At 50.5% G+C, this 57,284-nt stretch overlaps 3 protein-coding genes across 5 annotated transcripts; all 3 read left to right on the forward strand.

The window, feature by feature from the left end:
• The first annotated feature begins 647 nt into the window (after positions 1 to 647).
• VARS2 (valyl-tRNA synthetase 2, mitochondrial) lies at positions 648 to 20,868 on the forward strand. Its single transcript, XM_014527331.2, has 30 exons — positions 648 to 869; positions 1,357 to 1,675; positions 2,959 to 3,040; positions 3,238 to 3,338; positions 3,536 to 3,657; positions 3,892 to 3,958; positions 7,043 to 7,140; positions 7,362 to 7,443; positions 7,656 to 7,775; positions 7,865 to 7,976; positions 8,188 to 8,276; positions 9,647 to 9,737; positions 9,876 to 10,003; positions 10,157 to 10,260; positions 10,490 to 10,571; positions 11,100 to 11,176; positions 11,469 to 11,556; positions 11,801 to 11,906; positions 12,392 to 12,462; positions 12,612 to 12,737; positions 12,845 to 12,949; positions 13,199 to 13,267; positions 13,345 to 13,423; positions 13,732 to 13,859; positions 14,386 to 14,538; positions 15,153 to 15,362; positions 15,727 to 15,838; positions 18,374 to 18,555; positions 19,375 to 19,530; positions 20,274 to 20,868. Exons 2-30 carry the CDS (start codon positions 1,442 to 1,444, stop codon positions 20,376 to 20,378), a joined length of 3,279 nt encoding a protein of 1,092 aa, XP_014382817.1. The 5' UTR covers positions 648 to 869; positions 1,357 to 1,441; the 3' UTR covers positions 20,379 to 20,868.
• Positions 20,869 to 22,540: 1,672 nt separating this feature from the next.
• Positions 22,541 to 29,139, forward strand: LOC102370698 (E3 ubiquitin-protein ligase TRIM39-like). Its single transcript, XM_006038705.3, has 6 exons — positions 22,541 to 23,187; positions 23,856 to 23,951; positions 25,993 to 26,223; positions 26,599 to 26,621; positions 27,101 to 27,219; positions 27,458 to 29,139. The coding sequence occupies exons 1-6, from the start codon at positions 22,771 to 22,773 to the stop codon at positions 27,970 to 27,972; spliced, it is 1,401 nt and encodes a 466-aa protein (XP_006038767.2). The 5' UTR covers positions 22,541 to 22,770; the 3' UTR covers positions 27,973 to 29,139.
• A 1,046-nt stretch (positions 29,140 to 30,185) lies between these two features.
• On the forward strand, positions 30,186 to 41,922 carry LOC112548705 (mucin-5AC-like). 3 transcript variants are annotated; one of them, XM_025195224.1, is made up of 5 exons: positions 30,186 to 33,061; positions 34,060 to 34,220; positions 35,556 to 39,567; positions 39,855 to 39,958; positions 40,527 to 41,922. In XM_025195224.1, exons 3-5 carry the CDS (start codon positions 35,580 to 35,582, stop codon positions 40,599 to 40,601), a joined length of 4,167 nt encoding a protein of 1,388 aa, XP_025051009.1. In that variant the 5' UTR covers positions 30,186 to 33,061; positions 34,060 to 34,220; positions 35,556 to 35,579; the 3' UTR covers positions 40,602 to 41,922. The 3 variants fall into 3 exon arrangements, with proteins under 3 accessions (XP_025051009.1, XP_025051010.1, XP_025051011.1); XM_025195225.1 differs by lacking the exons at positions 30,186 to 33,061; positions 34,060 to 34,220 and adding an exon at positions 35,104 to 35,459; XM_025195226.1 differs by lacking the exons at positions 30,186 to 33,061; positions 34,060 to 34,220 and having other exon boundaries at positions 35,527 to 39,567.
• The last annotated feature ends 15,362 nt before the right edge of the window (positions 41,923 to 57,284 follow it).

Raw genomic sequence — 57,284 nt, forward strand, 5'->3', positions numbered from 1 at the left:
CGGAACCCCCGGGCGGGAATGGGGAGGCCCCGGGCAAGAGATGGCGGCCGCCGCCGGCCCCCGGGCCCGGATCGCGCGCGGCTCAGCCGGATTTGCTTCCGTGAGACCCAGCCAGGCGCTGCGGCCTGGCACGGGTGTGCGCGCACACAGACGCATGCGCACAAGCACGCACGTGCACGTGCAAACGCACTCATGCAAGCACATGCACACTCATACACCCACATGCGCGAATGGCCACGTGTGTGTACACGCATGCACACTCATACACATAGACACACACGTGCATGCACTTGCATGTATGGCTCAGTGTGTACACGTGCAGGCATGGACACATGCATGCATGCACACTCATACACATATGGACACATACACGTGCATGCACATTCATGCACCCGCACATGGACACATTCAAACTTGTACACACGCACATGCATATCTGGCCATATGCCCCCCCCCCATGTCCCCCTACCAGTCACCTATGGGCACATCCATGCATGGATACCTTCACACATGCATGCACACTCGTGCACATGCACACATGGACACATATAGACATGCATGCACTCATACACATGCACAAACATACATGCACATGTTCACACACACACACACACACACACACACAGCTGTCCACATGTGGGCTGCTGGGCATGGCTGTGAGGCAAGCCAGGGCAACCCCTTTCCCTTAGAACTGTGATCAACTGCACCAGAGTTGGAGCTGGAGCCGGGAGCAGGATGATTCCCGAGCCCAGAACTGCTCTACCTGCCCAGGAAGGAAGCACCAGAAGCCTGTGGCATCTCAAGGCAGGGTCTGTAGGCCTGCAGGGTGCTGGGATTGGCATGAGCTGTTTTTAACCTTTTAAACAAAGGTAAAGAAGCTCAGTTTGGAAAATCTTGGGACTTGTTAGGCTTTTGAAAAGGGGACGGGGGGGGGGGCGGTGGGAACATCCTCCTTGTGAGCAAGAGTTGCACAGTCCTTTCATACTTCCCTCTGGGGAAGCCTCCATGCAAAAAGTGTCCTGTCAGTATTTGCCCCAGACTTCTAATTCTTCCATATCCGGCCTCAGAGGGGACAAATAAGGAGAAAGAAAAATACTCCTTAAAAAATGTCCCTGTATCAGGTACAGACATAGACACAGAAACTTGCATCTGCCTTGCCAGTTTCCCCAGGAGGAAAGTGGGGTCCAGTGCAGTAGGGCAGCAGGGAGCTGGTACCCCTGGGTTGCATGTGGAGTTGCACGTGCTCTGTGTTGTGCTGCCTGTGCCCAGTCTGTTCTTTGTCCAGCATCAAGCCCTTTATGTATGGCGCTGGCGGAGCGAGAGGCAGGTTGCATTGTTCTGTGTTGCACTCTGCAGGTCCCTCCTCTGTGTCACGCCAGACAAAGGGGCCCCTTCCCCTTGATGGGCTTCAGCTGGCAGCTGGACCTGCCTGCTCCTAAACATGCTGCTGAAAAGGGATGGATCCATCAGGAGTCGGTGTCTGAGCTCCCTCCACCAGCTGCTTCAGCTTTGGACCAGACCTGGGCCCTGGGCCGTCCCACCTGGATGGAGAGCTTCATCCGATTCCAGGGTCTCAGCACAGAACTGGACCCAGCTGAAAAACAAGGCAGAGAAGCAGAAGAGGCAGCGCAAGAGACTGGAGTCTATTGAGGCTGGAGTGGCTCAGAAGTCAGTGGTAGGGGCTCCTGGGTTACTGGGGAGAAGGTGTAGGGGCTCTCTAGCTGGTGCAGTCCCCTCACAGCCAGTGCTGAGCCCAGTGCCCCACTGCAGTACTGGGAGAGCTGTGCTAAGGGAGCAGGATTAGGGCTCTGTCATTCTCAGTCACCTCTGCCCCAAGTGCCACATCTTTGCTAAGACTGAGGACGGGTCTGCATCTCTGTTCTTCAGCCACCCTAAATATCCTCCTCTACCTGCCCAAGCCGCACAAACTGCCCCTCTCCATCTACATTACCTCGAGGTGGCAGCAAGCAGAAAGCATGAGAGAGACAAGTAGTGGACGGGCTGATTCCTAGAATGGCTCTATGTGGTGGAGCTCTTCCTATTTCTTTTCCTTGGGTGGAGCCCTCCTAGGACTTAGTCTCCCTACTTTGTCATCTGTTTTGCCATTAGCTCATAAGCAAGGAAAGACAGACCTATTTGCTGCACCGTGACAGCAGGATGAGGCCCACCAGGAATGTCAGACCATCCTTATCAGCTAAAGAGAGGTCACTAGGTACGCAGCAAGTGTTTGGGATGACAGGTTTAAAAACAGGGAGGTAAGGGAAGGTTACAGGTCAGTAACCAAGTGCCAGGGAAAGATACGGAGCAAAGAGTCCCAGCCAGCACCCACTGCTCCTCGGTGGCATTTAGGGAGCCAGTGGACTTCATCTAGTGAAATTCTGCTCCTAAGTCCACAGAAAGGAAAGAAAGAGCCTCACAGTTGCCCAGGTCCCCTCTAGCCAGCATCTCCGTCCTGATCTCATAGAAGGACAGTTTGGCCAAGGCCCGAAGGAGATTTACTAGGGGGTCCCCATGGTTTTGTGGTGCTACGGATGGAGTAAAGTGAAGCTGAGTCAGTGGTTGAGAGTGAGGTGCTATAGAAATGTTACTGGTGCCGTTCTTGTGCTTACAGTTGGGGAAATTATGAATGCTCAGGAGGGAAGGGCTGACAAGAGGGAACCTTGATGCTCAGGGAATTTGAGTATTTTGCTCAGGCTTTTTAACACACAGGATCTGCAGGCCTGGGCTAGAGGGCTGTTCTGTCCTTTCCTGTTACCGTGTTGTGTGGTGCTGGGCACCAGTTAACCAGCTACCCTACCCCAACCTGCATTCCAGCACTGACCGCCCCCTGTATAAATAGCCTTTATAATCGTCAACACAGTAAATAGCTGCACTTTGTTAAATAGCTGTGGGGTAGTTTATATGGAGATGGATACTGATTTCTCTCTCAGCATCCTCTTTGCTTTTTCTCTTTCCCAGGTGCCTCAGAGGCGGTCTAAGGCATGGGTACCAAAAGATGTGGTTTTGTATGACATCCCCACTGCACCCGGTCAGAAAAAAGGTACACTGGGGAAAATGTCATTCCTTGTGCCCCCTCAAGTCCCCTTCTGGTATAGGCATCCCCTGTCACGCAGGTACATCCTGGAGCAACCTTCCTGTCTGTCCCTGCTCCCTAAGCCAGACATTGACACTGCCTCTAGAGAGAGGTTGTTAGAGACATTTGTCTTCAGGGCTAACCATATTTTGCTCTTACCACAGATACGTCAGTGCCCCTGCCAGCGTCCTACAGTCCCCGCTATGTAGAAGCTGCGTGGTATTCGTGGTGGGAGAAGGAAGGCTTCTTCAAACCAGAGTATCAGGTGAAAATATCCCCTCAGTTCCAAGCCCCACCCTCAAGATGAGCTGTAAAAGAGCTCAGTATGGTACTGGGAGTACTGTGCAGCAGGAAGTTGAGGAGCAGGGGTTCAATATTGTGCTCTTCCCTCTGTCGGTGCTGGGCCAGTGCTCCACTGGGTGCTAGAGGTACTGCTTAACACACACTTTCTTTATGTCTCAGAGCCAGCAGCCTCAGAGGAAAGCAGAGACCTTTTCCCTCTGCATCCCCCCACCTAATGTCACTGGGTCCCTGCACCTGGGTCACGCCCTCACTGTCGCCATTGAGGACGCATTGGTACGGTGGTGAGTAATGGTTCCAGGGGGCAGCGGACGAGTCTGGGACCTTTTCCCTCTAGGGCATGATGGCTTCAGCCTGACTCAGGCTGGAGGAATTGGTTAATTTGGGTTGGGCAGTGAGGTATGATGCCTGGGGTCTTTCCCATCTGGGATGCTGGCTCTGATCAGATGCCAGAGCAGGTTTGCAGTGAATGGGATGCAGGTGGCTGTCAGTATTTTGTGTGTGTGTTTGTTTTGCAGGCATAGGATGCGTGGTGATACAGTGCTGTGGGTGCCAGGATCAGATCATGCTGGAATCGCCACTCAGGTAAGATGCAGTAATTATCTGGATTCCAGATGTATTAGTAGGCTGGCTACTGATCATATAGGCAAGGGGCAGGTCTGCAACTTCAGCTGTTATTGTTTACATCCCAAAACCTCAAGAGTAAAAATATATCCCAGTGTCCATCTGGCTAACTACAACAGCACAATATAGATCGGGGCAGGCAAAATGCAGCCCGCAGGTCAGATGTGGCCCGCCATGCCATTTTATACGGCCTGCGGGGCCCCTAAAAATTATAAAAATTTAATTTTTATCTGCCCCATGGCTGCCAGTCATGCGGCCCTCGATGGCTTGCCAAAACTCAGTAAGCAGCCCTCCGCCCAAAATAATTGCCTGCTCCTGACAGATTCTGAACTGTACTACTTGGGCAGACTCAGGAAGGAGGAGGCGGGTGGCACAGAGACTGGCAGCAGGTTTTCTTGGGTTTCTTGATTTCTCTGATCTTCCCTCCAGTCCATATTTCATATTTATTCTTGGTTTGCACTGACAAATGCACTTTGATTGGTACATTTAAATGTCTTTGTTTTACTGAGATTTGGGGGAACTGAACTAAATCAATTCTGTGGCCCTAGAAAGTACCAGTTTTATCTGGGATTTGACATCCTCATGAAAATTAACGTTTTCAGAAGGAAGAATTTTTATTTCCTCCTTTCACCAGCTACGAATGTCACTTATGACCTTCCTGTTTTCTTTTCACTTTTCATTTATCATCTCTATCCTTGTTCTTACAGTTTATCTAGGACAGTGGAGGCCAGCCTTTCTGGGAGGAATGCCAAAAATTAGCCCCATGCCATGGGCACTTTTCTCTGCCCAGTCTGCTGCTCTGTAGATCTGTCAGCTGGTCTGCTGTCTGTCCGCTCCCTGATTTGGCAGGTGCCAAGCACAGTGGCTGCCCATGACTCTTGTGCTGCAGGTTGGCCACACCTGATTTAGGAGATTAAACAAAAATACATCAACACAACCTAAGATAGCACAGCACACAATGTAGAGACAGGCCCCTGGCAGGCCTTATTTTTGTCAGGCTCACAGTGGCCCCCATGGTGCAACTGGGGATAATGGAATTTCCTGCTGCGTGTGCCAGATCAAAGAGGAACCCAACAAATTCAGTGGAGAACAGGGGAAACTCTCCCATCCCCAGCTGTGTACTCATTTAAAGTGGCATCCAACACCTGAGACCCAGGGTGCCTCCTGGGATAGAGTAGGGGGCAGCTAGGTTTGGGACCAAGATCCTGGGACTGCCCCATTTCAGATTCCAAGTTCAGCTGAGCGTCAGGAGCTGGCACCAGGAGGCTCCAGACTTAGTTCAGTTCAGGGATTCCTCCAGCCCAATCCTGAGGATCAGGGTAAGGAAGGCTTGGACCCTGCAGTTGCCCCTTGTCCTGAGGCTCGCTGGGACCTGGCACCTTTAATGAGCTTTGCACTGCAGCTCCTGTGGAGCATAGCAGTTTGGGACTATTGGCTCCTAATGTTTCCTTCAGCTTCTGAGTTACTACTAGGCCTTAGTGGCTAGTTGGCTGGTGCCAAAGCCTGGTATGTCCATGCTCTGTTTGTAATTGTAGTTGAAAGGGGACAAATTGGGACCTTCCTCCACATCGTCCCTCCTCAAACAGGACGATGGCACCATGGTTCCATCACCCTACCTGAGGATCAAGCTTCCCCTTACATTCAGCCGTGGGAACCTGGCACTACTCGCTGATCGTGGTTCAGTTGTCCTCGTGCCCTTTCAGGTTTCATCCGCTCTTTGCCTTTTGTCCAGCTTCTCCAACTGTAACTTAGGAATAGCTTCCCAAAAACCAGCTTCTTTTCTTTTGGATCCAGCACAGTCCTCCCATGGGGAGTGACCCAGTTGCTTTGCTTTGCCTCAGTATGGAGAGCCCTTTTCCTCTTCACTTGTTCTTTGTATCACCTACACTCTTCTCAGCTCTTCTCTTTTGTCATCAAGGAGCTAACAGCAGATCCTCAGCCTCTGCATACACACCACCTTTCTAACAGTAAAACATTGTCTTCATAGTCCCTCGAAAATCTTTAAAAGGTTGGCCTATGTTGTATATCAGCCTCCTGTGGCTTGATAAGCGATCCTACAGAAATGCCCCCGTTGTTTCACCCTCTTGGAGGGCACAGGCTAGCTGTCCTCACCAGTGTCCAAAATGGCTGCAACCAAAGGTTTTTCATCGTGGTTTGGGCTGACCTATTGCCTTTGCTGATTGAAGGGTATTGACTCCATTTCTCCTGTACTGATCCAGGGATATCAAAATAGCACTCTAAAAGGAAGGGATGTTGGAGTGGCAGAAAATATAGGGCATCTATTAACTCTTACAACTAAGATTTTTACCAGCCAACACCCATTCATTCAGGTGATTACAGACATACAATCATGTAGACAGCAAGGCCTATACAACATCCTGCATTACCAAACCTTCACTGGATGTGGGTCACTCTCACTGGTCCTCTCCAAAGATTTTACTCACACCCCCTTTTTTTACATCCAAGTAACTATTGAGCCATGCAGAAACCAACTGACTGCCTAAAACAGCTATTCTGGCACCTGCCTAGGTTTTAAGAATTGCTGCTCCCATCCTTTCTAGGTCCAGTGGGGTAGAGCAGGGCTGGCCACCCATCTCAAAAACAAAGCAGCCATGCAAATGTAAATCAGTTCCCCCTTAGTCTTCCACAGGGGTGACTGCTGCCGCCTGAATCGTGGGGGGCACATGCCTCCCCAGTGTCCAGTCAGTGACGGGGTGCCCCTGTGGCCAATCTTGCTGACCAGGAAGCGTGAGTGGCACTCCTGGAAATGTCAGCGGCACTTCTGGCACCCCCATACCCTGGCCGGTGCTCGCAGGGGGTGTACTGGTGCTCTCACCTGCCCCCCCGCCCGTTGCCTAAGCGGGGAAAGCTGCCTGTCAGGGGGTGCACCAGTGCTCTCAAGGGGTGCCTATGGATCCCCCTACACATTGCCATTCGTCTTCCACATGTGGATAAGGCTGGGTGCTTGCTAGGCAGGGCCCACTGGAGGGGAGGGCAGGTGGTTAGACATGGGTTGGTGTCTCTATTTACTCTCTTCTCTGGCAGGCGGGGGAAGAGAGCAGGATCTGGAAAGAGCGGGGAGCCCGGCGGCAGGACCTGACACGAGGGGAGTTCTTCTCTGAGGTCTGGAAGTGGAAAGAGGAGTGAGTAGACACCAGGTCTCAGCACCCTGAGGGAGAGCTGGTCCTGGCTGGCACTAGGGAGTGTTGTGCTGTGGGGATTGGGGAGCATCTTCCCTTGCAGTCATTGCTTACCCCAGTGTGGTATTTTGGGGCACTGTACTGCAGGGAGTGGTGTGGGGACTCAGTAGGGGAACTCATATGTTTTACTCGGTGCTATAACCAGTGTACCCACCTCTACCTAGGAAAGGAAATGAGATTTTCCAGCAGCTCAAGGCTCTGGGGGCATCTCTGGACTGGGACCGAGCTTGCTTCACTATGGATTCTGTGAGTGTCTGAAATGCAAAGATAGTACCGACTGTGATCCAGGACTCCTGAGCTCTGTTCCCAGCTCCGGGGGAGCTGGGAGTGGAGTTAAGCAGAGGGGCTGGGAGCCTTTACTCCTAGGTCCTCTCCCCAGGTCTGAGAGGGGTGTGGGAGCTAATGGAGTCCCCTTGAGACCCTTACCAAACTCTCTGCTCTTTCTTCCTCATGCACAGGGGTTCTCAGAGGCGGTGACAGAGGCATTTGTGCGATTGCATGAGGATGGACTGGTGTATCGAGCACAGCGCTTGGTGAACTGGTCATGTGCCTTGCGCTCAGCCATCTCTGACATAGAGGTGAGTGCAGGGTCAGGACCATGCTGGGGGTTAGGGGAGGGTCTCTTGTGCCCTCTTCTCCCCAGCCCTCACAGCTGTTTCCCCGACAGGTGGAAAACCGGCAGCTCCAAGGCCGCACAATGCTGTCTGTGCCAGGCTGTCCAGCCGCAGTGCCCTTTGGGGTCATGGTCACCTTTGCCTACAAAGTGGAAGGAGAGGAGGGTAAGTATCCAGGCTGAGTAGGATTGGGAGGGGTTGAGCCCCTTGTGACATTGCCACCTAGCTTTGGCTCAGCTGCCCCTCAGTGCTGGGCAAATGATCTGTCTGTGACCCAGCTGCTACACCCCATAAGCACCTGCATTTCTAATTATAATTTGGTACGTGACTTTCCCTGCTTTCTGCTCTCTTCTTTCCATGTCTGTGCTGGAGAAAGACCAGGAGCTTGCCGTTGCCACAACCCGTCCAGAGACTATGCTAGGGGACGTGGCAGTAGCTGTCCATCCTAATGACCCACGGTACTTGGTAGGTGCAAAGAAAGGGATCCATGTTGACCCCTTGGTGGGGGGTCCTTTAGGGTGCAGAGTGGGGACACGCTTAGGTGGGAGGTCATCTCCATATTGCTGGATGGTGGAGCCTCTAGATCAAGGCAGTTTTTAGGGGTATGGACACACGTAACACGTAGACTTATTTAAACGCAGTTTAAACCTTAAGTAGTTAGATTTACAAGCCTGTTAAACCAGGGTAGAGCTGCCTGGAATGGATCAAAAGTGTACCTGGAAAATCAAGCCCTCTTGAGCCAAATCACTATGAACCAGGCCAGTATTCTACATAGACACTAGCTGTTGCGTGGCATGAGTTTGCCCTTCCAGACATCCCACACTGCATTGTTCCTCAACACCTCCCTCAGTGCCCCACTCTCCTTCCCTCCCCCAGTGGCTACAACCAGCCACTTCTGGTATGCGGCCAGAACACTGCCTGTTTTGTTGGCACTTTTTTATCAAGGAGCTCCCTGGCTCTGCTTGTTCAATAGAAGCTATCTTTCTAACAGCCAGCTGTACCCTCATTCCCTCTGCATATCCAATCACTTCCCTCCCCCATATACGCACCCCAGCTCAGGCAAGCAGACTGGTCACTTGCAGGCTATAGAAGTTTTATCAAACTCATCTTTAAGAAAGCAGGGAAAACAGGAAAGTGCAAATGCCCTCAGTCACAAGTCACCCACCCCTCCGGAGTCCCCAAAGTGTGGACACAAGCACTCCCCACCCACTTACCTGCTGTGGGACACGGGGCTGAATGCTGACTCATCCCCTGATGTCTGAGCCACAGCACAGCTCTGATTGAACTGGTTTAATGGGATGCATTGATTGCTTCCATACTTGGATGACCAGGCTAAGTGTAACATGTGAAAAGAGCCCTCATCACTCTGTTTGCTAAGAAACAGGTTTTGGGGCTCTCTGCTTTAGCTACAATTCTGCAGCTTGGCTTGGGCCCTTTGAAAATGGCCAGGGTTGACAGCAGGAGAGGATTCCCTTCTCCATACCAGCAGGGATGTGCTGTTGTGGGAGGGTAGAAAGGTGAGAACTCCTCATCATGGAGGCAGACTCATGTCTCCTAAGAGACACAGGTGGGTTACTAGCCATGCAAACATAGGAGTGGGGTCTCCATGGAAGGAGGGTCATAGTCACGGAGACAAGGGGCACAGATCTCTTTGTAGAAGAAGTGGAAGCATAGCCATGGATATAGGGGATATCTCTGGGAGAAGTTAATTGTAGCCATGATGGTGGGATGGGGTTTCTTTGTGGGAGAAGTGGGTCATGACTTTGGGGATTGTGGCACCTGTGGAGGTGACGGAGAGCAATGGATCTTGGCTTGACATCCCTTTATTTTGGCAGCATCTCCATGGGAAAATGGTTCAGCACCCATTCACTGGGCGCCTCTTGCCCATCATTGTAGATCCCATGGTAGAGCAAGACATGGAGACAGGTGAGCATCAAGCCTCCTACCCTGTGGGCTCTGGAGGCAGGGTTCTGGGCAAAGTGGGAGTGGGTGTTGGTGTTGGTGCTGGCAATGGCATCAAGATATCAGTTCAGTAGTCTTTCCTCTTCATTTCATCCCCTCCAGGGGCTGTGAAGGTGACCCCAGCCCACAGCCGTGCTGACTATGAGCTGGGCAAGGTGCATGGGCTTCCCCTCATCTCTGTGATCGGGGAGGACGGCTCCATGACAGCTGAGTGTGGGGACTGGCTACAGGTGAGAGTGCCCCTTACCCCTGGCCCATAGCACCCTGCCATCCTGGTTCATGTGCTGGTGCCCCATAATTTTGACACACAGGCCCATGCTGGTGCCTCTCAGTTATGACCCACCACCTCCCTGCTTTACTCTTGCTGGTTTGTTCCCTGCCAGGGGCTGAATCGCTTTCTGGCCCGTGACAAAGTAGTGTCTGCCTTGAAGAAGAAAGGCCTGCTCCGGAGCATGAAGGGCCATGCCATGGTGCTGCCCCTCTGTAGGTAATGCATCCTTTTAACCTGTAAGTGCTGTTGTACCCTATATCAAGCCAAGGTGGGCATTGTGCTACATGGATAAGGGCAGAGGTCTTGATAAGGGGTGCTCTCCTCTCACAGTTAGTATTGACCCCAGTACCCCCTTGGGAGCTAGAGGGGTGTTGTGCTATAGGGAATGGACATGGGATATGCCAGAATATAGCAAGCAGGTCTGTATTTTTTTTCTGTCACACAGTCGCTCCGGGGATGTGGTCGAGTACCTGTTGAAGAGCCAGTGGTTTCTGCGGTGTGAGGGTATGGCCCAGAGGGCCCTAGATGTGAGTAGTGGTAATGGTCCCTTGACTGAAAATTCCTATGACTATCACTCAGCATGGGTGTACTGACTCCCATCCCAGCCCTGCTCTAGCCTTTGAGCCTCACTCCTCTCCTGGAGCATGGGATAGGACCCAAGAGGCTCTGTTCCCTGTTTCTTATATAACCCCCTCCATCCCACTGGCTTCCCAGAGCTGGGACTAGAACCCAGGAGTCCTTGACCCTTGGCTTCTTCCTGCTCCAGCTATTAATTCATCTGAGTCTGATTTTTCACTTAAGCCAGGAAGTTGCCTTCATACCGGGCAGGGCAGAACTTTGATTTGCAGCCTTTAGCTGACATTTCTGATTTGGGATAGGTGGATGGGTCTCTATGAGGATTCTTGAATCTCATATTTAGCAAGAATGGGATACTGAGGCTCTCCTCTGAGCAAATCCGCTCCAAGTCTGGGAGCTGCACTGACTTCTGTTCTGTCTTCTCTCGTGGTTGTTCTGCTCTCCAAGTTGCATTACATCTTCACTCTTTGTCCTCTCAGGCTGTGGCATCAGGGCATCTGAAATTCACCCCAAAATTTCACGAGAAGAACTGGAGCACTTGGCTTTCCAACATCAGGTGAGGAGGCTTCCTGAAACTTTTTCTAACCACTGGACTCCACTCTACTTCCTGATTTGGGAGAGAACCCAGGATTTCTAACTCCCAGGTCTTCCATTCTGTCCTTTGCCACAGAGCTTGTCTCTGTCTAGTTTTGAGCATCCCTGCAAGAATACACTGGCAAATAAACTGCTTGGGCAGCATTGCTTGGTCACAGCCTCTAAGGGGACAGTCCATCTATGAAGCAGCAGAAGGACTAACCTGACGTGAAACAACATCAGTGGCTTAGTTGACTTTTTTTTTCTACTTGTAGTGATTGGTGTATTTCCCGACAGCTGTGGTGGGGCCATCAAATTCCAGCCTACCAGGTGCCCGTTACACAGTCACGTGGCTTGGAGAAGGTAAACCCCTTTCTGGAATGTCATTGGCTGCAGATACTTGGCTATGGGGAGATCCTGACCACTTCAGTGCTGTGGGGAGTTGGGGGCAGGTGCAGTGGTCTCATCTCTGGCCTCTGCTAGCAGGGCAGCACTATAAGCAATGGGGTGGTGGGGAGGGTTGGCTGTGGAAAAAAATCCCAACTATCCAGACAGGGGTACTTTACTTGACTCTTGACATTAAAACTTTTCCCCCTTTGTTTCTTAGGATGAGAATGGTGCATTGTGGGTAGTGGGCAGGACAGAGGCTGAAGCCCGCAAGAAAGCAGCAGGGATTCTGGGGAAACCAGAAGAGGAAGTGGAGTTGGTGAGAGGTAAAAACAGAAGAGGACCCATGTGGTCCCAACAATCACAATCAGAGCTGAATCTCACCTCCCCACTTCTGCCTCTCACATCTGCTTAGGAAGTAGTGCTAGGGAGTGCAGTACTCAATTTGTATTTGCCCAGTCCTTTACCCATCATGCTTGGTTTCTTCCAGGGGTCTCATGCTCGTTTTTTTCCAGGGTAGACCCCAGTGTCAGTTTTGAGAAGAGGTGGGTGCAAGGTTTAGATGTCCTGGGGAGCAGGGGAGGGAGGTATAAACCTTAAGATGTTGCCTCCAATTTCAGCTTGTTACAGAGCCAGGGCAGTCACCCTAATGGGGACAGGTGAAATGCCCAGAGGTAAACAAAGTCACTAGCCCCTTAGAGGCATAGTGTGATGTTGCTTAGGTCTCCAGTGAGCTGCCTCCCCTTAGGGCACCTGTTCTCCAGCTGAGCCAGAGGCCCATGGGCTGATGATCTGTGCTCCATGTTTCCAGATCCCGATGTGCTGGACACCTGGTTCTCTTCTGCACTCTTCCCTTTTGCGGCACTAGGCTGGCCCCACCAGGTGAGTGACACGGGTGTGATGGGACAGGCAGGGGCTATTGGGGATGGTGCGTCTATACTGGGACATTTGGAGGCTGAGGTAGAAGGGCCAAGGTAGAAGGCCCTTTGGTCCATATAGGGTCGAGTGACTGACACTGGTCCTCTCCCCAGACCAGCGACCTCCAGAACTTCTATCCCAACAGCCTCCTGGAGACGGGGAGCGACCTGCTTTTCTTCTGGGTGGCTCGGATGGTGATGCTGGGGCAGCAACTCATGGGAAAGCTGCCGTTCTCTCAGGTGGGTGTACTGGTGGGAGCAGGGGGTTAGGGGTCAGGAGTGACGGATATTGGCTTAGTTGCTGACATGGTTGATTTATTCATTTATTTCTCTCTGCCCCTTCCCAGGTTTTCCTCCACTCCATTGTCCATGATGCACATGGGAGGAAGATGAGTAAATCACTGGGGAATGTGATTGACCCCCTGGATTTCATTCATGGGGCCACGCTGCAGGTACCACTCTTCACAGACATGCATACATGCTCAGTCCTTAAACACTTCTGTACTTTCCTTGTGGCAAGAGACCGTAAAATAACACACCAATCTCTACAACCCCTCTCCCCCACCCCAAAGAGACCTATCAGTAACAAACCAGCCCAGCACCTCCTGAAAAGAGACGATAATAATGCATGTGTGATATACTTCACAATAGCGCATCCTTCCATATCAGGTCTGCCCCTAATCTCTCTCTCCTTGGTACAGGACCTGCAGGGGAGGCTGCAGGGTGGGCATCTGGATCCCCTGGAAGCTGCCATTGCTGCAGAGGGACAGGTGGGTCTTTCTCTTTCCCCTGATTCCTAGCAGTCGGCTCCCTCCCACCTTTGACTTCCTTTTCTATTCCGCTGTAGAAGCGAGATTTTCCACAGGGCATCCCCGAATGTGGCACCGACGCACTCAGATTTGCACTGTGCTCCCACAATGTCCGAGGTAAGAGTGGGTTCATCTGGCTTCTGGGGCATTCTTCTCACAGGAGGCACCAGCCCTAGAGCAGGGTGGGGAATGGGCTGTAGGGCCTTTTGCCTCTCTTGGGCATGGGCTCTGATGGAGCCCCAGGCTGGGGGTGAGTAGGACACAGGGTCTTTTACCCCTACAGAGTTCCAGTTCCAATCTGTGGGGTTACTGCCCGGCTCAGGGAATGGGACAAAGGGTCTTTAATCTCCAGGGGATGCCAGCTCCGATCCAGACTCATGACAGTGGTACTGGCTGAGGCCTTTACCCCTCTGTGTTGCCCCTAGGGGATGACATTAACCTGGATGTGGATGTGGTGCTGAGCTCCCGTCACTTCTGCAACAAGGTGTGGAATGCTGTCAAATTCACGATGAGGGCCCTAGGAGAGGGGTTTACCCCGCAGGCCCCCAGTCAGGTAATGGTTACCTCTGCTGGGTGGGGCAGGGCAGGGCAGGGCGGGGGGAGGTGCTGCAGCGGGTGACATGGAGCATAAACAGGATTGCTTCTTGTGCTCTCTGCTGAGTGTGGGCAGTACTGCAGGGGTCCAGCTGAATAGGTAAACATGGCTGTTTCTGCCCAGTATGGATGATAGTGTGTGGCAAGGACTTGAGGGGGATACTGGGTCATCTTGCCTGCACTATGGCTGGATAGTACTGCATGGTGCACAGTCCAGTGGGGAGCAGAAGGACATCAGTTGCTCCCACTGGTGGGGATGGGTGCTATTGCAGGGGGGTGTGATGTGTGGAGTAGCTTGCATCTTGTGTCCTCCCCTGGTCATGGGTGGTACTGCTGGGCACTGTATACTGGGGAGGCAAGAGCACTGGATGCTAGTGGATTCCTTTGGGAGCAAATGGTTCTTCTAGCAGGCAGCCATGAGCAGTAAAGATTTCCCTCTACCCTGGAAGGGGTCCAATCCCTTGCCTTGTGCCTCTGCCACCCAGGTCTTCCCCTGCTCCCCGATGGAGCGGTGGATACTGAGCCATCTCTACAACACGGTTGCATACTGTGACCAGTGGTTTGGCGAGTACGAGTTCCATTGCATCATCTCTGCTATCCACAGCTTCTGGTTGAACAAATTCTGCAGCGTGTACCTGGTGAGTGTGTGTTCCCTGCTGGTATGGGTTCAAATCCTGCCCTCCAAGAGCAGTGTTGTGAGGTTTCCTAGCTCTTGACCTAGTTTCCATGTGTTCATAAACAATGTAGTCATGAGAAGTCTGGGGAATAAGCAGGTCAGGGTGGAATGGCATCTGTAGAACTGTTCAAGTGTTAGAGCCCAGGGCTTGGAGAGCAAAGGAGGAGGTGTCAGGTGGGGTTGCGATTCACCAGCACAGCTGTGTTTGTGGTGGACCTGGACGCTGGTAACTTGTCAGGAGAAAGTGAGATACCAGCTTCAATGTGCCACTTTCTTGCGTTCATTCCCTCGTGCTACTTATTCCATGCATCCATCCTGTGCAACTGAGTGTAGTCCATCCATCCATCCACCCACTCAGCTGTCCATTTGGCTTAACCCAGCCCAACATAGCCATCCAGGTGTGCACTCAAACAGCCATCCATCCCCCTTGCCCAATGCAGCCTATTGAGCTCCACCAACCCAATTTGCTCATCCATTCACCTGTGTAACACAGTCCAAGGTAGCCAGCTTGCAATAGCTGGTATCTATATGGGCATTTCCATTTTGGTCTGTGGTTCTTTTTCCCCCACTTGGCAGGAGTCAGTGAAGCCTGTGCTGAGTAGTGGAGACCAGTTTCAGATCCTGCAGACCTGCCAGACTCTCCTCACCTGTACTGACCTTGGCCTGCGCCTTCTCTCACCCTTCATGCCCTATCTGACGGAGGAACTGTGGCAACGACTCCCTAAGCCGGATACAGGCTCCTTTCCCAGTGTCTGTGTAGCCAGCTACCCCTGTGCTGACCAGCTGGTGGGTGTCTGCTGTGAAGATGTTTTGGGGTTGGGACCCGTTAGATCTGGGTTCAGTTCCCAGTTTTGCCACTAGTCCCCTGTACAGCCATGGTCAGGTCTCTTGGCATTTCCAAGCCCCCTGTGTACTGTGAGGAAAAACCCTCTGTACATATACTTGAAGTGAGCTGTCTGAGGTAGGGGAGTTTCTCCCTTTGTGTCTGTGCAGTGTCTGGCACAACAGGGCCCTGATCCCAGCAGAGGCAGGGGTTTGTCACTAGGGGTGCTCACAGCGTCCAAGCAAACCAGTGGAAAGTGGGGGCAGGCAACAGGGATAGATGGTTGGTTTTGTCAGCTGGGAAAGCAACACCCATTTCTCAGTGCAGGCTCATTGGCATAACCCTGAGGAAGAGGCCAATTTCCTGTTGGTGGAAAAAATCATCCAGACAGTGCGTAACCTGAAGATGACCTACCAGCTGACAAATGTATGGCTGCCTGGTAAGCAAAAGGGAAGTCTGCCTCCAAGAGGTAGCCCAGACTTAACAGCCCAACGATGGGGGACTGAGTGCTGGTTGGACTGAGAGCCCAGCAAGCTATGTTCCTGTATACTACTGGATACTCCTTTCTCTATGGCTCCCAGAATGCACTGGGATTATTCCTGTTAGTTACTGGTGCGGCGGTAACTCCACTTTTATGGCTCCCCCCCTCCATTAAGACTGAGTCTTATCAGGATGGAGAGCAGATGAATTCCCAGAATGCCCTGGGGTCAGTGGCATGCCATTGGCCATCACTCTGGTTCTGATCACTTTCTGTCTAATCTAGCAGCATGGCCAAGTTCTCAAAATACCCTAGGGTGGGCAGCCTGCCATCCCATTGGCTGCTGAGGTGACGATTTCCATCTTTTGGTTGCTACATGTAGGGGCTACAGCCAGCACCGTACCTAGACTCCTGGTGGCCCCGGGTGAACTTTCAGTATCAGGCCACACTTCACCAGAGATAATGATAATAATAATAATAATTATTTTCACCATTTTTGGGCCCCCTTTCTGTCTGGGCCCCAGGTGGTTCACCCATGTCTGTATCCAGTCCTGGCTACAGCTCCCAGCATGCTCTGGCAGGGCTTGGGCAACCAAGGTCAGTCTAGTCCCATCTTGTTTCCTTCAGTACAATGAATTTGGTCATCGCAGGGGTGACTACAGTTCCCAGCATACACTGGGAGATGTAGATGTAGGGTCAGAAGGGACCATGTAGATCTTCTAGTCCAACCCCCTGCCTGGGCAGGAGAGAAAACTGGGCTCAAACGACCCCAGCCAGGTAAACGTCAAGCCTCCTCTTAAAGAACCCCAGGGTAGGAGCCAGCACCACTTCCCTTGGAAGCTGGTTCCAGATCCTGGCCGCCCTGACTGTGAAATAGTGCCTTTGGATGTCTAGTCTAAACCTACTCTCTAGCAACTTATGGCCATTATTCCTTGTTACTCCGGGAGGCGCTCGGGGGAACAAGGTCTCTCCCAAACTCCACTGGTCCCCCCCTAGTAAGTTTATAGATGGCCACCAGATGCCCCCTCAGTCTTCTCTTGCAAAGGCTGAACAGGTTAAGGTCTCGTAGCCTCTCCTCATAGGGTCTGCCCTGCTGTCCCTGGATCATGCGAGTGGCCCTCTGGACCCTCTCGATGCTGTCCACATCCCTCCTGAAGTGCGGTGCCCAGAATTGGACGCAGTACTCCACCTGCGGCCTGACCAGTGTTGCATAGGGAGGATCACCTCCTTGGCCCTGCTTGAGATGCATCTGTGCAGGACAAGGTACGGTTAGCCCTACTGACTGTGTTCTTGCATTGTCAGCCCATGTTCATCTTGGAGTCAGTAATGACTCCAAGATCTCTTTCTGCCACCGTGCTTTCGAGAAGAGAGTTCCCCAGCCTGTAGGTATGCTGCTGGTTCCTACTGCCCAAGTGCAGCACCCTGCACTTGTTAGTATTGAATCCCATCTATTTTCATTTGCCCACCCCTGTAACCTGTCTAGGTCCTGCTGTAATCTGTCCTTCCCTTCTAGTGTGCCCACCTCACCCCAAATCTTGGTGTTGTCTGCGAATTTAAACAGGCTGCTTTTCACCCCATTGTCCAAGTCGCTAATAAAGAAATTGAACACTTTGGGCCCAAGAACCAAGCCCTGGGGGACCCCAGTGCCCACTTCCTTCCAGGTCGAAAACGACCCGTTCACTACCTCTCTGGGTGCGGCCCTCCAGCCAATTTGCAATCCATCTGACTGTGTAGGCATCGATGCCACAGTCACCTAGCTTTTTAACGAGAACGGGGTGGGAGACAGTGTCAAAGGCCTTCCTGAAGTCCAGAAAGACTACATCCACCGCGACACCTGCGTCCAATGATTTTGTGACCTGATCATAGAAGGCAATCAGGTTGGTCTGACAGGACCTGCCCCCAGTGAAGCCATGCTGGTTGCCCCTGAGCATCATCCCCCTTCACAGATATGGTCCTGGATAATTTTCCATTTTTTCTCAAAGAGCTTTCCCAGGATCGAAGTAAGACTAACGGGTCTATAGTTGTCCGGGTCTTCCCTTCTCCCTTTTTTGAAAATGGAGACCACATTGGCCTCCGAGTCATCTGGCACCTGGCCAGAGCACCACAAGTGCTTGTAAATCTGTGCTAGGGGCCCCGTGATAGCCCCTGCCAATTCCTTCAACATCCTGTGGTGGAGAGCAACTGGACCTGCTGATTTGAACACATCCAGCCCCTCCGGAAGTTCTCGAGCCTGGTCCTCCCTGACCCTAGGCTTGGTGGAGTTTCTCCTGAGTCCGTCCTGAATCTCGATAGGGGAGTCCCAGTCCCTGCACAAGAAAATAAAGGCAAAGAAATTGTTGAAGAGGTCTGCTTTCTCCTCTGGTGCGACCACCAGATTGCCAAGCATATCCTGCAGGGGACCCACATTACCCGGGGCCTTTTTCATGCTCCCTATGTATTTAAAAATGGAGCAGCCTTCCTTTACTAGGTGATGGGATATCTCTTTTTCTTCTGCAGTGTTCCTCCTGTGCCTGAACCCAGCTTCCCGTGTGGTGTATGAGGAGTATCGGGACCCTTTGCAGACCTTATCCAAGGCTGGTTCGCTGAAGCTTCTCTCGTGCCCTTCAGAAGCACAGCCTCTCACAGGCTGGGTAGGGAGCAGAGTGAATGGCCACACTGAGGTCTATCTGGATGTGAAAGTAAGAACGAGGCACAGTCTCCAGGCTTCAGGGCAGGTGTTGGGGATGGCAGGGTGAGGCTCAGGGAGCTTTATCACCTTCTGCCCCTCATTGGATGGTATAGCTCATTGAGGTGTGTTGTGGGAAAGGTTTTGCTTTCCTCTGGAGCAGTGGTGATCCACCCAGTGGGGGAGGTTGGAAGGGTAGGGTGGGCAGCTTTCTGACCCCATATGGGATCTGGCCTGTAGATGGGACCTGTGCTACTCATCCAGCCCTCATGGCTGAAAGGTTGAACACCAACCTGCTCTGTAGCATCCAGTTATTGGCCAGTATAAGAGGCAGGATCCTGGACCAGATGGGCCTGCTGGTCTGATCACTAGATGTAAGGCTGGATGAGTCAATTGGTCTGATCTGTGGTAGCAGGGAGGAGGCAGGTGAGACTCCTAGAGCTCATTGGTCTGTAGCGGGCCATAACTGGGCTCATCCATCTGATACAGGACAACGGAGGGGGCAGCAAGAGTTTCTAACCTGCATGTCTGACCTCAGGTCTGAGGTGGAAGGGGGCCAGGAATAAGGGAGAAGACAGGAGTGGGGGACATAACTGGATTTAGGTTACTTGGAGCCTGATTCCCCTTGCTCTGAGGGGTAAATCCAGCCATTGGCAAGAGTGCTTTAAAGAGATTGAGTCTGTGGATTGATTGTACCCTGGAGTACGTGTCCTTGTTCTCCACTCCAGTATGAGGATGCGGTACTCAATACCACCATTAAGGGGGAGGCATGGTTACCACCCATTTTACCTGGCTTCTCAACATTTTTCTGTTCTCTCCTGTACAATCCCAGGCGCTGATTGACCCCAAGGTAAAGCTCACCCAACTGGCATCCCAGAAGCAGAAGCTGGAACATCAGCTCTCAAAGCTCATGGCACAGACCCAGACCCAGGCATCCAGCTATCAGGAGAAGGTTTCCCAGGGAGCGCAGGCAGAGAATTGGATGAAGGTGTGAGAGTGGCTGGGAAAGGGTGTAAGGGGCTGTGTGTTTGTACTTGGGAACAAGAGAAGCCATGAGTGATTCCTGGTGCTGTTGGGTGGGGGTGGGGATCATATCTGCAATGAGGCACAATTGAAAAAAAGTGTTTAATCCATATTCTCCACAAGTGTTTTTCATCAATATTTTAAAATTCTTTTGGGGCCTGAATATTTTCAAAGCAAACTTTTTGCCTCTAAATTTTTCATGGTGTTTTCAGTAGAATTAAATCTTCTTTATTTTTACCCAGCTTTCAAGAAAAAAAAAATTTAAATATTCTTCCCTGAGCTACCCTGTGCTTTGCAAACCAGGTGGAATAAAAATCTGTTGAAAAGAAATGCTTTTCATTTCTTCATTTGCATTTAGAAAATGCTCAAAAGGGGAACAATTAAAAAAAATTGTAATAACAAGGAAAAATTTTGGAATCCTTCCTCAGTTTCTTGTGCACAAACAGTTTTCATTTCTCTTTTTTCAGCCTCCTTCACCCATAAGGAATTGAGGTTTCAGAGGGGAAATATAGAGGGCGTGTGTGTACATGTGCATTTGTTTTGTGCATGTCCTTGCAGTGGATGAGTGTGTGTGTGTACCTGGGTATTTCTGCTTCGGGGGCTCAAGAGATTCTGTAGGGGATGTGTCAGTAGTGGCAAAGGCTCTGAGTGTCTGTTGTGACCCCATGATGTTGATAACATCTGATTTCACTTCTTCCTCCCTGATAGATCTCCAATCTTAAGAGGAAGCTTGCAAATCTGGATGAGGCCATGGACCGCTTACACTGCTTGGCTGCCACACAAGGAACCCATCCTTTGACCACTGACAAATGAGGCATCATGGGGCTACTGAACCAACCTGAAGGATCTGTTGCTGGATGTGGAAAGGACTCGAGTGATTGGGAAGCAAAGGCTGGCAGCGTGGCTGAAGAGCAACATGGCTGAGAAGCAGGCTGGGGTTTGACCCTAGGTCACAGCTGCTGGAGGGTGAGACTTGGTGCTTTAGCATTAGAGCACTGGTGTGTGCTGCTCCGGTCTGGCCATCAGGGGCCACTCTCGCTCCATATACAAGTTGTAAAGACAGTTTTTGATTGCATAAAATGTTGTGCAGAAGCTTCCTCTTTAGGTTGTGCTTCTACCTCATACTCCCTCTCACCCACAGACTCCAGGTCCAACCCCTGAGCTCTGACCCCCTCCCCTGCACATGCAGTTGGAACAAAGACAAAGCTGAGTTGCCAGATTTGTGACATTCCTGGCTGATGGAGCAGCAGTCTTTGCTGGCCACATAGAGACATACAAACCCAAGCAGAGGCTGTACTCAGTCAGGGCAGATTTAATCTGCAGTGGTGCTGGCTTTGCTGCAAAGAAAGCCAGGCCCTTCCTGATAGCTTGTGGGTAATTTTGGTCCCCTTCAAAATTTGGGCATCTAGTGCAGGTGTCACAGTCCCTTTTTTTACTAGTGTTAGGATGTGGATGGGATGATGATGATGATGTGTGTGTTCCTTTGGTTGATGCACTGTGTGTGTTCATGTCCACGTATGGGTCTCACTTGTTAGCGATTGCTGTACAGAGCTTGAGAGTTGTAGAGATTAACAAATGCAAAACTTACCAAGGGGAGGCTAAGCATCTGTGTGTGTGTCTGTGTCCTGTACATTGCTACTTCATTCTCATATAGCATAAAGGATATACAACTGGAGAGAGGCTTTGGGCTGTGAGCTGGGGTTGATTTGGGTTCCCTTCCCAGTCCCCACTTTAGGGGAAACGGAGGTTTGGTTCAGCGACTTGGTTAAGGCTTTTAGGGGGTCAATGGCAGGTCTGAGAATGGACTGTGAGGGCATGTCTCCCTGAGCAGAAACGTGTTTCCCCGGGGACAAGTAGCAGAAAACCTTATGCTGCTGCTACTTGTCCCTAGGAAACACTTGTGCCATGTGCGCTATGGCATGTGGCAAATTACCCTGGCTGGGGTAGGGGAGGCTGGGACCAGCAGTTTTTCTGGCCCCCGCAGCCTTACCTTGGGGCCTCTGGGAGCAGCACCCATGGTGCTCATGCACCAGGGAGCCTGGCTGGCAGCCAGAGTGTGGCTCCAGCCAGCCAGGCTCTGATTTTGAATGGCACACGCTGCCGCAACCTGCACCACCCCACTTTTTTTTGGCATGGATATTTTTGACACCAAGATCTCCCAGGGTCAAAAACCTGGCCCCAGGCTGCTAAGTAGCATTTGTGGTGCAGACCTATCTGCAGTGCCACATACCATGTGTCTGCACTCCTCTGGATGCAGCCTGGGTGTCCTGAGCCGTAGGCTAGAGGAGGAACAGCACAGTAAATCTTCAGGGGCATATGAGCATGTGTACAGTAAAGGAATTGGTGGGGCTTCGTGTGCCACTCACAGGAGTGATTGCAGTTGTAGCAGATCATAATGGGAAGAGTGGGTTTGTGCTTAAAGGTGACAATAGGGTTCACTCTCCAGCTTTGCCACTGACCCTTTATGTAACCTTGGGCTGCTATGTGCTTCCTCCCATGCCCCCACCCCTCAGTCAGGCTCTTAATGTGAGCATGTGCAGGCCTGGCACTGTGGGGTTCTCACCCAAGAAGCTGAGATGGAGAAAAACAAAGTAGCTTCTAACTCTTGTCCAATGGGTCAAGTGTGGGAGCCAGGACTCCTGGGTCCCATCCCCAGCTCTCCAAGGGAAGTAGCATAGTAGCTGGAGCAAGGCGAGCTGCAAAGGGTCTGAGAACTGTCCGGTGGCTTATTGATTCTGGAAAGCTGAAGTGCTGGAGGTTGTGTTTGAAACATAACAGAAGACAGGCTCGAGCTACTCATTTACAAAGGGGAAGTGACAGAGCAGCCGTTGCACTCTGTACAGATGGGGAAAAGTCACTTTATCTCAGAATAGTCTGTTGAATTAAAACCAGCAGCTCCTGCTCTAAGCAACTAGACTTCACCCCTCCCAGGGCTGGAAACAACCCAGGAATCCTGGCTCCCAGTCATCCCAAAGTCATTTTTAGGCCGCCTACTCCTCTCGCAGAGCTGGGGATAGAAGCCAGGCACCCAGATGCACTGGACCCTGTCCTACCCCTCCCTCGTCTCATTTGAGCTCCTCCATGCTATTTATCAGCCTCAGCCACAGCCACGGCAGCAGATCGGCTTTCTGGCAAGGCTCCAGGGGGCAGTCCCTGAGAGCGGAAAACAACACATTGGTTTCACTTTTGTTTCGCTCCGGCCGCCATGGCAGCCCCCAACCCCTTCCGAGCCCTGGAGGATGAGCTGAGCTGCCCCATCTGCTTGGATTACTTCAAGGACCCTGTGCTCCTGTGCTGTGGCCACAACTTCTGCCAGGCTTGCATCACTGTGGTGTGGGAGGGCCTGGAGGGACACCTCTCCTGCCCGCAGTGCCGAAAGCGGTTCCAGGGCAGGAGTTTCCAGCCCAACACTCTGCTGGGGGCGGTGGTAGAGAAGGCCCAGCTGGTGGTGTCCCAGGCTGGCCACGAGAGGCCGGCAGCAGGTACGTGCCAGAAACATGGGGAAGCCCTCCATCTGTACTGCCAGGAGGATCAGGCGCTGATCTGTGTGGTGTGCGACCGGTCCCAGGAGCACCGAGCTCACGCTGTGGTTCCCAGAGAGGAGGCTACCCAGGAATACAAGGTAAAGGACACCTCACGCTTCACCTCTTGGGCTTGGCACCTGCCTCCTGTTGGACACAGAACTGAGCTGTCCCATTCCTCCTCTGACCACAAGCACCATCCCTGAGCTGGCCAGGGACCCCCCTGCCCCCAGACTGCCTTCTCTTCCTTCCTAGATTTATCCCCCCCAGCAAGGCCAGGCTGTAACCCAGGGGTGCTGGCTCCCGGGCCCACCCTCGCTAACCCACAAGATGCCACTTCCCTGCCACAGCTGGGTGTAAAAACCAGGAGTCCTGAGCTCACTCTCTGTATCTGACCTGTTTAATGTTTCAGATTAACCCACCACTGTCCAGTTGAGCCCAGTGGTATGTTTGCAAAGCTGATGCACCCTGTTCAGGCCCTTCTGCCCTGAACCTAGTCTAAGATATCCCACCTCTGGAAGGACTTTCGGTGTGGAGATTGCTCAACCCACACGGGCAAAAGAAGCATCATCCCCCATTTCATAGATGCGGCTAAGTGACTTGCCCAAGGTGGCACAGGCAGTTGGTGGCAGAGCTGTGAGACGCTCCCCCTCCCTCTCCCCCAGGTCTCCCAAGCCCCTAGTCAAGTGTTTCCCCTTTTCTCCATCACTGAAGTGACCTGATGATCTTGAGAGGTCCCTTACAGCCCCTCACATCTATCAATTGGCAGGAGAAACTCCATAAGCACCTGGAGAGTCTGAAGTGTGAGAAGCAGAGCAGGGAGGCTCTCACCATCAGTGAAGGGAGGAGAATAGATGGCGTGCAGGTAAGTGCTCTTTCCTGACTGCCTGGGATTCCTGCCTGTCCCTTCTTCACCCCTTCCTGTGCAAATTCCCATGGAGGGTAATGAGCGGCCTAACAGTACTAAGCTGCTTCTGGGATCTGATGATTAAATGCAGTCCGAGACCACTAGGAGAGACCCCCTGGATCCCTTCTCTGGCAGTGGGTCCAAAATAAGGATGACAGCTCTACTCCTGCTATGAGCTCATGGTGTTACTCCTCTACTTGTGCTCCAGGTGGTGGGCCCCCAGGCCACCCTGCCTCCCCACCCCTGACAAGGACAGCCTCATCCTAGAGAAGCTGCTTTCAAGGGTTGCCAAACTTTTGGCCTGCTCAAGCCTGGGTTTCTAAGATCCACAGCCTGGACCGTGAGCGAGAGCACTGTGGGGTTGGTGGGGAGGCGGTGGTCAAACAAGCTGAGTGTCCTTGTCTGCACCCCAAGTCATGACCTGATTAGGAGCTGCCCTCTGGCAGGAAGAACTGGCTAGTCATCTGGGCCACAGGGAGCTCTCCTGGGCTGGGTAATGGCATTTCGGTGGCTGGGAACAGCTTCGGGTGTCCATATATCCATCTACCTTAACTCTGTACTGCTTTCCTTGCTTGCTCTGAGGCCCTTATGGCTAAGGGCAAGTAAAACCTTGGGGCATCCGAACCCCAAGCCTCCAGGCTTGGGCCGGCAAGTAGGATGCCTGCCAAAGTTTTTGGAAACATCTGAAGCCCCAGGTGGGGGTGGAGGATGTTTGCCAGTAGTAGGGCCACTTATGGTTCTGGACACTTGGATTTGGAATTAGTTTTCGCTGATTTGCCCGCGGATAAAAGTAAAAAACAACAACAACAAAAAACCTCTGCGCTGCTTCATCTTTTCATGTCTCCTTACCTGTCTTTCTACCTCTTGTATTCACCTCTTCTTCTGTCCCATCCCTCAAAGTGTCTCTCCCCTCTTCCCCCCTGCCTGTTACTTTGTCTTTTTCTATATCTTGCTCTCCTTTCTCTTTCTGCCCCCTCAACTCATCCACTTCCCCACGTTCTGCACCTCTCCATCTTTGAGCTTGTTGACCTGAAGTGAATGACTGGTAGAGTCATGGCAGAAAGGCCCCACGTGGGAACACTTTTCTCTGGAGGAGTTGATTTTTATTCTGGAAGCATTTGTGCCCTGGAACAAAGTGACCTCTGCTTCCTAGGGGTGATGGCTGTAGCTGCGTTGGTTTAAGGACATAGTCAGACAAGGGTCTTTGGGTAGATGTGATATCTTTTGTTCGATCAACTAAATAGTTGGAATTTTTTTCTTTGCCAGCTTTTGGGCACAAAAAGAAGGGCAAAGACGGGTGTTTGTGCCCGAAAGCTGGCAAAGAACATTTTTCCCAACTATTTAGTTGCTCTAACAAAAGATCTCACATCTACCCAAAGACCCTTGTCTGCCTTTGCTTTGTAGTAACATCTCTGCATGGAGGGTGACTCTTTTCTAATCAGTTGCCCTGTGTAGCTCAGCCTGATCTTTCCTAGGCATGTTCTTCCCAGTCTCTTTTATTTTTTTCCCTCTGCGTGTCTGCCCATCCTCTTGTTTCTCCCTTGAGATGGTTGGAAAATGGGTTGTGTTGTGCTTTTTTCTTTTATTAATTTATTTATTTCCTCCTGTGGAAAAAATGAGGTGGAAGTGCAGGGAGAAATTGTTTGGGTCAGTGGTTTTTAATGGAAAATGTCTACGTTTCTGTCAAAAAACAAAGGATAAAGGTTTACAGATACATTCTCTTCTTTTTATTGTCTAGATGTTACGTTTTCAATCAAAAGTCTATTTTTCTGGGGCAGCAACATCAGCAACATGTTCTTCAGCAGTTTCCAGTTTTATACTGGAAAATAGTTTTGACGTACACCCTTGCTTTCTCTCTGTCCACCTGTCTCCGAACCCCACTCTGTCTGCTACTTGCTCTGCCCCCTGGGTAGGGATGCCCTGGCTGGCTCTGTGGTGCTAGAAGCCGTGCCCCACTCCCCAGCCTGACCACCCCAACCAACTTTTCTGCCCATCATAGGCACGCGTGAAGGCTGAGAGGCAGCGGGTCACCTCCACTTTCCAGCAGCTGCACCAGCTGCTGCAGGAGAAGGAGCAGCCCCTCCTGGAGGGGCTGGACAGCATGGCGCAGAGCCTAAGGCAGCTGCACCAGGAGAACATGGCCTCACTCCAGCAGGAGGTGCTGGTTCTCCACGGGCTGATTACTGAGCTGGAGCGAAGGTGCCAGCTTCCTGACTTGGAGCTCCTCAAGGTGAGGGTGCCTGGGCAGGGTTGAATCTGGGGGGAGGAGAGGTGCCATCCCCTCCACCAAAACCTCACTCTTGGCTTTCCCCTGCTCTCAGCCCATAGGAGAATCTCCCTGGGTTCTGGGCAGTGCAGGGGCTCTGACCTATGATTGTATCCAGCAGGGCAGAACCCACAAGCCAAGTACCATTCTCCAAGATACTCTAATGCCAGAAATACACCCTGCCTCTAAGGCACTTGCTTTCCCACCCAAACCCATCCCACCCCATGTCCCTTGCCTAGACAGGGCACTTCCCAGCCCCCCTCTTCCCCAACCCCCTGCTGCAACACCCTACTCTGTGGCTAGAGGTCTGAGAGGCTCTTCTTTTTCTTTCCCAACTAGGATGCCAAAAGCACCCTGAGCAGGTAGGAGGCTCCTTCTTACCCTTGGCAGATGGGGAGGGGGCGGGCTGGGGGCTGGGAAATGTGGGTGTCACAGAGGGGAAGAGGCAGTTTGGGCTGGGGGAAGCAATGAGTCGGGTCCCATGGGGTTTATTGTGGGAACAGAACGGGACAAGAGTATATGGGGGCCATTCAGGGGTTACAGGGGGAACCATACAGGACAGGTTAGGTGGGGTCTGCGGGGAGGGGAGTCTCAGAAGGGTGGTGTTGGAGCCCCAGTGGGGGAGGATGGGACTAAATGGGGTCCCATTTGTCCCTTCCGGCCCTTTATCATTGGCCATCCCTGCCCCGGTTGTGAAGAACCCACTCAGGCTCCTGGCTCTCAAGATAACTATTTGCAAGACCTGGCTTCTCAACTCCCCTGGAGCCAGCACCCCTGAGAGCAGCTGACCCTGGCACTGCAAACACACATGCCCTTGTGAAGGGGATATCTCTTCCTGCAGGTACAAGATGCCGACATTTCGCAGGTGGGACCCTGTGCCCACTGACAGCCTGGAAGAGACCGTCAGGCACATCTCCTGCAAGAGGCGTGCCCTGTGGGCCGAGATGGTGCAGAGCAAGGGTAAAGGGGGCTGTCTCGCAGCCACGTGCTGATTTTTGCAGGGCGACACCAGGGGGGTATTGCAGAAAATCATTACAGCTGCCAGGTTTCCTAAGCAGAGGCTATCCCTGTTTATGCCCTACAGCACCCTGGCCTGCTTTGAGATCCTTGTTAAGAGCATCACAGGGAGCTGCTCAGTATTAGCCCTGGGTACAGACTGGGTACAGACTGACTCCAATTTCCCCCTTTGCCCTCCCAGAGATCCTAACCCTGGATGCTTCCTCGGCTCACCCTGGCCTAGTGGTGTCACCAGACCGACGGAGCGTGAGGCACGGGAAGAAGGTCCTGCGTTCCCAGCCCCGGGACCCCCAGCGGTTCTTCCCTGCCTTCTGCATCCTGGGCTCTGAGGGTTTCTCTTCGGGCCAGCACATCTGGGAGGTGCGGGTGGAGGGTAAGGACGGCTGGGCCGTGGGTGTAGCGAAGGAATCGGTGAGGAGGCAAGGGCCCATGGGCCTCCTGCCCCAGAATGGCGTGTGGGCTGTAGAGCTGGGACGGTACAAGTTGCTTCCCTTTGGGCCTGCACGGCCTCAGGAGGGCCCAGAGTGCAGGCTAAGCAGGATCCAGGTCTGTCTGGACTATGAAGAAGGGCGGGTGACCTTTGCTAATTCTGAGGACCAGGCCCTGCTCTTCACATTCAGGGCCTCCTTCACAGAGAGGATCTTCCCGTTCTTCTGGCTCTGGTCCCACCGTGCCCAGATCACCCTGTGCCCCTGAGGTCAGAGCAGCATCTCGCAGATGCACAACCAGCATCCCATTCCTTGGGGTGGCAAGGTCCATACCCCATAATCCCAGTAAAAGGTAATGGGGATACACCCAACAAACACAGACCAGGACAGTCTGATTTCTGGGCAGCCAGAACACATTCAGGATCACTATGGTCTTGTTCCTAGGTAATGGGCAAAACCCCATAAAGCTCAGACAGAGCTCCCATGGCTCGGGATCTGCAAATGCCAGTGGCTCTGGCCCCATTCCCCTCCTGGAGCTGTAGATAGAGCCCAGGAATCCTGGCTTCCCATCATCTTTACTATAAGCTGTGTGAGCTGGAAGAGTTCATGGCTCTCTGTCAGCATTATGGACTATGACACACGCCCCTTATTCTGTGTAGTATGGGGTCATTCACTACCATATGCGTAGATTTGTTCTGCTTCTCTTTTTCACTCTGTTGCCAGCTGGGGCAAGCCCTGCCCATCTTGCATGGTGTGACAGGGAAGCTACATCTGGCACGGACTGACCCAGGGGAGACCTGTGTTTTTGCTAAGTGTATTAGAGCCCTGGGGAAAGCCAGGTCTTTAGGTTCTATGGGGTTTTCCCCACCCCCCCTCCTTGCATGACATCACAGACTGCAATTAATAAAGACCGTTTTAAAAGGAGCAGGAATCTCAGAGCATTTCCTTCTTGCCCCTGGGGGAAAGGTTGAATTAGCAACAAGAACAGGAGCATTTAGCTAATTTAACACAGGTCAGAAATTTCCATCCTGGGAGTTCTGCGTCACATCCAAATGTGGCCTGAGCCAGAGACAATCTTCTAAGGCTTGGCTGGGGAGGTTACTCAGGAAAACTAAGACAAATGAAATACAGAACTACCAGTAGATGATTCGTCTGATCATTCCTTATTGTCCCGGTGTAAGCAACCCCTCTGGAAAGATTCTGTTTGATTGAAAAGTTTGTTTTTTTTTTAAATTTTGCATCTTGGGCCAAATCAGCCAAATCAGTTCTGTTGGCTGAGCAGAGTTCGGTCATTCAAGTCTGTGTGGCACTACCACATAAACTTCAATGACCACATAGACTTGAATATGGTAGCACCACACTGACATTACCACAACGTCTGTGTGGTACTACCACCGGCAAGTGTCCTCCCTCCCAGACTTTTCAGCCTGAGGCTTCAGATAATCCCAAATCCCTGGCAGGCAACCTGCATGCAAGCCCCAAGCTTGGAAGCATCGGAGTACAGATAGCCCCTAGTCTTTCTCACCGCTAGACAAAAGGCTGAAGGAGCAAGCTAGAGGGAGAGCCCAAGAGCAATCCCCCATCACCATAAATTGTATAGCTGAGATCTTCCCATTGGGAAGCTAAAGCACACTGTCGTAGGGGTGCCTACCCTCATTGCAATGGCCAGGTCTCCACCCTCAACTACATCGAGTCATTCAAGGCCAAGAAGAAGGGAATCTTCCCTGCCAGGTCAGTAAAACCACCTGGGCCAAAACCATCCTTATGGTAGCTCCCTGATGAAGATGCTACCATGTTCCTAGCTAAATTTCCATCCCCACCCCACTGTTAAAACGTTCTCTTTCTGCTGTGAATCAGGAGAACTTCAGTGTAAGTGATCCCTGTGCAATGTTGCTGCTGCTGTTAACCAGTACTGAGGCCCTCCCTAGAAGCAGCTGCATTTCAGGGCCGGGTAAGCGATCCCTGTGCAATCGTATTGCAAGAGCGCTAACCAGCAGCCATGCACCACTCCAGAGGCTGGCTGCGTTTTAGCCCACCGGATGAGCAATCCCAGTGCTGACTGAATGACCTTCACGCCAGGGACTGCCTTGCTGGGTGCTGACAGAAATGACGGTTTGTCACATGATCAGCCCCCTGAAGTGCTCTACAGCTGTGCCCGCACAGAAGTGCATGGCTGCAGGTGCGTTAAAAGTGCCAAATCGCATGACAATCTGAACCCTTATTACATGTGGGTTCAGATGAAGGCGCTTGAAGTGGAATACCTTCATCAATGTCTATCAGTGCGCACCAGGAGCAGGGCTGGGCTGATGCAGCCCAGTCCCACCCTGGATGCTGTCTTCAGAATGGGAGGGGGGAAAGAGAGGGGAGGGGGCTCAGTCTGGGGTTTGCCCAGCGGTGCTGGAGGGTGGAGCAGGTGGATTGGAGTCCCACTGTGATGGGTGCTCCAATCCATCCACCTGGCCCTCCACCACTGGCCAAACCCTGGGCTGAGCTCCCTCCCTTTCCTTTCCAGTCCACCTCTCCCATTCTGAAGATAGCTCAGGAGTTGGGGGGTGGTGCAAAGCTAAAGGAGAGAGGCTGCAGATATGCGGCCACTCCGAATTGGAGCTTGATCCCCCAACCCGCGGACCCAACAGTGAATGTCTCTTGGGTCAGGGGGGAGGGAACATTGTACCCTATGGTGCTTCCTGTGAATGAGTTACAGCAAGAACCTGCATGTCGGTCAGCGCCCGCTATGTGTATGTATAGTACCTAGCATAATGAGGCCCTGACTGTGCTGAGATCTTTAGACACCACTGAGACAGCTTTTACATGACAACCATTGGCCTCATGAATGATTTACCTCTAGTGTTATGTTGGCTCCCATCAGTTTTGGTAGCAAGAAGGACACACACGGCTTCCAAGGGAGGTGGTGCTCTTCCCATACCTTGGGGGTCTTTAAGAGACGGCTGGATAGGCATCTGGCTGGGGTCATCTGACCCCAGCGCTCTTTCCCGCCCAGGGCAGGGGGTCGGACTCGATGATGTGTTGAGGTCCCTTTTGACCCTAGCATCTATGAATCTATGATTTTAAAGGTAACAGAGTTCTGGGCTTGGGAGTTAATTGTTCTGAAATCCACACCCATGTAATCCTGCATTTTTGTTCACACACATGTACACCAGCCTCTTTCCCATTTGAGCCATGTTCACTTAGCAGATAAGTAGAATGAGAACATGTCAGGTACCTGTAGCTTTTCTTTGGGACCAATAATGATGACTAGCTCTTGACTCAGGAGTTGGTTGGATGTATCCTAGATCTGACCCACACCCTTCTTTCTACTTGTTTGTGTAGCATGAGTCTTTGGCATTTTATCACCTCCATGTTACTCTTCTAATTTCCTCCATGCCTTGATACTCTAATGGAGACCACCACACAGGGAAAGACAGCCCCTGCCCCAGCTGAGATCAGGGCCCCTTGGCAGCAGCTACTGCACAGATACATACAGAGAGTGAACCATGATACAAATACACCCAGGAAAGATTATTAGCTCCATCTACCGGAAACTGAGGTATGAGCTGAGAAAACAACCCAGGAACTCAGTGCCAGATTTGAGATTGGAGTTTACAATGTCTTAGTCTGTTAATTGGGACCCACACCTACCTTTGCTAACCCAAGAGTCCCAAGTCTGTTCCCCCTTACTCTAACCACAACCCACTACTGTCCCAGAGCCTAGAATAAACACAAAGGCCAGGAGCAGAGGTAGAATTGGGCAGTTCTGCACCCTGGACATGCTCTTCATGCATTGATTTGGGGAAGTTGGGATGCAAATCTCAATCTCTCTTAGTCATGCTACTGCCCAGAAGTGCTGCCAGCCAGCACCTCCTCTTTGAAAAAGCAGTTGGTTAGGCTGGAGGTCCTCCCCCAGGTAGCAGAAGGGGGCACTGCAGCAGCTTTGCCTTCCCCAGTGGCTGGTTGGGGGGCAGAGGGCAGTGGGAAGGCTTATTCTTTATCCCCTTCCTGAGTAACAAAGACAGCTGAATCCAGGTTCATTGGGCCCAGGGAGAGGGGAAGAGACTGCAGCAAGGAAGCTGCTGCTTTAAGCTGTTGCAGCTTGCAGTGCACAAGGCTACTACTGCTCAGGAGGGGAGAGGAGGGTTGAGGAGCTGCAAAGTGGGAAGGCCTAGCTCTAAATTCTGGTCCCAGGGGGATCAGAAGGCCTGCCTGGCCCTCCTCCACCTCCTGCCATGGGGCATCTGATGTAACCAAAGACTACAAGAGGATCACCACCCCTGCCCTCCCATGCTGGAGGTTAGAGAGATTACACCAGGATTGCTAGTCTGGTCCTAGGATGCAGCCACCTCTGGGTTGGAGCAGAGTATGAATGTGCTCATGGTAACACCCAGCATATGCACCCCGCCCCCGTCAGCAGCATTTAAGCCTCCACCGTGAACTCGCAATCTAGCTTCTCCTGCTCAGGCCCAAGGAACAGAAGCCGGATGATCCAAAGCTGCATCAACAGCTGAGCTTTTCATGAGCACCTGGTCAGCTCACCTCCAATGATTTCAAGCCTGCAGTTGGATTTTGACTAGGAGACCATGGTTAATGAAAAAGCCACAGCTGCCTGGCAGGATTCATGAGCTTGGAGAAACAAGGAAGATCTTAAAAGGAACTCCAATGGCTGGATCAACTCCCTCTAGTCACCAGGGTCTCCCACGAGTACCTCCAACAGCCACCCTGTCTAGCCTGCAAGCCAAGCAGAGGGCAGATAAGGCTGCCTACGTGTTTAAATAACTGCCTTTGTAGCTCCTTTGAGAGAGAGCATTTCTATGCAGGTATTAGCTCAGTCACACCCTAGTCCTGATGGTGGTTTTACTGCAATTAACTTAAAGCTAATGGGAAAAAATGGTCTCATCATGGAACAGATTGGGCTGGGCTGGAGAATGGGAAACTGGGCCTTTCCCCTGTGTGTGGTGCTGGTGCTGAGCTGGCTCAGACTAGGGGGTCCTGGCTGGTGCACAGGGGCCTGGGAGGGATCAGAGGGTTGGATCTGGCAAGGAAGCCAGCAGACATGGTCATTAAATGAGAGCTGAGTGGCCAAGTTGCAAGTTCTCTGTTCAGGCAGGACGGGGGTAGTCTTGTCACACAGCTACTGCAGGGCAGCCAGAAGCGATTGCATATACCATGTCATTGCATTCCCCCTCCCCGCTTTTTGGTTACTTCAGCTACTGCTGTGCTCTAACCTGGAACTGTCTGCATCTCGGTGCTGAGTGAGCAACACTGGGACAATTTCACCATGGGGCTGTTACCCAGGTGCCTCCTCCCCAGTGGCAGCTGCATATCTGAAGTGGGATCAGAAACTTAAGGCAAAACTTGAAAAAGTAAATGTATTTATTACCCTTTTCCAGGCACAGGTTCCCTCCTTCCACCCTCCTCTCCCCCTCCTCCAAGTTTACACCTATGTAATTAGTGTGTCATTTTTAGCCCTCTTGGGTGGCCTTGATGCATTCGCCTCCTGTGACACCTTCAGCTCAGCTGCTTGCTCTGCACCTGGTTGCCTATGTCATGCTTAGTTTGCAGCTGATCTTGAAGGTCCTTGTGCTGTTTCTGTAAAGACCAAGGGGGTGTAAAAACTGTAGGCAGTGGCTGGGCTTAGGCCCTCTGCCCATCCATTATTAGGCTACTGCTTATGACACTGAGTGAACAGGTCCCATCAGCATCTGTGAGCCAAAACTCCAGCCTTCCAGTGGGCTGGGCCGGGAACCTGGGCTTTAGGGCTGGCTCCTGCCAGGCCCTCACCCTGCTTCTGATCTAGACCTTGGGGATAAGGACTGACCATTAAATGTCCTGTAGGCGGCATTGGGGATGAAACTGTGGAATTAATTACTGTAACTAGGCATTGTGCAGATGAGAAGACTCTAGCCATTTAAATGCTGATTTTCAGCAGCAGAAGAAGAAGGTGACATCTCTCCCCCACAACAGCAAATCCCCTTGGCCACTGCTACTCTGCCCTCCCTAGAGCTGGAGCTGGAACCAGGGCAAGAGTGGGTGCAGGGATGGCAGATGGGAGGTGAGGGGATGTGCCCACTCCAACTCCATTTCAGCTCCCTCTCATCACACTGCCTTAGGCAGTGGCTGGGATTTGGGCTCAGTTTGCCTATCCATCATTAGGCTACTACTCCCCCTCCACACCAAATTTAAACCACTAGACCCCACGTTCTTCCGAGAGTTTGGACTAGAACCCACTGCTCCCAATTATGGCCAACTCCTCCACGCCCGATGTAGAGCCCAGGAGTCCTGGCTCTCCAGTCAGTTGGCATTTTGACCTCTATTAATTTCACTCAGTAAAGGAGAGAATTATTTTTTCCTGTCCTTGAAGGGGTCATCAAGACAAAAATCAGGATCCTGGAGATAATTGGTTTAACATCCCCCTGATGAGAAACAGTGATTGAAATAGTAACGAGGCTTCCAGCAGCACAGCCCAGAAACTGTCCTACTTCCCCAGCTTCAGCGGACTGACTGCCGGCTGGAACACGGAAAGTATCTATCTTTCTCTCCAATCTCTCCATGTCCTATTATTTGTCTTTATGTCTATATGTCTGTCTGTCCACCCTTCCTTCTCTGTTCAGACCTCTCAGTCTGACAGCCTAGCTTCCCAACCACCTACCATACTGTCTGTCTGCTATTAGATCTTAGTATGCTCGCTCTTTTCTCATTTCCCAGGCTACAAGAGAAATAGCTTTATGGGTGGTTGCACATATACTGCATGCTCCTAAAACATAATTTTGTGAGTCCAAAATTATACCTTTATTTTTTTGATTCACGCTAACTTAAATAGCATCGATGCAACGTAACCTTTTTCTTAATGTAGTGCTGGAGTGATGTTGCAGTTATGACGGTTCAGGAAATATGTGAGATGCAAAAATGTTTGTGGGTGATACTTTTTATTGGATCATCTGCATGGTTCAGATAGACTTAGACAAGTTTTCAGCCACTCACTAAAACTCTTCCTCAGAGACAAAGACTGAATTAATAAATCTCTTTAGTATACTTTTGGTTGGAACTAATGAGTCGGTAAATAATGAGAATGACCTTGTTTGATAGTGGGGTGAGTGCTTTCCATCCCTGCTCAGAGTTGTCTGTATGACACAGACTTTTAACGTTTCATATTTCCTACAGTTATTTATTATTGCTGGCTTGAAATTAATAGAGCTAGTTGAAATATTTCAAACAAAATAAGTCTTTTTGTGCCTCAAAATTATTTCTTAAATGACATTTTTCATGCAATTTCCGATACTCTTTGCTTTTAACTAGAAAAGAAGTTATCTTTTTATCAAAACCTTTTTCTCCCAGAGTGTGTTTCAAGAACTGTACTGATAAATCTCAATAAGCATTTGAAAATAAGATGAAAATGTAAAAAAGATCCATTTTTGAACTTTCCAAATTTTATAGAATTTCATTTTTTCTTCCTTTTTATGAGCTGCGGAAGGCTGTGGCACACTAATTTCATTACTAGTTGAGAAATATCTATCTGAACTGCTCTTTATTGGAAAATTAAGTCTACAAGAAAATCTAATTTTCTTTCCAAAATGAGGTGGATTTTTTTAACGTAAAAAACAAAACATCAAAACCCAAATTCTCAAAACAATGAAATACCGTGGACAATGTTGTTCTTTAACATGTTGATATTTGAATTTTTGCCAAAGAAATGACATTTCTCATGAAAAAAAGATGTTTTTTTCCTAATCAGTTCTATAATGGAGGCTGCTCCAAATTCTGGTAGGTGAGAAGTGCTCCTAATTACGATTAGATGTCAGAGTGTCTCACACAAAGATATCATATGACTTCTCCTGGGTTCTTGTTTTCCACCTGCAGGTACCATCTGTACTAAGAAGCTAAATGGACACAGCCAGTAGAGTTGTGACATCTGTCCATCCTGGAAAAGCCAGCCCGCCTGGTGGTGTGAGCACAACTATGAGCACTGGGGATGGTGGTATAGCTGATGGGATCACTATTCTTGGGACTGCCAGTAGCCCCTGGGAGACTGGTACCTATGGAGACAGGGATGCAGCCATTCATGGAGAGAAGGACATGGCTGCCACTGCTGCTTATGAAGATGGCACTGTCACCCCTGGAGATGGAGGCACAACACCCACTATCATAGAGACAGAAGTAAACACCATCCTTAGAGACAGAGATGCCACCATCAGTCTTAGAGGGGTAGATGCCATTTTCACCCCCAGGGATAGAGATACTACCATCAGGCGTAGAAACATCACCCCCAACTCTAGAGACACTGACACTGCCTCCAGCCCTGGAGGGGCTACTGCCCCTAGAAATCCTTCCATGACTGCCCATGGTGAGGGCACAATTGTTACCACTCCAGGATATAACATCCTAGCTATAGTCTCTGGAAAAGCCACCACCTCTGTCTCTGGGACAGCTTCTGTTCTTGGGGAGACAGTTAGCTCTGGAAAGTTCCCAGCCTTCAGCGAAACCAGAACTCATGCATCAATAGCCACCTATAATAAAGCCAACCTCTTTGGGGCCAGAAATGTCCCCGATGACCCTGGCACCTCCAGTGAGAACAAATCTGTGGAACAAACTCATGTTCCTGGGGACAGCGGCCCCTCTAGTGAGGCTCCCACTTCTGTTGCAGCCAGCGCTGCCCATGTTGGGACCATTACCTTTAGGGACATAGAGGCCCTTAATCTGGAAAGGACCCTGCCAACCCAGGGAAGAACTTCAGGGAACATCACTATTCCCAAAGAGACCATTTCCAGTCCTGAAGATCCTGCTGCTGCCCTTGGAGACACTGCTACTACCCCTGAGGCCTTTACTGCCAACTCTAGAGACTTCACCTCCTCCACAGCCTCTGGAGAGGACATTGCCACTCAGGAAGACACCCTTACGACCACCTTGCCTCTTGGAGAGAGCACCATCAACTCCATTACGCTTGGCGATAACATCACTACCACCACCTTCAGCCCGGGTGATCCCACTACACCTAGGGACAGTGCTGCCATCACCTCTGGAGATGTGTTCACTACTGATATCCTTGGAGATGTCAGCACTGTTGCTGCTCCTGGAGACACTATCACCTCTGTCACCACCAATGCCCCTCCTGAGGAGGGGGATATAACTACTGCTTCCACAGACAGCTTTCCCATTGCTGTCTCTAGTGTCACCCCTTCTCTCTCTGGAGATGCCATTGTCATAGACAGCATTACAGCTGCCCCTGGAGACACCCTTGCTACTGCTGCCAACCCTGGAGAAACTGAGGCAACCACTGCCCCCACTAAAGAAGAAAACACTTTCACCACTGTTCCTGGAGATGCTATTGTCACTATCACCATCACTGCTGCCCCTGAAGAAGAAGAAGAAGAAGAAGATGATGATAACATCACTGTTGCCACTGGTGATGATGACACCACTGCTACCCTTGTAGATACCCCTGCTGTTCCTGGAGAGGATGCTGCTGCTGCAACTTCATATCAAGATAATGATCTCATCACTGCTGTCCTGCAAGAAAATGACATCATTGCTACCTGCCAAGGTAATGATGTCATCATTGCCAATGCTGGAGAAAGTGATGACATCTTCTCTGCTCCTACAGAAAATGAGGTCATTGCTTCCCCTGAAGGAGAAGATGACACCATCACAGCTGGCTATAAGGGAGATGGCACTATCCCTGCTGCCCCTGGAGAGGTCAGCATCCCTATAACCATCATCGCTGCCCCTGGGGGTGATGATGGAGCCAATGCCATTACTGACACACCCGGAAAGGGCTATGCCATCACTGATACCCCTGGAGAAGGAAACAATGCCGTCACTGATGCCCTTAGAGGAGGAGATGATGTCTTCACTGATGCCCCCAGAGGAGGAGATGGCATTGTCACTGCCACCCCTGGAGGAGGAGATGACATCATCACCACTGCCCCTGGAGATGGAAATGATAATATTCCCATCAGCACCCTCCCTGAAGGAGACAAAGCCAAGACCCCCCACCATGAAGATGTTATTGCCACTACTCCTAGAGATGACAGAGCTGTCACTGTTGCCCTTGGAGATGGAGTTGCTCATGGAGATGTCATCATCCCTGAAAAAGATGATGCCATCACTCCTACCCTTGTGGATTCTGTCGTCACCATCACCATCACTGCGGCCCCTGAGGAGGTTACCCCTGACATCGACACCTTCACCCTTGGGGAAGCTGACACTGCCATCACCACTACCCCTGGGGAGGCTGATACTGCCATCACCACCGCCCCTGGGGAGGGTGACACTGACAACACCATCACCACTGCCCCTGGGAAGGCAGATATTGCCATCACCACCACTGTTGGGGAGGCTGGCACTGACAATACCATCGCCACTGCCGCTGGGGAGGCTGATAAAGACACCACTATTGCCACCACCCATGGGGAGGCTGACACGGACACCACCATCCCTACCACCCTTTGGGAGGCTGATACTGAGACTGCCATCCCCACGGCCCCTGTGGAGACTCTGGCCACCATCATCACTGCTTCTGAAGATGCCAAGGGCACCATCACCACCACCCCTGTTGAGGCTGAGGCCACCATCACTACTGTTCCTGAGGAGGCTGACACTGACACCACCATCACCCCTCTTCCTGGGGACACCAATGCTGTCATCACCACCACCTCTGGAAGAGATGAGGTTATGACTGTCCCTTCTGATCATGCCATCGTCACTATCACCATCACCTCAGTCTTTGGGGATGAGGAGGCTGCCTCTACCCTAATTCCTGAGGGTGAGGAGGCTACCCTCACCCCCACTTCCAGGGGTGATGGGGCCATCACTGCCATTCCTGGAGACCCCATTGTCCATATCACCATCACCAGTGCCCCAGAGGAAGACGATGCCACTACTCTTATTTCTGGAGAAGGCACCAGTGCTATTGCCCAGGACGATGATACCATCATTGCTGCCCATGGATATGACATAATTGCTGCCACCCCAGGGGATGATGACATCACCATTGCTGCTAATTCTGGAAAGGATGATGTCTTTACTGCCCCCCTGGTAAACTACCCTGTCACAGCTGCTGCTCCCCACGCACATGTCACTGATTCTGCTGCCAGCCCTGAAGGGGCCACCCACACCACTGCTGCCTCTGGAGACACTAACATCATCACCGTTGCCCCTGTGGATGTTACTGTCACCAAAGCTACCCTTGGAGATATGAGTAACTTTGCCACAGCCTCCAGAGATGCTAGCACCAAGCCTGTGGCCTTTGTGGATAACACCATCATGACGACCCCAGGAAGTGACACCATCTCTGCTGTGCTGGGAGGGTCTGACACAGATGCCATCACCACTGCTGCCCCTGGAGAAGATAATGCCATCACCACTGCACCTGTGGGTGATACTGCCGCCACTGCTGCTGCCTGTGAGGACACCATGGGTATCACCATCCCTGGAGACACCACCACTGCTGTGACTGTCTCTGTAAATGACACCATTGTTGCTGCCACCATTCCTGGAGATGCTTCTATTACCAGCACCCACCACGGAGATGATGAGGCTCCTGGAGACATTGTCTCTGTTACTGCTATTCCACCTGAAGAGGTCACTCCTTATGCTGCCACCCACAGAGATGCCATCATCATCCCCAGAGACGCCCCTGCTGTTGTCTCAGGAGATGTTGCAGCCACCTCTGACACTCTTGAAGACATCGGCATCCCTGGAGATCTAGTCATGAATGCCCCTGCAGGTGATGGCACTATCCTTGGAGGTGACATCACCACTTCTGGAGATGTTGATGTCCCCAGAGATGACATCATCACTGATGGTGTCACTAGCAACACCCTTCGAGATGATGCCATCACAGCTGATGCCCCCAGAGATGACACTGTACCTGGTAAGTGGATGTGAAACCCAGAACCCAGGTTGCCCCCAGGTCGGGAATGGGGAGGGAAGGAAGCCAGGCAATCCCTGTCCTGATGCTGTGACAGTTCTTATCTCCAGGGAGGTGCTGTTGCTATAGCAACAGGCACCATGCTGACATAAATGGATAGTGACACCATCAGCCCCATGTCCACAGGGTGCCCCACACATGACATGAGCCATATACCAAGCAGGGAAGCATAGCTTTGCTCCATTTGATCTCACAGAGCAATAACTCATCCTTTTCTTCTCTTCCTCCAGCAGCAGCCTGGGAGCCCCAGACTCCCCTGCAATCTTGCTCCTTTGTCTTCATCGCCGTTGTCTGCATCTTCATTGCTGTGGTCCTGCTCACTGGGATTTTTGCGGTAAGGGCCGTGTGTGTCACTGGCTGCTTTGGAAACTGCCCTGTCCCTTGTTCTCCTGCTCTTGGGAAACCCACACTTAGTCCTTGTCCTTCAGTCCTTCTGCATTCTGCTCTGAGGTGGCCACGTTGGCTCTGTGCCGCACCAAATGCTGGGCTCTGTAGTCAGGTCTGACACTTGCTGTTGCCCCAGGACTCTTGGTTCTCTCTCCAGCTGTCCCCGGGGAGGAGGGAGTGAATCCAACATATTGGGAGGAGGAGATGACATCATCACCACTGCCCCTGGAGATGAAAATGACAGGATCCCTATCAGCGTTCTGGGAGTTGGGACACCCAGGTGCTGTTCTCAGTTGTAGAAGAGAAGTTGGCACTAATGGCTGGACTGGGGTTGGGAACTGGAGAGCCAGGAGTCCTGGGCTCCCAGCAGTAGGAGGGGAGTTAGCTTTGGTGGTTGGGCCAGGGGAAAACTGGGGATTGGGATTCCTGGGGTTTCTATCAGTTTTGAGAAGGTCCTGGGGCCTGCTGTTTGTTACTCAGACCATTGTACTGATGACCATGCATATCTCTTCCAGGCCATCCATTATGTGAAGGTCTTTATCATCAGCTCTGCCACCTTCTCAGTCCCAGTCGCAAACTCATTCCCCTGAGATCCTTCTCCATGGTCAGCACCTCTGAAGCAGCCAGGTACCACTTCTGGATGGCACAGAGAGACTGCATTCAAGACATCTGTAGCTGACTCAATGGACAGAAATGGAGGAAAGAACTTCATCTAGTTCCTCCCTTTAATACAAGGAAAATGGGTTTTCACTGACCACTGTCCCATGAGAAGGTCACAGCATTGTGGTGTGTTTTGGCCAGGACTAAGGACAGAGGAAAAACTGCTGTATGGGGCAGTTCATCAGCTCACAAGTCCATACAGACTTAGATCTCTTTCCATCTGGTCTGGGATCCCGTGTTCTGCCACTAGCAGATCAGACCAATGGTCCATCCCACCCTTTTTCTGACTTCTGCCTGTGTGAGGGAGGGAAATGGAAGAGCACAACTGCAGGGAAGGAAATATGGTGTTATCTCCCTCTCAGGCACCAGTTCCAGTGTGACCCAAGCCACCAGGACTGGCTGGCTCATGGGAGCTGAGGAATAGTCTAGAGGTCCCATCCTCTCTACAAGGCAGGGTCTGATCTTCAGACTGGGTGGATAGGCTGGTTCAGAGGGGTAGAAAAATGGGATATGGGGTCTTTCCCCTTCTTTCTCTGTAAAATTTCCTTTGTGATAGTAACTCAATAAGGTATTTCCCTTTTTATTGTTTAATCTGATGTGCAGCACTACTTTACAGTTGTAAAACAGCTACCACAAGCCACCCCAAATAGAAAAGAAATAGTTAGCTGTGTTAGTCTGAAGTCAGGTAGAAGACAGGGCAGAGTTGGACCTTATAGATTAACTCGGAATTAGTTAGTCCATAGGCTGCAATTATGCCTTGCCTTCCACCCCAGAGAGAGCCGTGTTTCTGAGCAAGCTTCATGCTGCGTTGCTGTGCAATTGAAACCCAGCCATCCTCCCCCAGAAGTAGCTGCACTCAAACATTGGCTGAGCAATCCCTATCCTGCTTTGTCATGCTATTCTTACCCCAGACGTAGCTGCATTTCAGCACTGGTTGCCCAAGCTCTATGCAGCATTGCTCCATGGTTGTATCCCAGCTGCCTTGCCCACCCCACCAGAACTAAGTGCATTCAATCCCAGTGCTATATGGTTGTTTCCTGGCCAGCCCACCTCGGAGCCAGCCATCAGTGTTCATGCCAGCTCTGGGCAGCCATGGGCAGCATGGCTGTTATCCACCTGCCTCATCCCCAAGCTGGCTGTGTTTCCACAGCAGGAAGACTGCTTGCTTCAGATTGGTTTGTCAGCCAAATACCTTATGACCTTTTGGATCTCTTTGTAAATAATCAATCTGATTAATAAATAGGATATCTTCCCCTATCAGCTCTCCTAAGTGCCTGCTATGTTTGTCTGGTTTCGTGCTTCATAAAAAGAGGTTTCTCCTACTGGCTTACAGAGTCATTAAGCCAAAGGGCAGAAGAGTTCAGCGCATGTAAAGGAAAATGCACTGGGGTGCAGTGCCCACTGTTTCTGCTAGAGGACAGGAGCAAACTACTTCGGAGACTCCTAGACGGAGCCCTGTGTAGTTGGGTTGTGAGAAGCCTCAAGAGAAGCTTCTGATCTCATGAGACCCCCAGCTCCCACCCAAAGAAGATGCCAACTCAGTGCATTGCAAATGCTTCCAGAGACAGGGGTTGAACTACACTTTGACTCTTGGGGGGGCTAGAAAAAAAATTGGGCTGCCTTAATAAAACCAGAGACCGCCCCCCCAGGTTATACTTTTCAAATCTTCCAGGGGGGCTCTTGTCTTTTATGGGGGGCTCAGACCCCCTGAGCTCCCCCATAATTTGAACCTTGGCCAGAGATGTCTGGGAACAACAAGGCTGGAAAGAGAGTGATGTTTGAGTGGGCTAGAGCCGGGGCAGCTGGGAGTCAGGACCCCAAGGTCTATCCCCATCTCTGGGGTGGAATCAGATCTAAAGGTTATATCATTTTGGTTGGGGGTGGAGTATCAGGCTGCCTGAGTTTACCTCCCAGCTCTGGGTTAGAAGTAGAGTTGCCAACTCTGTTTGCGTCTATTTTGGGAGGTTTCTGGGATGCCAACCTGCCCACGATACGTAATGCAAATGTGCGCACGTGCTTGTTATGAATTAGGGTGTGTAGACTTTACATCAGGAAGGCAAGTGCACATTACTATTACATTTTAAAAACCCACTGGACTGTATAAATGGGATTCAATATTTAATGTTTATTTTAATGAATGCCCTATCATTTATCTCTCGGGTGACTCTCGGCAGTCTCCTGGAGATTTATATCTAATTCCTGGAGACTACAGGGCAATCCTGAAGGGCTGGTGACCTCAGTTAAGAGGGAGGCTTGATGGCTAGAACAAGGGAGCTGGGAGCCATGACTGAGCACTCCAGGCTCTGGGAGGGGAGTGGTTGCAGCAGCAGGACTCGGGGAAAGGCTGTGAGTCGGGACTTCTGGGTTCCATGTCTCATGTCTCTCTATGCATGAAGTATGGTTAAAAGAGGTCTCCTACCTAACTATACCTGAGTTTAAAACTGGACCTAAGCAACAGTGAGTGGCTGCTCATGAAACTATTCTGCACAAGTCTTGAAAAAGAGCAGCAGCTGGCTCTCTGAGCTGTATTTCCGAGTCAGGGAGGCCTTGTCTTGCTGCCAGATGAGCCTGTTTCCTTCAGGTTATCAAGAGGTGAAAGGAAGCATGACATTTGCTCACCTGTCATCCCACAGGCTGCAAATAAAACAGGGACTGCACCTGGCAGGCCCAGAGACATAATCTGTAGAGAGGCATGACAAAGAGTGTGGGTGTGTGACAAAGAGATTGCTGCCTTCTGTTGGAAGGGTTCAGACCCGTGTGTGCATGCGTGTGTGCATGTCATTCCCCCAGCTGAAGGAAATAAGACCTTCCTCACTTGATTTCACAGCACTCACTCATTAACCAAACACAATAAGCTTTTAGCTGAAAGCATGTGCTTAAGGCAAGAAGGAACCAAGAAGGGAGTGTGTGCATAACTGTGCCATCCCCAGCATTATGCTTGCAAGGGTAAATCAAGGATTGGGCAAAGGGGAGGTGTAGGAGCAGGTACCCATGCTGCAAGGGTGACTGCACCACTGCTCTCAGTCTCCTCCCCCCTTTCCCTCACCCACCAGTGTGGGCAGACCATGCCTGGAGCCTTTGGGGACTTTGTTAAAGGTCACAAAACAGCTAAATCCCCCTTTCCTCTTTGTGCTCAGAAACATATCCCCTTCCCTCTCCTGCCCTCCACTACCCAACCTGCTGCTACTGCTTTCCCCATTGTCTCTGGGGTGGGAGAAGATTTAAGGCTATGAAGCAGCTGGGCTCAGCTGGGACAGCAGCAGTAGTGGGGGCAGTAGTGAATATATAGTATATTTTAGACTACATAAACAATTTATAACAGTTATTATTGAGTATACCATATTCAACCAAACATAGCCCAATCCTGAACTTAAGATGCCCTCCCCCAATAATTAGATTCTATTAATGGAAAATGTATACATTTGTTATAATTTTCCACGTATAGATTCTAATTATTGCAGGATCATCTTAAATTCCCCCCCGCATGTGGTGGTGGTGGTGGAGGGGGGACAGGTGCTGAGGCAGGCAGTAATGAGCCAGGCAGTGCGGGGATAGACAATGGGGGAGGCAGTGGGGGGGGACATGATAGGGCAGGCAGTGGGGGGAGGAGCAGTAATGGGGCAGGTTGGTGGGCGGTGGAGGAGACATGCAACTTTCCTCTGCAACTTTTCCCACCACCACTTAACCCCCCGTGCCTGCCTCCTGCAGCCTCAGGCCCCCGCTCCCTCTTCTCTCCCCTCTGCACTGCTTCTGCCCCCTGCAATCTGGGGTCTCCTGACTCTCCTTTGTCCTTTCTCTGGACTCCCCGCCTGCTCCTCCATCTCCCTCTTACTTTTGCCCTGGTGCCCAGACTCCATCCCTATTGCAGCCTGGAGCACAGAGCACGGCTCCAGCCAAGCTTTATAGCAGTGGCACAGAGACGACACTGCTGCTACAGGGCTGGGCTGGGGCCATGCACCATGCTCCAGGGTGCAGCATGGACGGAGCAGCTGCGGTGGATAGAAGGGGGCAGGCAGCAGACCCAGGGTTGGGGCTGGAGCTGCAGCAGTTGCCTGTCCCTTGCTGCCTCATACTCAATTGTAAAATGAGGGGCTTCCCCCCCGCCCTTGTTAAATGGGGGGGAAAAATCCTCACCTTTTAATCAAATAAATATGGTATTTTGTATCCTTTCTATCCTAGCAGTAGCATTTGACAAAGCAGGTTGTTGAACACAAGAGCTCATGCCTCTCTGAGTCAGTTAGTCTCTAAGGTCCCACTCTGCCCTGGCTTCTATCGTAATAGCAGGAGTTGTTCTTCTTACGTTTCACATTTGCAATATCTCCTGACATGGCCTCAATGTTCCTGCGAGGCCCTGGGGTTCCCTAGGTAAGCAGTGCCTTTTACGAAGGATTTTCCATTTCAGTTGCCCCTTTCCCACCAGATGCCAAGGCTTTTCACAACTCAGTCAGGTGGCAGATTAGCATCACTCTCCAGGTCTTCCAGATAGAAAAAATGAGTCATAGGAGTGAGTCAGCATCAGATCCAAAGCAAGACCTTTGCTCCCGACCCCCAATGCTTTTAACTGCAGTTCCCCAGAGAGTCAGGAATGGAAGCCAGGCGTCCCGACTCCCAACCTACCCCTGACTGGACCCACTAGTGTCTACTCTCCTCCCACCACCTGAGATTTGAGACTTGATCCAGGGTAACGTTCTGTGGCCTGTTGATGTGTGAGGCCAGACTCTTCCATGCTCCCTTTTGGTCCGAAGAACCATGCACAAAAAGATGGGCAAATCCTATTTCCTCCCTCCCTACCTCTCCCCGGGGAGTCAGCTACTACTCAGTGATGGAGAAGTTTTAAGTGCAAGTTCCTCCTAGATGTACTTCTGTGGACATGATCAAATGTCTTATTACCCTGTGGAAACCCGGTGCCATTACAACAAGGTCACTGAAGGACCCCCCAGGACTGTCCGTGCCACTTCCATGGTTAATTGTGAGGTCAGAAGAGGTTCTGCACTTAACTATTCAGCTTCTGCAGGGTCCTTATTCCCCCATAATTATATCACAGCTGCATGTGTTTGCCTGGAAAGGTGCCATGAAATATTGGCTGGATGCCTGAATTCTTCTCTGGGGCCAGGTCCCTGGGAGACAGGACCTGAGATCCAGTCACATCTGAAGAGAGGAAAATATTGCTGAGGTTAACCCACCAGGCAGGAGCTGGTAGTCACGTTGGCATTTGGAGCTGCTGCACGGGTCATTAATTATATCCAATGAAAAAGGAATTGACCTGCTTCTGTGGCGTAACCCCTCACCTCCCCTCACCCATCATGAGAAGTGTGGATGGGAAGAGTTGGGTAGAGGTTACTAAAGAGCATCAATACAATTTAGAGGTGATTTTGCAACAGCACTTCACAAGAGGGCATAGCTGAGCTCAGGGCCCCATTTGTGCCAGACCCTGCTCAGATACAAGGAGAGATGGCCCCTGTCCTACAGTTTCCTACAGGGAAAGTTGCCTAGACATACAATAGAGGGAAAAGAAGCTAAGAAGTGAGCATAGCAGCCCATGGTCACATAATAGGTGAGCAGTAGAGCTGGGAATAGAGCTCGGGGGCCTACATTGTGGTCAAGTGCCTACAGCTTCCCAACTCTGATTTTTAACTTCTGATGGATAGGTGGATCTGTTTCGGCAGAGAAGCAGGCCACCCATCAAAAGCATCTATCTATTCATCCATCCTGAGGCACAAGTACCATCCTAGCAGATGCTAGGTTGCTCTGTCTTATGTCTCCATCACAAGCTAATGACTTGTTGATCAGGTGTTCCTTAAACTGCTCTGCTGATGAATACGTGGAGAGCTGGCTTGGCTGTGTGGACACCAGACAAGACATTTGGCAAGAAAGGTCCCTTCTGACCCTAGAAATCTATGAAATCTATGAAAGCTACCCTATTAGATCATTGAGTCCGACCCCCTGCCCTGGTCAGGAAAGAGGGCCAAGTGCTTGGCTAACCTCCTCTTGAACACCTCCAAGGTAGGGGAAAGCACCACCTCCCTTGGAAGTCTATTCCATATTTTGGCAACACTCACCGTAAAGAATTTCTTCCTATGTTCAGAGTTCACAGCTCTGCTACAGGCTCCTTCTGCATAAGCTAATCACTAAACCATCTCTTGTTAGACTCAAAGGATGCCTTGGGAAATAAATGCCAGCTCCTAGCTTTCACTTTTTTTTTTTTTTTACTATGGAGGGGGAAAAAATAGAGCAATTCTTCAGCTGCAAAGAACTCAGAAAGAACATAACAGGCCAGAATGCTGTTGGCACTGTGGAGTCATGTTTGAAATGTCTGGGTTTATCTTGTGAATCATGTGTAGGTGTTTGCACGCATAACCTTGCTAATAACATGTGGCACTCTGCAGCACCCCCCAGCACCCTGGCTACGAGTCACTTCACTAGTCTTCGGTAACTAGTACATTTGGTAATCATCATCTAGTCTTTGTCTATGTAGACCAGTGGTTCTTGCAAGAGCCTTCAAGGGGTGCCAGAGTGCAGGCATTGCCACCGCCACCCTTACAGCCAGGTAGAAATGCCCCATGTGTCTCGTGCACAGCCAGACTGGAAAGCACTGGGGCACACATGCTGCTCCTGCATTAGGGTTATCTGATAAGCCTAAAGCATCAGGGAGAACCAGCTCATGCTACAGCCCTTCTCAGTCCAGCCTCTCCATGCTCCTCCCAGGACAGTTTGACCTGCCTCGCGTGCCTCTCTTTCCAGGAGATACCATTCAGATCTGGCCTGAGAAGTGCTGCAGCACAAGCTGGCTCTCTGGCCTGCCTTCAGCTAATCAGAGAGCCCTAATGGAAGCAGGAGAATATTTCATAGACATTAGGGCTGGAAGGGACCTCGGGAGATCATCGAGGCCAGTCCCCTGCCCAAAGAGCAGGAAGTCAGCTGGGGTCATAGGATTGCAGCAAGATACACATCCAAATGTCTCTTAAAGGCGTTCAAAGTAGGTGTTTGAACCACCTCCGGTGGCAGGCTATTCCAGACCTTGGGGGCTCGGACAGTAAAGAAGTTCTTCCTTATGTAATATACGTGTGCCATAGGCCTTCCCAAATGGCTGCACACAAGATGCACAGGGCACCTTGACCTCCTGGCAGCCCCACACCGGCTGAGACCTGCTGAGGTAGCACAACCATGGTTTTCAATTGGAGTGCTGTCAAGTTCAAAAATGTTGTGCAGGGATACCCTGAATCTAAAGAAACCAAGACCCACCACTGTGGGTAGTGACATTTTTGAGCTTTGGTTTCTGTCTTGCCTGTTTAGCAGTCTACACCCCACAGGCCAGATCCAACCCATGGAGTCAGGGAAGTGGCCCACAGATGTGGGGCTTTGGTGGAGTTAGCTGGCAGGGGCTTCAGCTGCTTGCGCTCTCCCCATGCCACCACAGGGAGAAATACTGCCTGTGAGCCAGTCCGTGTGCCCCGCTTCCCAATCTCTGACCCAAGATGAGTCATTCTGCCCATGGCCAGACCACTGATAGGGGCTGTTTCTTATGTGTCTTTGCAACTGTTGGCATAGTTTGGTAGCAGCTTTATTTTCTGAGATTTTTTTACAGCACTTGCCATAGTGGGGTCCTGGTTTAAAAGTATAGCTGTGGCAAAGGACACTTTACGGCAGCTAACAATAAAACAACTGCTGGTATTATAGGGAAATCCTAGTTTTTCAAGAGAAATTTTGTGAAGGATAGGTATTTTCCAAAAATTCTTTCTCACTGAACTATTTCACCGAAAAGCCACAAACTGAAGCATCTTGCTGTAGTTTTCCCCACCTTTACCTCCTCTTTTTCCCTCTGTCCTGACCCTTTTCTTTTGGTAAAAGTAGAGGAGATGAAAACCCAGAATCCATATTTTTTTTTCTGGGGGGAAAAATATAATAAAATTAATATTTTCAATTTGGAGGGAAAAGATAGGAAAAGCAAAAATCCAATTTTTCTTCATTTTCATTTTTCCATTGACATTTCGGAACCAAACAACCATTTCCATTTTTGAGAACACACAAAACACCAACTAATGAAATGGCTTCTTTTTTTGTAGGAAAAACTGGAAATATTTTGCACGTGAACATGTTCATGCGGAGGGGAAAGGTTGGAGAGTTAAACAAAATAGGCACGCTTGATTTTGTTTTTTTTACCGCTGAAAACCAGAATTATTTTGACCAAAATGAAAAAGATAATTTCCTGGGACCAGTTCTTATTATAGTTTTCAGAGGGAAGATTTCAGCCAGCTGTAACTAGCATGATCAAACTCAATCAACTAATAATTATAGGCAGGGCAATTCAGGATCCCATGTGTCATTCTCAAAGGAGCCCACCCTTTGTACACAGCCAAGCTCTCTCGCTCTCCCACATTTAATCTTTGAGAGACAAACATTAATTTTCTGTTTCATTAATGGCACTGAGCCCTGCCCCGGGTGACTGCACAGACCAGGCAAGATTCCTTGCTCCCTTCAAGAGCAGATATTTGTGTCAAGAAAATGTACATATCTGGGCTATGACCAATGCACGAATAAATCCCTTCAGACCTGCTCCTGTTGGTGTTGTTGTTTTTGATGTTTTTGTTCCATGCAAGAAGGAAAAAAAAAATATCCAAAACTGAGTCCGGGGAGAAAATATGACAACAATGATGTTTTGGAACATTTTCTATCGTGGTGGAGCACGATAGAAAGGAGCAGAGGGTGGAGAGGGGACTTTGAGTCAGGACTCACCAGTTCTCTCCCCAGCTCCAGAAGGGGAGAGATGTCTCCTTGGATTAGTACAGAAGGGCTGGGACTCAGGACTCCTGGGTTCTGCTACTGTCCTGAATTCCCTCTGTGATACCTTCCTCTCTCACCACCTCTGTTTCAGTCTGTAAAGGGGAATTAATGCTTTTTTAAACAAGAGTAGCTCTTCGAGTACTTAAGGACCAAAAGGAGGGAGTGTCTTCATTCCCATCCCATGACAAACAGCTCTAGCTCCTTTCTCCCATCTGGGTTTTGGTATAGTGTGTGGGTGTGGATAGCTGCCAGCCTATCTCACATGGCCCCTTGTTTTCACTATCTTTCCCAGGCATGACCCCTTCTCCACCAGACGGGCACTACCTGCCAGCCTGGGCCATCTTTCTCCTCTCACTGGCTGCTCTCCTGGTGGTTCTGCTGCTGGCTGGCCTCCCCCTCATGGTAAGTGACTGGATGTGGATATCAAAGAAGGGTCAGACCCATCTGATCACACAGCTGGGACCAGGGGAAAGTGGTTTGGAGGCAAAGGATGGGGCCATTTATTTCTGTTGGTTCACCTGATCTGTACTGGACAGGCGGAAACTAAAAAGGCAAAAATGGTATCACCCCAAAATACCCAGCACACAAAAACCTGCAGAAAGAAAGCTCTCTGCTTGAAACTCATAGGGAGCAGCATGCACCTCCCCTTGAAAGGCAACCAACAAAACACACAAATTCCAACCGAGGTCCCTGAATCACAACCAGCACACACACATACCAGACACACAGACCCTAAAATACAATACATATCCTGAAGAAATGCACAAATCTAGAACTCTTGGTTCAGAGATAATACTTTTTATTAGACCAACTAGGAAATCACACAAAAAAAATCTTTTTCTGTAAGCTTTTGGGCTCAAATGCCTTTCATCAGACTCAGGGAAAATTGAAGATGGTAAAAAGTCCCCATAGGTAGGAAATAAACTTCATTTTTGCACAAAGGAAGCTGGAGATGGAAATCTGTCCCTCTGGGTCTATGAGAGTGTCTTTGGCCATTTGTACACATCACAAAATTGACCTTTAAAGTGGCTTAATGGCCTTTTGCACCACTTTAATGGTGCAGCTTTGCCCTAAATTGAAGCAGTGTTTTTAAAAACCCACTGCTTCAATTTAGGGAGAATTAAACCAAAGTAAACCCCTGGTGGCATGTACAAGTGGCATTTGTGAGTTGTGCTGAGTTGCTCTTTATTGTGCAGATCAGGTAGGATTTCTTCCCTGGAGGTGTCAGATGGCAAGCAGGAAGGTATAGAAATCTTTCTTGTTGTTCGCATATCCCCCCCACACACAACTCCTAGCCCAGTTCCCTGAAACAGCACTCTCACACACACTACTCCCAGTTCCCTGAAATGCCACACACACAAACACACACAAGAATCCTTTAAACACAATATATATATGCAAATGAAAAATACAGACACATGCATGCACACACATCCTTGGAAAGTTAACCAGATAGGAAAGCAAAGAGATTCCCCAAATGAACATGGCAAATATACACAAAGCCCAAATGCAGGTCCCTGACCGTCATCATAGATGCACATGCATAAATCCCTGAAATACTAACATACAGAGACTCCTTCTCTGACACACAGGGAGGCATAGATGAACATTTCCAGTGCAAACCCTAGGAGCCCTGACTACCAGCTCTCCACTCTAACTCATTATACTCCAGTTTTCTCCTACTGCTGGAACAGAACCCAGGGATTCTCCTTTACTTTAACCTGCTAGACTCCATGCCCTTCCTGGAGCACGGGCTAGAGCCAAGGGGTCCTGACTTCCAGCTGACCCCTGCTCAAATCCACCACTGGAGCAGGAAACAATGCTGGAACTCAGGTCTCTGTTCAGTGCTTTGACCTTCCTGGTGATCAAGCAGAAACCTGATAGTTCTGGAGAAACTTTTAATGTCAGACTCAGCACTGCAGCCTCTGTGTCACCACATTTAAGGTCTGATCCATCCCAACAACGTTCAGGTAAAACCTGACACTGAGTTTGACCACAGGGTTCTGAGAGCGATCCCTCTAAGTCCATGGCAACGGTGCCACTGATTCCAGCAGGATTTGGCCCCACATCTTACGAGCAAGGATTTGACTGTAAGCATGGGTGATGGACTCGCATATTTGGTTCTATCTTCCAGATCTATGCTTTCCAGAAAAGTCACCCGCAGCAGCAGTTCCCACAGCACCAGGACAACCGAACCGATGGTGCTCCATCTGAGCAGGTGTTTGAGTTGGAGTGAACAGTAATCCAGCTGGAGGCATAGAGGTAACATGACTCCTTCTGCATCCTGAACTGGGACTCCTGGGTTCCCACCCCAGGTCTGCTGGGAACTCCTTACATGAACAAGTCATTGTTATTTACTATTATTGCTGTAATGCTGACAGGTCCTCAAATACACTGGGGGCTTCACAGTGTCAGGTGCTGCCTCAACAGTGAGAGAAAGAGAGCCCCTGCTCCAACAGAGATCAGGGCCCCATTGGGCCAGGCTCTGCATGGTCACCCATGAAACTTAAGCCCGGCCCCAAAGACATTACAGACTGAATGGTTTTCATGTAGGAACTGGAGCACAAGGCAGAGCTGTAAATAGCACCTGGGTCCTCCTACTTCCAGTCCAGAGAAGAAACAGTACTCCACCTGCGGCCTGACCAGTGTCGCATAGAGGGAGAGGATCACCTTGGATCTGTTCATGATGCATCTGTGGGTGCATGACAAGGTGCGGTTAGCTTTCCTGACTGCGTCCCCACACTGTTGGTCCATGTTCATTTTGCCATCAGTAATGACTCCAAGATCCTTTTCTGCTCTGCACTGGCGAGAAGGGAGTTCCCCAGCCTGTAGGTCTGCTGCTGGGTCTTCCTCCCCAGGTGCAGCACCTTGCACTTGTCCATGTTGAAACCCATCCTGTTCTCATCTGCCCACCCCTGTAACCTGTCCAGATCTAGTTTTAGCCTGTCCCTCTCTTCTAATGTGCTCACTTCTCCCCACTTCTTAGTGTCATCCGCAAACTTGAACAAGGTGCTCTTCACCCCCTCATCCAAATCACCAACAAAGATATTGAACAGTACAGGCCTGAGGACTGATCCCTGGGGGACCCCACTGCCCACATCCATCCAGATCGAAAATGACCCATCCACCACCACTCTCTGGGTGCGGGCCTCCAGCCAATTTGTGACCCATCTGACTGTGTAGTCATTGATGCCACAGTCACCTAATTTTTTAATGAGAATGGGCTGAGAGACAGTGTCAAAGGCCTTCCTAAAGTCCAGAAAGACCATGTCCACCGTGACACCTGTGTCCAAGGATTTTGTGACCTGGCTGTAAAAGGCCACCAGGTTGGTCTGACAGGATCTGCCTTAAATGAACCTGTGTTGGTTGCCCCTAAGCATGATCTCCCCTGCTGGTCCCTTGTAGATATGCTCCTGGATAATTTTCTCAAAGAGCTTCCCTAGGATCGAGGTAAGACTAATGGGCCTGTAGTTTCCTGGGTCCTCCTTCTTCCCTTTTTTGAAAATGGGGACCACATTGGCCCTTTTCCAGTCCTCTGGTACCTTGCCAGAGCACCACAAGTGCTTGTAAAGCCGTGCCAGGGGTCCCACAATGGCCTCTGCCAATTCCCTCAGCACCCTGGGGTGGAGATCGTCAGGACCTGCTGATTTGAACACGTCTAGTCCCACCAGAAGTTCCCTGACTAGGTCCTCACTGACCCTGGGCCTGGCAGCGCCTCCCCTGGGTCCATTGGGGATCCCAGTGCGGGGGATGCCCCGGTCCAAGCTAAAAAAGATGGAGGCAAAGAAATTGTTAAAAAGGTCAGCTTTATCACCTGGTGTGACCACCAGATTTCCTAGCATATCTGGCAGAGGACCTACATTACCCGGTACCTTCTTTTTACCCACTATGTATTTAAAAGAGGACTTCTTGTTTTCCTTGATCCAGGTCACTAGTCCCAGTTTCATCTCCGCCTTGGCCTTCCTGACCCCCACTACATTCCCGAGCAACGGAGGTGTAGTCCTCCCTGGTGATGGCCCCTCCCTTCCATTGGGTGTACGCCTCCTTTTTAGCTTTGAGACATTCCTGGATGCTTTTGGTGAGCCATGGGGGCTTTTGAGCACTCTTGCCCCCTTTGATCTGCGTTGGGATTGTCACCCTTTGGGCTTGGAGGATCGTCTCCTTAAGGAACGACCACTCTTCCTGGACTACTAACTCCCCTCCCCTCCGGGACCTCAGTGCCTAGTCTCCTTACCTCATTGAAGTCTGCCTTCCTGAAGTCCAGGGCTGTTGCCTTGCTGCAGGCCTTTGACACCCTGCGCTGGATGGTGAATGCCAGCAGGTGATGATCGCCATTGCCCAGGTGGTCCAGAACCCGCAGTCCCCTTACCAGGTCATCGCCCGCAGCCAGGACCAGGTCCAACAAGGCATTTCCCCTGGTGGGACTGTACACCTCCTGGGTTAGATGGATGTCCTGTATCTTGGCTAGGAACCTACGTGAGCGGTCAGACCTGGCTGACTGCTCTTCCCAGCAGATGTCCGGATAGTTTAGGTCACCCATGACAACCACGTCCCTTGATTCAACTGCCTCCGCGAGCTGACCTGAGAATTCCTGGTCCAGCTTTTCCCCCTGGTTGGATGGCCTGTAGTAAACTCCTGCCTTTAAGTCCCTTTCCCCCCAGCCCCCTTGTATATGGACCCAGAGCACTTCAGTCTGCCCCTCCTCTGACCCAGTGCTGTTTCTTGAGGACGTGTATTGCTCTTTGACATAGAGCGCCACACCCCAACCTTAGAGGAAATGGAGGGCCATTGTCACAATGGGGAAGACTGGAGCGGAGATTCCCCAGCCTTACCCAGGTCACAGAGGGAGCCCAGGGCACAATGTGGCCCTCAGCACAGCTCTTTAGGGTCCCAAGGCAACAGCCTGGGTACTGGGCCTGCTTTGCTCTTTCACATGCCTGCCAGCATGGCATAAATGACTCCCCAAGCCATGGGACAATGGGGAGATACTGGGCTTGGATTTGAAAATTCAGTGGCAAACTTAGACCCAAAGCTTTGTTTGCTATGTTGTGACAATGGCCCTCCATTACCCTGAGCCTAGGGAGAAAGAATGGTGCAGCAGGAAGGGTACTGGCTTGGAAGGCACATCTTTTCTCTGCCACAGACTCCCTGTGAGGTCTTTATCAAATTACTTCATCTTGCCTTGGGTCTTTTAGTTTCCCACCTGTAAATGGGAATAAGAGAGCTGCCCTTCTTGGATGTGATGTGCAGTTAAAGATGACAAGATGCTCAAATATTCTGGTAACAGGAGCCATTTCTGTACCATAGATTCCTCAAAAGACCAAACCTTAGTTATGGAGATGCTTCTAAACAATCCCTGATCTCTGAATGTTGACTGCTCCAGAGTGCAGCACAGACATTGACTGCCTGAGCTGAAGGAGTAGCTCTTAGCTGGTAGCAGTAGTAGGCTGTTGTCCTCTAATAGTTCTCATTACTGATATGTGCTTTGCTACCTTATGCATTTACTATCACTATGGAGCTGATTCAGATTAGCTGACTGTGATATCCCACTGTGAATAAAGTTTGTGTTTACTCCACTGTCTCTTGTGGTTTGTCTTGTGGCTGTTAAGACTTCATAAGTTTGCATAAAAAAGCAGAGGTCAATAAGGTGATCTGTGGCTGTTTGTTTAAGATGTGTTACAAGCTCTCTGTAAAATCTCTGGTGTTTCCTAGAAGCCTGATGCCTTGTTTTCTCCATTAGTCATCTCATGTAATCCAATACAATCTAATTTCTAAATGGTGTCTGGTTTCAAAGGATCTGATAGGAATGAGGAATGAAAACTTATAAAGCCTAAGCAGAAGAGGAGTATTTTAACACTTGACATCAGAGAACCAGTGGGTGCATCTACATGAGATGCTTAATGCCCACTGGACTGACTCTACTGCCCATTAGTGTGGCTGGCAAAAACTGTGCTAATGCACTAATGGGCAGTAGATCAGTCCAATGGATATTAAACACCACACAAAAAGCGTTCACCTGCGCTAATGTACAGTAGCACTGATTACAGCGCATTACGTTAGTATGTTATTACAGGTACTAAATGTATCATAATTACAGCACATTAATGAACACGTAGGTGTCTTAGATACTGCACATTTAATGTCGTACTTGCTTAAAAAAGTACTAACTAAATGCACAGTACCTAAATATACTATGCAGTACTTCCAGGGCATGATTATTTAGTGATGCTTACTGTGCATTAGCCTAATAACACCGCGCAGTAGGCTATTAGCACGGTTTGTGCTGTGATGCGCTACTGCACAGTGTTATTAGGCTATACGCAGTAAGTGTCTCATGTAGATGTGCCCAGTGCATTCAAGTGAGCATGGGAGTGGGATCCAGGACTTCTGGACTCTAACTCCTGCTCTGTAAGGGGAATGGGGAAACAGGAAAGGAACAAGCACAGAACTCCTGAGCTCTATTCATTTAATTGTTAATATGTTATTTACCATCATGGATAATTGCAGGCCTCTGTTCTGTAGCTGTGCCATAAGATGGGATGAAAGCCAGAGTAAGCCCTCTATCTGTGGGTGTGATGCCCTGCTTAAGTGTTCTGCTCTAACACTTTCCATCTAACCGCAATGCACAGATGCTAAGCTGCAAGTTCCCTGTGCTGCAGGCAGGGAAGCTGTATCATCCATACTGTTCTTGGTGGGCGAAGAGAGGCACAGAAAGTAGGGAATTGATTTGTTAAAGATTCATACTCTTCATCATCATCAAGCCAGAAACAGAACCCAGGCATCCTGGATCCAACCCCAACTTCTTCACTCTAGCCTGGGACACCGCTGCACTCCCAGGTCTTGGAGCAGGACCCAGACACAGCAGGGTAACTACCCCCGGACTGCTGACCCTGTCAACACCTCTCCAATTCCCCTCATAACGGATGCTATTCCCTGCTGACCCAGGACACAAACCTTCTCAGGTCCAGATGTCCTGATTCTCAGACCCCCGGCTCTAATTCACTAGACCCCAGGGTGCTGCCAGAACTGAGAAGGGAACACAGCTGTCTTTTCTCTGTGTTCTTGTGTTACCAGTATTACCTGCCAAAGCAGATGTATGTTCGTACCTGGACCCAGTGTCATGTCGCATGATGACTTTGATGCCCAGTGAGTCACAGTCACCTCACCCCATGCCCTTGAACTACTATCACTATTCCTGCACAAAGAGATTCACCAGCCAAGCAATGCCTTCTGACATATGCCATCCCCGTCTGTATTTACATACCCTTAAGTACCCTTATCAATCTGAGCTGATTGTATTTTAACACCTTGAAAATGCAACAAAAATACATGAGCCTCTTCTGAGAACTAATATGTGGAAACATAGGCCCAGAGTCTTAAGGGATGTTCATCTAAACCATAATTTTAACCTTAATCCAGGGGTGACGAACCCGTGGCATGTGAGCCACAAGTGGCATGGGCAGCCGCTCTGTGTGTGGCACATGGCAGATGGGAAAAGGGCAGAGAGGACAATGGAAGATAGGACAGGGAGCTGAAAGCAGAGCAGCAGATCAGGCAGGGGAAGGGGATATGAGTGGCACTTGGGGAGGTCTGGGGTTTAATTTGTGACAGGCAAAAAGGATGGCCCCCCACTGCTCTAATCCACAGCATTAATTATCCAATCCAAAAAAACCCTACATTTTTGCTAAAGCCCAAGTGACCCCTGGGAACACTTCATTGATTAAAAAAAAATGCTTTTGATCCAAAAATAATGAGAGGCTTGCTTTTTTTTTAAGTCAATTATTTTGTTATTTAAATTACTAGAATATTGCCCATAGAAGAATGATTGGGGG

Source organism: Alligator sinensis, unplaced genomic scaffold (genome assembly GCF_000455745.1).
Source record: "Alligator sinensis unplaced genomic scaffold, ASM45574v1 scaffold979_1, whole genome shotgun sequence".
Lineage (NCBI taxonomy): Eukaryota > Metazoa > Chordata > Crocodylia > Alligatoridae > Alligator > Alligator sinensis.

Bases quoted from the DNA above. Each gene is read 5' to 3' on its own strand.
- VARS2 (XM_014527331.2), top strand. From the start codon at position 1,442: ATGCTGCTGAAAAGGGATGGATCCATCAGGAGTCGGTGTCTGAGCTCC. The intron at 11,557-11,800 runs GTAAACCCCTTT...TTTGTTTCTTAG, and splicing joins AGTCACGTGGCTTGGAGAAG to GATGAGAATGGTGCATTGTG. The intron at 12,463-12,611 runs GTGAGTGACACG...TCCTCTCCCCAG, and splicing joins CACTAGGCTGGCCCCACCAG to ACCAGCGACCTCCAGAACTT.
- LOC102370698 (XM_006038705.3), top strand. From the start codon at position 22,771: ATGGCAGCCCCCAACCCCTTCCGAGCCCTGGAGGATGAGCTGAGCTGC. The intron at 26,224-26,598 runs GTGAGGGTGCCT...TTTCCCAACTAG, and splicing joins CTGACTTGGAGCTCCTCAAG to GATGCCAAAAGCACCCTGAG. The intron at 26,622-27,100 runs GTAGGAGGCTCC...CTCTTCCTGCAG, and splicing joins GCCAAAAGCACCCTGAGCAG to GTACAAGATGCCGACATTTC.
- LOC112548705 (XM_025195224.1), top strand. From the start codon at position 35,580: ATGGACACAGCCAGTAGAGTTGTGACATCTGTCCATCCTGGAAAAGCC. The intron at 39,568-39,854 runs GTAAGTGGATGT...CTCTTCCTCCAG, and splicing joins CAGAGATGACACTGTACCTG to CAGCAGCCTGGGAGCCCCAG. The intron at 39,959-40,526 runs GTAAGGGCCGTG...TATCTCTTCCAG, and splicing joins TGCTCACTGGGATTTTTGCG to GCCATCCATTATGTGAAGGT.